The sequence below is a fragment of the Gastrolobium bilobum genome, unplaced genomic scaffold (genome assembly GCF_033153095.1).
Source record: "Gastrolobium bilobum isolate Gb01-03AN ecotype WA unplaced genomic scaffold, APGP_CSIRO_Gbil_v1 utg14977, whole genome shotgun sequence".
Classification (NCBI taxonomy): Eukaryota; Viridiplantae; Streptophyta; class Magnoliopsida; order Fabales; family Fabaceae; genus Gastrolobium; species Gastrolobium bilobum.
This window is the reverse complement of record NW_026898303.1, coordinates 183,350-254,003: the sequence shown is the minus strand read 5'-3', so window position 1 is coordinate 254,003 and position 70,654 is coordinate 183,350. Positions and strand designations below refer to the sequence as shown.

The 70,654-nt window shown below is 33.4% G+C and overlaps 8 protein-coding genes across 9 annotated transcripts; 5 read left to right on the top strand and 3 right to left on the bottom strand.

Annotated features, from left to right (window-relative positions):
- The first annotated feature begins 13,702 nt into the window (after nt 1-13,702).
- LOC133314749 (probable pectate lyase 4) lies at nt 13,703-16,866 on the top strand. Of its 2 annotated transcripts, none has more exons than XM_061516273.1 (5): nt 13,703-13,870; nt 14,795-15,146; nt 15,241-15,451; nt 15,580-15,636; nt 16,393-16,866. In XM_061516273.1, the coding sequence occupies exons 1-5, from the start codon at nt 13,741-13,743 to the stop codon at nt 16,612-16,614; spliced, it is 972 nt and encodes a 323-aa protein (XP_061372257.1). In that variant the 5' UTR covers nt 13,703-13,740; the 3' UTR covers nt 16,615-16,866. The 2 variants fall into 2 exon arrangements, with proteins under 2 accessions (XP_061372257.1, XP_061372256.1); XM_061516272.1 differs by having other exon boundaries at nt 15,568-15,636.
- A 1,174-nt stretch (nt 16,867-18,040) lies between these two features.
- LOC133314737 (large ribosomal subunit protein uL29-like) lies at nt 18,041-19,862 on the bottom strand. The gene is made up of 4 exons (XM_061516258.1): nt 19,787-19,862; nt 19,577-19,712; nt 19,328-19,484; nt 18,041-18,335 (listed from the first exon to the last, which is right to left on the bottom strand). Exons 1-4 carry the CDS (start codon nt 19,788-19,790, stop codon nt 18,261-18,263), a joined length of 372 nt encoding a protein of 123 aa, XP_061372242.1. The 5' UTR covers nt 19,791-19,862; the 3' UTR covers nt 18,041-18,260.
- A 1,217-nt stretch (nt 19,863-21,079) lies between these two features.
- LOC133314729 (dirigent protein 18-like) lies at nt 21,080-21,655 on the top strand. The gene has a single exon (XM_061516242.1). The coding sequence runs from the start codon at nt 21,080-21,082 to the stop codon at nt 21,653-21,655; it is 576 nt and encodes a 191-aa protein (XP_061372226.1).
- A 1,662-nt stretch (nt 21,656-23,317) lies between these two features.
- Nucleotides 23,318-24,439, top strand: LOC133314763 (dirigent protein 24-like). Its single transcript, XM_061516290.1, has 2 exons — nt 23,318-23,543; nt 23,721-24,439. Exons 1-2 carry the CDS (start codon nt 23,318-23,320, stop codon nt 24,437-24,439), a joined length of 945 nt encoding a protein of 314 aa, XP_061372274.1.
- Nucleotides 24,440-25,503: 1,064 nt separating this feature from the next.
- LOC133314726 (uncharacterized) lies at nt 25,504-29,009 on the bottom strand. The gene is made up of 10 exons (XM_061516239.1): nt 28,652-29,009; nt 28,510-28,575; nt 28,233-28,413; nt 27,781-27,977; nt 27,452-27,502; nt 27,255-27,346; nt 26,662-26,789; nt 26,290-26,372; nt 26,021-26,125; nt 25,504-25,806 (listed from the first exon to the last, which is right to left on the bottom strand). Exons 1-10 carry the CDS (start codon nt 28,973-28,975, stop codon nt 25,669-25,671), a joined length of 1,365 nt encoding a protein of 454 aa, XP_061372223.1. The 5' UTR covers nt 28,976-29,009; the 3' UTR covers nt 25,504-25,668.
- A 10,948-nt stretch (nt 29,010-39,957) lies between these two features.
- LOC133314746 (putative B3 domain-containing protein At2g27410) lies at nt 39,958-40,458 on the top strand. The gene has a single exon (XM_061516268.1). It carries the CDS (start codon nt 39,958-39,960, stop codon nt 40,456-40,458), a length of 501 nt encoding a protein of 166 aa, XP_061372252.1.
- An 8,638-nt stretch (nt 40,459-49,096) lies between these two features.
- Nucleotides 49,097-52,625, top strand: LOC133314727 (glutathione S-transferase DHAR2-like). The gene is made up of 6 exons (XM_061516240.1): nt 49,097-49,252; nt 49,363-49,453; nt 49,569-49,712; nt 50,194-50,311; nt 50,416-50,556; nt 52,401-52,625. The coding sequence occupies exons 1-6, from the start codon at nt 49,195-49,197 to the stop codon at nt 52,485-52,487; spliced, it is 639 nt and encodes a 212-aa protein (XP_061372224.1). The 5' UTR covers nt 49,097-49,194; the 3' UTR covers nt 52,488-52,625.
- A 7,222-nt stretch (nt 52,626-59,847) lies between these two features.
- Nucleotides 59,848-62,289, bottom strand: LOC133314760 (uncharacterized). The gene is made up of 3 exons (XM_061516286.1): nt 62,152-62,289; nt 61,917-62,022; nt 59,848-60,249 (listed from the first exon to the last, which is right to left on the bottom strand). The coding sequence occupies exons 1-3, from the start codon at nt 62,191-62,193 to the stop codon at nt 60,092-60,094; spliced, it is 306 nt and encodes a 101-aa protein (XP_061372270.1). The 5' UTR covers nt 62,194-62,289; the 3' UTR covers nt 59,848-60,091.
- Nucleotides 62,290-70,654: the final 8,365 nt, after the last annotated feature.

Sequence of the window (70,654 nt, the reverse complement as noted above, 5' to 3'; positions counted from 1 at the left end):
TTCTTCCTAATCGAACATTCCAAAAATATAAAAAAAAATAAAAGAAAAATCTTATCTAAAAGGCTATCGTGGCGCTCTTTCATTGCCACAAAACTCAAATTAAGAACCTCTCTAGTAACGGATCACGAACACAAAAAAGTTATATCACAACATTATCATATATATAACGTGTCATGATTTATGTAGGATTTAATATTTTTTTCCATTACATGATTGTTCCATGGGCGTTGTTTTTCTCCTATTATCGGAGAAAACATTGTTTTCCTACATACTCAATCTTCAAATGGGACCTGTCAATTCAGAAACTTAAAAAATAAAAATAAATCCAACACAAACTTCAATAAATCTATGGCAGAAGAGTTCAAGTTTGCTCTTAAATAAGAATTGATTTCCCCTTGTTCCATACTAATAAATAAGGGTTTTATAATTCTCATGTTGAAGGGGAATTGAAATCTCATGTTGTAGAGATAAAAAACACGTGGGACCCATGTGTTAAAAAAAATTATATGTAGAACCCATATCAGCACGGAAATCAAAGGGTGTGTAGGAAAATTGTAATTCTCATGTTAAATGAGAATTATAAAACCCAATAAATAATGGAAGTACCGACTCCCAAAGGAAATAGGATTGTAAGCTCGTTTTATATACTATTTTGAAGGACACTCGTCTGGGACACTTGTATACCTATGAATCAAAATGTCGATTTTTGTAATATATTTAAGTCAATTTATTACGCGTAATCTTGGACGGCAACTTAGATATGAACTTATAGAGACATAGTTGACTTATGAAATTTAAAATTCAGATGGATAAGAGCCGTAGGAAACGGGGATTTAAAGCAGGGTTGTTAAACCCGATCCGGGCATCGACCCGGTTGGGGTACTAGGTCACTGGGTTACTGGTCGGACCGGTGGGTCACTGGTCGGATCGGTTGATCCGGATATATATAGATATATAAAAATATATATAAATATGAACATATAAATTCAATTATATCTTCCATATCTAAAATAAATTAAACAAGGTTCATTAAATAAGTTAAAAAAATGAAGCATAAATAAATAAAAGTGCATGTTATTACTATGTCAATTTAAATGGCAACTCAGAATTCCCATAAACATACCTTTCAATGACATTGAACTCATATTTTTGAAATTCAACTACATTAAAATGACATATGTCATATTCTCGAATTTATTATTCCATAAATTGCTTTAGTATTGAAAACTAAGAGGTCATTGTAGAAGAGTATACTAACAAATAAAATTATAAAAAGTTGTTAAAATGAGTTTTACATTTTTTTTATAAGATGAAACAATTTTGGTTTTTTTTTTTTTTTTAAAATGCATGACCCGACCGGGTCACCGGGTCGACGGGTCACCGGATTTGACCGGGTTTGACCAGGTCGATGCATGACCGGTCCAATACTTAACCCGAACCGGTCTGATGATCGGTTCACTGGGTTCCGGGTCAACCTGGCCGGATTTGACAACAGTGATTTAAAGTGATGGATGCAGAAAGGGACAGAGAAGGACAATATCCCAGTTGTCAATTTGTTAAGAAGAAGCTAGGCAGCTAGCAGCATGCTTATCCCTATAAATGTAATTTTCTTTATTAAAGCAACTGATTGGTCAGGTACTATTGCAAGCTTTTTAATTGGTTCTTGATTTTTTATTTTAAAAAATGACTAGAAACATAATTTTCAACACATCCAAGAAATTAATGCCTTCACTTAACCTCATATGGGTAGGTCGCATTGACAAGAATAATTCGCTTTATTTTTAATTTTTCCTTCATTGATATAATCCATATTTTGCTTCCTTCGTCAATATGATATTTTATTTATATATAATTTTTTAAATTTCCTATGGCTGTTGAAACGAGCATATAACAATAGTCAAGAAACCTGAAAATTTGATTTTGTGTCAGAGGAGTATGTGAAGCCTGAACATAAACACAGATCGATAAGTTTAAATTTTTAATATACTAATTACTGGAAGTTAAAGTATAAAAAAAAACTCCTTAATTTCTTGTAAATTTCTTAATTTCGGCTGAATGACTTATTTTTAATTGGACAAAAAATTATTTAATTGAAGTACATGCAAGCTAGCCTAAAAGCGGAATACAATAAAATCAACCGCCAACGCCCAACAAGCCCATAACTTGGGTGTCGTTCAATTCTCATCTTGATGTTATATTTTCTCTCTTCATTATTTAAGATTATATTTCTATTAATTAAAATAAAACATAGTCAACTCAACGCCAAAGGCTTACCAAGGAGAATTTTCATTCTACTTAATTAAGTCAATTACACATGTTTGTAGTCCGCCGAATAAGGTGGAGTGGGTCTTCCTGTTAAGTGTTAACCACCAACTTGCTTTCTTTTTAATTGAATTTGAATTGTTCTTCTCAACAATCTAGGTAATTGTCAAATATGTCCATTAATGTTAAGGCAAATATCTATGGATTAAGTTGTTGGAATGATTTTAAACTACAAGATACCATATATTTATGACCTGTTTGATGTGATGTATAAGGTCTCATAATATAAGTTTATTGTCTACATTATGATATTTTTATTTGTTTAATGCAGTATTTTAAAACTCGGTCTAGTCATCGACCTGATCGATGTATTAGGTTACTGAATTATTGGTTCAATCAGTAAGTCATTGATTCAACAAATTTAATTAAATTATATAATAAATATATTATAAAATACATTTTGACCAACAATTGATGATAGCTTAATGATAAGTGGTAACACTACTCACTCTCATAGGTTGAGTTCGATTCCCAATCATATTGACCACTAATTGAGGGTACTTGACCCACGAGTCACCAAAACTCAGCCGATTCAACGGGTCAAAACTGATTCAACTGTATGACCCATCCAATGGTCAGCTCAAACTAATGCCCTCTCCGTGTTACCAAAACTCGGGTCAACCCGGCAAGTCCGATCCAAGTTTTGAAACATTGATTTGATGTATCCCTTAATACATCAAAATGATGTTTAACTTAATCAAGCCTAAGGGTATGAGATTAGGCCTAATAAGAAGTTGATATAACCAATGCAATTCTCAAGAATTAATATATTATTTTAACATTAATATATTAAAATAAAAAATTTTAAGTATATTAATTTTTAAAATATTTGAGATTTTTATTTTTATAAAAAATAATGTATTTTTTGAACATACTGACCAATAGATTTTTATAAAAGTTAATATCATATGACATATTTGGAAGAATTATATAATTTTTTTATAAAATGATATTTTTGTCATTTAGTATTATACAGTGTATTACCAAACACTAGATAATATTAAAATTTAATCAAGTCTTATACTATCACGTCTTATATTATGTTATACACCAAACATGTTTTTAATCAAAGAAAAACTCAACTCAACTCGCATCATTATACTTGATCTTTGTCTTCAAGTTAAGAAATATATTAGCCTTTGAACGATAATTTTTTATTTACTTTAAGTCAGTCCAAAAAAAATATAACATATAAATTACCCAACTATGTAAAGTTATTGAATTAAATGATGTAATAAATTTTAAATCCAAACTATTGATTTTTCCATGCTATATTCCATATCCATTTAGACATGAAGGAGTTTTTCCTTATATAACTATATAAGAACCCTCGCAAGATCAAAATTCAAAAGCATTTATAGAAGTCTTATCAGACGCCTAATCTCTTAATTTATAGCTAGATTGTGATATGTGGTAACAATATATAATTTCAAAGACTCATTCCAACCGTACTAGTTGACCTCGTCTCCTTCAAAATTTTCAAGAAAAATTTACAACTAAATTAGGCATAGCATTTAAGGTCACTAAAAAATATTCAACATGAAAGCAAATCAATTAACAAGCTATATTTGTTGGAATTAATTTTTTAAATTAATTATTTTTATGAATAAGAAGTTTGATTTGAAAATGTGTATTTTTTTATCTTCGAATGAATGTGTTTTATCGTGTTTAACGGATGTGTTGGTTCATTGACAAAATAGGTACCTTTTAAATCATGACCTTATGTTTTTTATAAATTATATGCCTTCAGCATATAGAGATTCTTATGGTGAAAAGAGCAAGGATTTGACGTTAATTCAGTCATAAAAGTTATTATTTTAATGAATTATTGATAATCCGCATTCAGACATGCTCTCATTGAATTTCTCTATTTTGTAGGAGAAATTACATGCAAAAATGCTAATTCCAACAGCCATCATCTCGCGCGATTAGCGTGAGGTTGGCGCGAATCGTGCCAAGAAGGAGAATAAGTGGCTAACTCTACCGCCTCTTTGCGCGAATGGCGCCATTAGAGATCAATTTCAGCTTTATTTACCAAATACTCGCGCGAATCGCGCGGCATTGGCGCGGATCGTGCGGCATTAATGCGGATCGCGCGGGTTCGATGGAGTCAGCAATTAATGGATTGATTTGTTATCAAATAATGACGGAAATCAAAGATTTAAGAAGATATAACCTTATTGGAATTCTTTCTTATAAAAAAGGGAATGAAAACCCTTAGGAGGCATCTCTTCTTGCTGGAGAAATTACAAAAACCCAAAATTGAGAGAGAGCTCTTGGAGATTTGATGCTGAAGATCAACACTCAGAGAAACTGAAGATTCAAGATTCAAGATTTCTTCTTCATCTTCTTTTTCTTCTTGTTTATTCTTTCATGAATTCTTTTTACTATTTTAATTTGTTAAAGTCAGATATGTCTAGCTAAGTTCTTTTCGTAGTTGGGATCACGGATCCAATGTGAATCATTTTTAATTTTTAAATTGTTTTTATGATTAATTTAATTTATTTAGTTTTATTCTACCTGTGTTAATTCTTTCATATCCTTTATAGAATTGATCGCTCTATTATAGGGTTTTGAGGGTTAGAGCTCACAATAGGAATATTGAGATTTTAATCTAGACAATGGTAGAATAACAATTTGTGTATGATCTAGACATAGGCTTACATAGATTGCAAACTGGTTAATTCATTTGCTTAATGCTTAATTCAAGAGGAATTACTAGGATACTAAGATTCTAATTGGGTTAAAGGGTTGAAAACACTAAGACATTAGGGTTCAACTATTTAATAGGGAAATAATGAATTGTCTGAGCTAATAAATTAGTTAGTTATAAAATTCAATTTAGGAATATAAATGAGGATCGAAGGTGAAGTGCATCCTGACTGCAGTTCTTTTACAAATTTAATTATTCACATTTTCTTGGACGTTCTTGATATTTCTTGCATGCGTTTGATTCTTATTGTCTTTAAATTTCTATTAACAAATATTTTCACAATCAAATCGAGTTTTTCCAAATTAAGGAGAATAGTTAAATTATTAATTGATGTGTTAATCCTCGAGGAAACGATCTTTACTTATCACTTTTATTACTTGAAACGAACGGTATACTTGTCGATTTTGCAACAATAAATATATAGAGGACCAGGATTTTTAAGTAGAGTTTTTTTTTCTCCATTGCATTTGTATTTGCATTCTTCTACTCTAATGCAATTGGTCAGGTATAAGTTGAGTTCGATGAGGCTATTCAATATGGAAGTGCTGCCACTAGAATAGAGGTAACTTATTCTATCTTGAGAGACAATTGTCCACGAATCTTGGGTACCATAAAGAGGGCAATATTGTCTTAAGATTTTATCCAAAATGATTTTAAACTCATTGAGAAGGGATAATCTGTGTTAGAAAAATTATTTCGACAATATTCACATTTCTATGAAATACACACAAGAAATTGAAACATGCAATAAAACAAAGTTAAAGTGTACCGTACTAAAATATATGAATGTCACAAGGAAAATCTAACACCTAATGATTTCTCCTTATGCACTGCAATCCAATGGGATTACTAAGAGAAAGAACTAGACATTGAATGAAATGATGAATGCTATGTTGTTGACGTATGGTTTACCACGAAAATTATGGGCGGAGCCATTCTAACGGCTAATTATATTACCAATAGAGTATCCTACAAAAAGACAATAAACATCTTGTATAAAATGTGAATTGGTAGAAATCCTGCCTTGAGTTATCTTAAAGTGTGGGGGTGTATGGCAAAGGTTGCGATTCCGATACCCAAAAGGGTTAAGATCAGACCAAAGACAAGGGAACATGTGTTCATTGGATATGCACATAATAATGGTGCACATCGATTGTGATGTAAATTGAATCACCGACTCTGGTGACACCAAGTCACAAGTGGGATGAGTACACACTTGGTGAGGGTGTTATTTCTTGGAAATCATCCAAGCAAACATGTATTATAAGGTCGAATATGAAGTAGAATTTATTGCCTCTGATAAAGTCGGTGGAGTAACTGAGTGGCTACGTAACTTTCTTGGGGGTATTCTGAATTGGCTGAAATCAGTGTATGCTATGTGCATCCACTGTGAAAGTGAGGTATCAGTCAAAATTGCAATGAGTGTTATATATAATGGTAAGTCTCGATATATATTGAAGACATGACACTGTGAAGCAATTACTCTCTAATGGTATTATTAGATATACGTTAACTAAAGGTGTAACTAGAGAGTCAATGTATAATTTGTCCAAAGGAATGGGTTTAAGGTCATTAAAATGTTGATCATTGTGGACACTCTACCTATAAAAGTAGAGATCCTACGAACTATGTTCAAAGAGAAAATTAAGTGGTGATTGACGTATAAGTATTGTGGAGTTTTTCAAAAATCATACTCATTCCTGGACAAGGAAGTGCATAAGTAAAGGGTAAACAAGTAGACTTTTAATGATTTCTGATTCTAATGTGTTCAGATGATGTATGTTGAGATGCACAGCCAGAAATCACCTATGTGGGTGTGAAGTGAGGGCCGCTTCTATGAGAATATTACAAGGTCGTATTCTCTAACGCACTCGCAAAACCAAGGGGTGTCCACGGTCAAAATGGACACAAATAGAGGAACAACCATGTCCGAGGAATAATTATGTCCGAGGAACAATTATGTGTTTCCTATTGTCTTGGTTTATGCACAAGGTCGACGGTTACAAGGCATCGTGTCCACTGAATGACCAAGTAAATTCAACATGTCTCTCTAGGGCTGGTTACATAGCATTGCATCCACCGAACCCGATGCAATTGTTTCTCATTGATCAATCGCAAATTGTATTTGAGTCTTATATGCATATAGTCTTGTTTGTTGAACTTCTTATTCATGTAGGGGATTGTTGAAATTAAATTTTTAAATTAATTATTTTTATGAATAAGAAGTTTGATTTAAAAAGGTGTGTCTTTTCATCATCGAACAAATGTGTCTTTTCATTTTGAACGAATGTGATTCTTTGTTGACGTATAGGTACCTTTTGAATTGTGACCTTATGTTTTCTATAAATATATAGAGAATCAAGATTTTTAAGTAGAGTTTTTTTCCCATTGCATTTGCAATTGCATTCTTCTACTATAGTGTGATTGGTCAGGCATAAGTTAAGTTCGATGAGACTATTCATTGTGGAAGTGTCGCCTCAAAAATAGAGGTAATTTGTTATATCCTGTGAGACAATTGTCCACGAATCTTGAGCACCATAGAGAGGGCAATATTATTTTAAGGATACAGTGGCTAACACCGGGGCTCAGATTTTCCCTTGTGATATTCATATATTTTAGTACGTTACGCTTTAACTTTGTGTTATTACATATTTCAATTTCTTGTATGCATTTTATAGAACTGTGAATATTGTCAAAATGATTTCTCTAACACATATTATTCTATTAACATCATTTTGGACAACAATATCTCGTCCCTTACAAATTTAGAGATAGAACTAGCGACAAAACCACCTCCTTATATAAAATTGACATATCTAAATATTTAGAAAGAAAAAATATATCTATATAAAGTTAGAGACATAAATATTTACTTAAAATTTGATTCCAGCTCTTATGGAGACGAAAACTGTCCATCCCTAACAATTTTTTATTTGTGTAACTTATTACCTCTTTTTCTTACTACCTCTTACTACTAATCTTAACCGTTGATTTCCATCAATTTAATGATTATAATTTATTGGAAATTAATAAGTATGACCCAATAAAATATAACCCTTAAAATTTGCGAAAATCAACGGTTAAAATTAAATAATAATAGGTAGTAAGAAAAAAAGATAGTAAGTATAACCTTTTTCGTATATGTGTAAAAATTCAAAATAATAATAATAATAAGAAGAAGAAGAATAATAATAATAATAAAAAGAAAGAGAGAGAGAGAGAGAGAGAAAAACCACCAATAAATTAAGGTCTAAAGAATCCAGATACAAAACAACCATCACCAGACCTTGCTCCCCCGTTTCTTATGAGTTATTCCCCGATCTCTATTCTTTTTGCTCCCAAATATTGAAGTAAAATATTGATCCTTGCTATAAAAGAGGATATTTTATCTTCATTTTGTTTCCAAGTAAGATATATACGTGCCTAGGCGTATTAACGGCCAGAGCCGAGCCGAGCTTTGGTCTTAAAATGCTAAGTCTGTGTTTAAATGTGTCAGCCTGATCAAGCCTGTTACCTGTTATAAATATTATTAACGACCTGTGGGCTGGCTTATTTACACAAAATAAAAACTTAGTTTAGCCTGTTAGCCTGTCTAAAAAAAACAAAATAACAAAAATTTATCCAAATAAAATATACAATCAACAACATTAGCAATTCCATAAATATCATAAATTCAATGTATATCCAAACAACATAATATAGAACAAAATCATTCAAAAAAGTCTATTTAACCAATAAAATAGGGTAAAATGGTTTGAGAAGAAAGAAAGGCTATTACAAGTAGTATAAAAAATATAAAATAAAAATAAAAAATAATATATTAAGTCAGCCTGAGAGACTCTAAGGCCGAGCTTTTAAATTAGAGCCTGAGACCTTTTTATTAAACGGGCTTTTAAACAAGTTCAAGCACCAATAACCAATTTTAGACATGTAAGCTCAAGCCTTCACGAACCGAGCCAAAGACTACTGACTCGTTTAGCACCTCTAACGTGCCTATCTAGTTAACTGGCTCAAAATTGAATCAATAACGTAGAGAATAAGATAACATCTGATAAAGGAAGAGCGAGAAAAAGAAAATCATAACCATTCAAAGGTGAATCAATTAATATAAAAAAATAAATAAATAAAACGACGTAGTTTTAGGGTAGTCGGAGATAAACTTATCTCAAGCTGTTTGAGAAATATTTTTTCCTATATATATATGTGTGTGTGTGTGGATCAAGATCATTTTATACCAGTGTAAGTTACACTCTCAATCTTGTCCATTGATCTCACTTATATCTGAGGGCTCTAATTTTTTAGTAATGTAAGTCATTGGATACAAGTGGATCAATGATCAAGATTGAGTGTAAGATACAAATATATATACATACATATACATGTGGAGCAGGATATTCTTACACCGTTGTAAGAGTTAGAAGTCTTACACTCAATCTTGACCGTTGATCCACTCATATCCAATGGCTCACATTACTAAAAAATTTGAGCTCTTAGATATAAGTGGAATTAACGAACAAGATTAAGAGTGTAACTTACACTGGTGTAAAATGATCCTGACCCTATACATATATATATATAGGGTTTGTTTTTTCTAAAGTTACTTTAGATAACTTTATCTAATGTTCATCGAAACGACGTCGTTTTGGGACGAAAATCATGGTGTTTTTGTAATTTTAATTTATTTCAGGGTTATAAGAGTCTTTATCATTCTATTTTTTTAATTTTTCAACCCTAAAACGACGTCGTTTCGATAAACATTAGATAAAGTTATCTAAAGTAACATTAGATATTTTCCCCATATATATATATATATATATATATATATATATATATATATATATATATATATATATATATATATATATATACAAATTTCTTATGTAAAATGTATAACTTGAATGCACATAACCAATCAAAATTTTATTTCAATAATCAAAGTACATCATACCTGCAAGTTATTAATATAATGAGTTACTTATTAATTTTGATACACTATCAATAAAAAAAAGTTTTCACTTGCATGTAATGATTTATTGTTATATTATTTAACGAATTTGATATCGCATAACTTGTTGACATAGTCAAATACATTAAATGATACAGTAAAGAAAATTTAAAATCAATAAATAAGCTGACTTTATAAGATTAAATGATAGTGAAAAAAAGTTTACAATAGCCGGACATATTAAACTTATAATAAATTAATTGATAGTTCTACGATGGACTTTTTCATTGGGCCCAAAAGGTTTTGACCTCATCGTAAAGGATCACTTACCCTGTCCCGTTCAAGGAAATGACCTTGTGTCTCTTCCAAACCACACAAGGCTGGGTTATCATGGACATGGTTCCCTAATTTAGTTCCTAGCGATCATCAAGAAGCATGTTATTAAAATTTTGATTAATCATTACAATTTTATGTTTTTATGATTTTCTTACAATACTATTTTATGTTTTACGATTTTTTAATCTCCTCCCGATATTACTTATATCTCGATTTTTACAACATTGTCAAAAAAGTTTACCCCTCTTAATTCCACAATCACAAGAATGAGGTATGCATGTGCATGCACTTTTAAGCCAATCTACATCTATATCTATATAAGAGGAAAAAGCTCGCAATTAACCACCTTAACGGTAAAACACCTATGTTACCTGAAAGAGGTCCAAGCGTGTGAAGAAAGATTCAGTGTGGCTACATGACTGAATCTAGAGTCCAAATACCTAACTTCTCAACCTAAAGTCTTTGGTGAAACAAATATTTATTCACATATAACAAAACAATAATGTGATAAACATGTTGTAAAATCTACTATGAAAGGAAGAAATAATGTCAAGCACTAAATTGCAAAACATGCACCAAATACTTGAACTAGGCTTGTGATGAATAATAGAAAAAAATAAAAATGGATAAAAGTCAAGTGTGATGCTCAATTGCTCATGTATCAATATACATGCACATTGAACACACGTAGACATAACAACAATATTACCCGTAATTGGGTCTACCTCATTCTGGGCTGAACCAAATGTGGGCTTAATCCACAACAGGCTAACCACATTTTGGGTTGGCAAATTGTTGATCTAATGCAGTCCTATAAAAGCTTATTGATACTCGGATGGAACCAAATTCATTTTACTTATGTATATAATTAAGGCCGATTCTATTAAAAAAACGTAACTTAATTTCTATTAATAGTTTTATAGAAAAATATTTCTTCAGTTAATATATTTAAGTTATCTGTATTTACTCTTAAAATAACGTCGTCTTGGGATTGAAATATTAAAAAATTATAATCATAAAGACTATAATAATCCTGAAATAAATTAAAATTACAAAAACACCATGATTTTCGTCCCAAAACGACGTTGTATTAGGCTTACTGCAGATAACTTATCTGCAGTAACGGCAGAAAAAGTGAACCTATAGATTTAAAATAAATTATTACTTAACTTAGATAAATTTTTGTTTTAAAATAACATTTAAGTAAGGGAAAAATATTTGCCTTTTTAAATGATAGTCATTTTAGTTAAAACTAGTATGTTTTATTTAAAATATAAATTAAAAAAATCACTCACTTTCTACCTCAATGTTTTTTATTGTGTATCTATTTCTCACTTAAAATGATACAATTCTATGTTCTTTAAAAGGACAAACACCAAACTCTTTAAGTAAACTTAATTAAAAAATTCAATAAGTATACTAGTTAATTATAACATTTTTAGACTTACGGACTATTTTTTTCCCTCCATTTTGTTTGTAGAATATATATATATATATATATATATATATATATATATATATATATATATATAGTGAATATTATTTCTCATATTACATGAGATAATTTGTCTCATACAATACACAAAAAATTGGGTAGAGTCCACTTTTTTTTCTTTCTCTCTCTTCTCTTTAGTGGTCTTTTTTTATTTTATTTTTTTCAAACTAAGCTAATTTTTACTCTCATCGTCACGCCTAGCCCGCTCAAGCCATCAAGTAAATGTTCTTCGACTCCGTCATTCTCTTCGTTGAAGCTATCTCCAAGCATTTCACCATCGATTTCCCTTTCGATTTCTGCCATCTCCGAGCATTTCACCTTTCTTTCTTGTTTAAGGTCTCTTTTCGTCTTTTGGATGTCTCTCTTATGCTATTATTGATATATTTTTGCATAATGTTAACTCTAATTTTTTTGCAGAGGCGATTTAGCATTTTTTTCGATTCTTGTTTTGTTGACACTGTTCATTTTTCATACGTAATAGTTGAAAAAATAGATATATTATTAATATTATTATTATTGCTGATTTTTTTAGATTCTATGATTTTGAATGATTTAGTTTATTGATTAAGCAGACTTTTTAAATGATTTTATTCTATATTATGTTGTTTTGATATACATTAAATTTATGAATCTTTGTGAAATTATTAGTGCTGCTGATTGTATATTATGTTTGGATAAATTCTTGTTGTCTTGATTTTTTAACAAACTAAGTAAAATTTAAATTTTTATTTTTTATAAATAAGTCACAAGTTAATAATTATATTTATAATAGGTTAGAAGCTAGATCAATCTTATATTACAAACTTAACCTTTCAAAATCAAACCTCAGTTCCACTGGCCCATTAAGGAGTTACTAGTCATTGGCAAAAAGACAGTAAGTTTTCATCATTTAAGTATCTATGTTGTTTCCGTAACAGCTTATTTATTTGTTAGCATTAATTAAATTCCACTTTTATTATAAAGTTAGGGGTGTTTGAATAAAAATCTGTAAACTTGATTTTGCAAATTATTTTTGTCTAAAGTAAGCATCAGTGAATTTAAGTTTGAAAACATTTAATAAAAAGCTATCTTGACATAATAAATAGTATAAAACGTTGATAAAATTTAGTTCTAAGTTTATCTCACGAGTTGGGTTGAGATTAAATCAAAAATTTAATTTCAAATAATTCAATAATTAAATAATTCCTTCTATTAAAAAATGTTTTTATATTATCATTTAATAATAAGTTTCCATATCATTTAATTAGTATAAAATGAAACTCATTAAAAAATACAACGACAAATCATTAAACAAAATAAAATTTGTTTCTGTAAAAATAATAAAAGTATATAATATTATCTTATTATGTATTCAAATTAACGAAAATAATAAGCTAAAGTTATATTTGAAAATCAATATTTTAAATAGTAATATAAATTTAAATAATTTGTTTCTGCGAAGAAATAATTTCACTCTTTTCTTGTACCAAATTTTCTTTTAACTATTTTAAAGTAGTAGGTGCCGGTGCGCTTAAGAGGATATAATCCGAATTATAACAATTAATTTTGTAGTAAAATACAACATACGTATAATATGGTTACATTCAATCTATAGTGACTCTATAAATAAGTGAAATCAATAATTAGAATTACAGAATAATATTTTTACTACATATAAATTATCTGTATTTACTTTTAAAATAATGTTATTTTAAGATTAAAAATTTAAATAATTATAATTATAAAAATTATAATAATTCTAAAATAAATTAAAATTATAAAAATACGATAATTTTCACCAAAAATAATAAGATTTACTATAGATAATTTATCAGTGAAAAAAAAAGCGAACCCATGTAGAATAAAGAAAAAAGTGGGACACAAAAAAAAAAAAAAAAAAGAGTTTGTCGGAGTTGAATTATTCAAGAGGAGGCTGAAGCAGAGGCGAAAATGGTGTCGTTGCTTCCATACGGCGATGTTGATTCCACCCTCAGGGCCATGGCCGGTCGTGCTGAGGGTTTCGGCCGCCACTCCATCGGTGGCCTCCACGGTTCTCTCTATATCGTCACCACCCTTGCAGGTTCATCTTTTTTCTGAATTCATGGGTTTCTCGTTGCATTTGCTAAAGTTTTGCTCTTTTTTGTGCATTTAGACAAGGGTAATTCTTAGGTTTTCAATTTGCTTCCATATCTGTAGCTCAATTTAGGATTTTAATCAATTGTGTGTGTGTTTGCATACCCTTGTTTGTTGGACCATATATTTTATATTATCAGAATCATTTTGTTGAAGACTTGTAATTTTTCTATTTATTAATTTATTTATTTGGTCTGAGACCCTCTCAATCCTGAAGTCACATTTTGGGGCCCTTTGTATATGTGGGGACAGGTGTAGGTGCATCATGCATGTGATGATGCGTATTTTATTTGTTTAATTTCATTGCAAGTTACACAATATGTAGATATTTTGAGTCTTAATAAACTTTTGGACTAGGATATTCTCCAATAACTCTTGAGTTGTGTTATGGACCACTTATCTGGACCCACATTCTATCCCCTCTACATGGAGCATCTCATTCCATCACTCTCCCATAACTTCCATCCACTATCAATAACCACCCATTAAGCATTGCATCATACCATTAAGTCACCTGCAAACTACCCACTAGGGGCAGAATCTCCTAATGCATTCATCTATATATAACCCCTTATAGCTAACAAAGGGGATCATCTGATAACTCATCTAGGAACTCATCTGATAACTTATCCTGGCCACCATGGCTACAACCTACATACTTTGCCCAGAGCACATCTTATCCACCGCAGGTGACTCACACACTCGGACTTTGGCCTAAGGTGCAGGACTTCTCATTGCCTGTCATCTTTACCATAAGCTCCGTAAATACAAATACTAACTATCCTGCTAGACCATTAATGTTCATTTCCCGAACAAGTTGCTATATTGAATTGTTGTTTGTAATCATCCATTGGCCATCTTTTGTTTTCAGATGATGGTCCTGGGTCCCTTCGGGATGGATGTAGGAGAACGGAGCCACTATGGATTGTTTTTGAAATTTCTGGTACAATTCATCTTTCATCATACCTGAGTGTGTCATCTTATAAGACAATAGATGGAAGGGGCCAGAGGATAAAATTTACTGGAAAGGGCTTAAGGTTGAAAGAATGTGAGCACATAATTATATGCAACCTTGAGTTTGAGGGTGGTAGGGGTCATGATGTCGATGGCATTCAAATAAAACCAAATTCTAAGCACATATGGATAGATAGATGCAGCCTTCGTGATTATGATGATGGGCTTATAGACATTACAAGACAAAGCACTGATATTACGATATCTAGGTGGGTTCATTTTCTCCATCTTCAATTGAACTTGAGTAATAATGATTGATCGAATATGCTGTATTGTAATGAGTTACTTTGCTTGTGGCACCAGATGTTACTTTGCACAGCATGACAAGACCATGCTAATTGGAGCTGACCCATCTCACGTTGGTGATAGATGCATCCGGGTGACAATTCATCATTGTTTCTTTGATGGAACGCGGCAAAGACACCCTCGTGTGAGATTTGGAAAAGTTCATCTGTACAACAATTACACCAGAAACTGGGGAATATATGCTGTTTGTGGTAGTGTTGAGTCCCAGGTTAATATGATCCTATCATCCTCAGCTTTTCATTTATTTTTTATTTTTATTTTTTGCATTCAAAGTTGTGTGTAAGATTTGTGGAAATAATTGATTTCCTTAAAATCATTTTACAGATATACTCACAGTGCAACATATATGAAGCAGGAGCTAAGAAAAAGACTTTTGAATTTTATACTGAGAAGGTAAAATAATTTGCTCCACTCCATGTTTTCCGTTTTATTATCATTTATAACTTATGGGCACTTATGGCCTATCATATTCTCAAATTTACTTTATTTGAGCCCTTTTTTCACCTCTAAACCCAATTGTTAACCCAAAAAAGGGTGTTTAAACATCCATTATTTCACCCATTTGGTATCTCAATTTTTAAATAATGAATTTGTTTTAGTTCTACCCTGAAGTCCAGATATGTAAGTAATTGGATATGCTTCTTGAAAGTTGAAATATTCAATTTCATAATATTTTTTTGGAAAATATATAGTTGTATGTGTGCTATGACCCACCTTCTTAAATTATGTGAACAAATAATTAGTCTTTATACCCCATGGCTACTAATGGTTGTGATTGTAAAGAACCTTGGAATACACCACCCCAAAAACTAGCTCAAAGGGTAGGAGTGTCCAAGGCCTTCTAAAGGCCACATTAGTTGCACATACAACCAATGTGGGATTATATATCTCAACACGCCCCCTCACACGAAAGCCCATTGGGCTTGAAGAGTTGACAATGCAACAGGCCCAGCCTACCTGTGCTAAGAAACGCCACAAGAGAAAGTGGGGGGCGGCGAGGCTCTGATACCATGTAAAGAATCTTGGAATACACCACTCAAAAGCTAGCTCAAAGGGTGAGAGTGTCCAAGACCTTATAAACTCCACATTAGTTGCACATAAAACTAATGTGGGACTATATATCTCAACATTGATAAAAATGGTTTACAGGCCGCAGATAAGGAAGAGCAGAAGTCTGGCTTCATCATATCTGAAGGAGACATGTTTCTGAATGGTGCTCAGCCACTCTTACTAACAGAGTACAGAGATGAATCCATGTTCCATCCAAGTGAATATTACCCAACATGGACGATGGAAGCAGCTGCACATTCTCTCAGAGATATCCTCCAATTATGTACAGGTTGGCAATCCATTTGTAGACCAGTAGACTAAATGGTCTTTCAATAAAATGCATTGCATTGCACGAGTACACCTGGTTTATGTGTCACCATTGACATTACACCAACCACATTAAAGATAAAAGGTTTAGTTTTTTCTTTCTTTTTATTCTGGTTGTACTAGCATAATAATTATTGTATTCTGTAAACATAGCCAACTTTGTGGGTCTGACACTACTTTTTGTTCTTTTTTTTTTTTTAATATTGATATCTACGAGGAATCATAAGTCATTTTCATTGTCATAAATTATTCAAGGTTGGAATATTTACCTGAATTTTGAGGGTTTTTTTTTTTTTGTTATAATTTTATTGTCGTAGTACATATAAATTGCGGTCGAGCAATAGAATTATATACACCAAGTATATAGTCACATTCTCAAAATTCCTTCACTTTGACTGTTACACGAAGTATCTGAAATTTGAAATTAATGTTTCTTTTTCTCAGTTGATAATTTTGAAAAGGATACCTTAATTCTTGAACATTTTCCTCCTCATTGTAAAGATAATAAAAAATCGTAAAACATAAAATCTTAACGTAAAAAAAATCGTAAAAATATTTAGAATTTTGATGAAATTATTTTGATTAAAAAATCATAAAATTGCAGACTTAAATCAGAATTTTAACTATCATGATCTGAGTGAGAACTTGTTTATTTATTTTTTTTTTGGCCATCGTACTTGGATCACCGGCAAAGCAGTATAAAATTAACTAGTGACCTTTTGGCCCACTTGCTAGCTTGCATTAATTGATCTTTTCTTTTCTTTTTAATTCCATGTAAGCAAGCTGAACAAATAGTGTTATGTACAGAGTCATTCTTGAGTCTTGACGCATTATACTCAAAATGTTTTTTTTTTTTGTATTAAATTATTATACTCATATCTACCCAAAAAGAAAAAATTATTATACGCATAATGTTGATTGAGTACAATCTCGTTTAACCGGAATGACATCCTAGCTTTATGACACAAATAGACTTCACCATCAAGCACAAGTTCTGCACTTATCCACCGAACAAGCTCCTAAGGAAATATTGATTGGGGCACATTATTTCATGTTAATTGTATACAAAGTCGCATACAATAGTAGATTAGATTTTAAACTCCTCATCACCCCAAACTCTTCAATTCGCTCAAAGCTATGTAAAATGTGGATACTCATATACGGTACTATTATCAACAAAACCTAAATTAGTTGATTAAGGTGATCAAATTATGCAAATATTGGGGGCGGCCGGAGAATAGGGATTGGCTAAGTTCCTACTTTTCATCCTGTCATTTGCTTCTTAATCAAGCGATTGGAAACGCTTATAAACAAGCCACAAGGACCAAGATCGGGCAGAGGGATTTAGGTAGATTATAAAACACCAAGATTTACATTGGTGTGCAGCCATTGAACCAAAAAAAATGATGATAAATGAAAGGGCAAAAATTTAATGCATTCATCAACTTAGAACAAAATTCCACTTTTAGATTTAACAATCCGCACAAATCCTAGCAGCTTAAAGAGAGAAACCCCAAGTCTGAGACATGAAATTTAACACACAATAACACCAACACGGGACTACAAGTTGAGACATATCAAAACTTGTCAACTACGAGGTATTTAGATGTCCAATAAATAGATAAGATTGCTCTAAACTCCTACACCTTCAGAGCATATTTCCTCATTGGGAAATATGTCTCTCTTTTCTTCTCCCGCTCAGTCTTCAATGATGCCTGCATGAACAAGAAATACAAAATAGGGCAACAATAAACAAACGGTCCAGCTCCAACAAATAAAGAAGCCTAACAAGTACGATAGAAATAAACATCCCACAATAATGCCAATCTCACATTTATCTATGAAAAGGGTTTAAAAATATGATCCACATATATCACTGGTGGCATCTAAGAACAGAATAATCTAGTATTTTCCTTCGTTTCTCTCTAACAACTTATATATGAAAGAAAATAAAGAGCATGCCAAAATTTTGGAATTCTGTTTGTTTCTATTGGGAGGGGGGAAGCAGAAATAATAACTTGTTTGGGGCGCTTTTAGAATACCTAATTATGGGTATTTTATTTCAATTGAAAGTTACTGGTATCCATAGAAATCTATTTCCATCTGAACTGAAAGCATTATTTCCTTAGCCAATAAATCTATTCCACAGTATATGCAATGTGAATGGAGGAACTGCTGGTACCCTTTACGCATTAGCAGCAATTATTTCATACAGCTAAAACATTATGACCTCAGAAATCATATACAAATACTTCAGAATCACCCTACAGGGGGAATAGTTCCTTTGTTTGCATGTACAAGTTCTCTAACAACAAGAGATTATGGTGAGAGGAGGAAAGATAACAACCAAGCTCAAAAATGAAATTAGTATTTAAAACCTTCCCGTGTACATCCTAATTCTTTAAGAGAGGTTGGGGGCTATCATGTTGGAATAAAGTATTTTTCTTTTTTTAAAAAATAACATAAAACAAGGAACAAAAAATGGTCCTAGCCGGATACAAAAATTAAGCGACTTACTGAAGTTGCAAATTTTAGGACATTATAAATAGATATGACTAGGGAAATCCAATCAATAAAATCCATGTATTTAAGATACAAAACTGCAAGGGTGCATTAGAGAATATATTTATATTCCCATCTAGTGATCAATGAGCAAAGAGTTCTATGGAATGATGAACAAAAAACAGAACTGAGCACAAGGTATTACCTGATGCTTGGTAAGCCTTCTGCGAATAGCCCTGGTCTTCTTAGGGCGCAGATCAAGTGGCAAATACTTCTTGGTCTTGTAAGCTTCCCTCAACGCCGCCTTCTGCTTCTGAGAAATCACCGTCAAAACCTGGGCAATGTTCAACCTCACCACCTTTCTGCAACACCAAAGGAAAAGAAGGCATAAACACAAACACCTCATAGTCAAAAAAGAAAGAGCGAACCATTAAAGAAAAGCAGCGACTTTTACATCTTGGAGAGCTTGTTGGGTGCACCGCCGGTGACCTTAGCAACGCGTAGCAAGGCAAGTTCGGCCTTTAGATCCTTGAGCTGGTTCAACAAATCAGCCTTGGTCTTCTGCCTCAGCTCGTAAACCTTGATCCTCGCTGTACAAATCACACAAATTAGAAAAGAAAATGAAACGAATTCATACGCAGAGAAGAAGGGTTTTGGAAATTACCCATTGCTTAATTCACGAGCTTCTTCTCTTCTGCTGCGGCTACGCCTCCCTCCTCACTACAAACCCTAGTCCCAAATGCGAGTTGATTTTTTTTTTAAATATATAGAAAGTTGTTTTGGGTTCTAAGAAGTTTTAGTGAAGAAAGAAAACCAGGCCCAGTTTAAAACCCAAAACGAGGCCCAAATTAGTAAAGCCCAAAAAATTTGTCAGAGTGCCCTCACCGTTTCCTCGAGCCTAATCATGTAAACCGAGCATATACAACCAATCCAATAGGAAGCTGTTAATTTATTTGGACAAAACCAAAAAAAAAAATTACAATAAAAATTTATTTACTGTAATAGTATGATACTATTTTATTTATTAATTACATTAAAAAAGGTTTTATGTATTCAAAATTATATATAATTAATAATTAGGCTTTGATTTTCTGATAAAATTATTTTCTTATATCGTGACTCTACTAACAGTGGATTTCACATTTATTAAAAAAAAAAGTTTTACGCACAAATCAAATGGTCACAATGTGAGAAAATATTTCTCATGCCATAACTATATAAGAAGTGTTTTTTCCTTTAATAATTATGTATTTCTATATAAGAAATATATTTATCACGTTATATGAGATAATTTTGTTTCAAATAACATATAAGGGTTTTATGTTTATCATTTAACATAATATAACTTCACTTTCCTACACACACATTAACGAGGTGGGGTCCACATATTTTTCTTTCTCTTTCATCATTTCACTTTCTCTCTCCTTTTTGATGTGAGAGTTGGACACAACACTTACATCATGTTACATAACACTAATAAAACCCAACATATAAAAAATAAGTGATACCTACTTCTTCTTCTTTTTCTTTTTCTCTTTTCTTTAAAGATGAGAAACTTATTCTCCTTTGTATATATAATTCGTTTATAAGACGTAATGAATTAATTGAATACGATAACCCAATGACACTGTCAACGTAGCATTCTAAAAGTGGTTCAACTAAAACATAACTCTGAAGTGTGATATAAACCAAACTGTCTTTTTTTTAATGTTTGTAGCCATTTGATATTTAATCATAGGCTATTTAACCACCACACTCAGTTAAAGCCTAATTATATAAACCAAGCATGCAAACCAATGCCAAAAGAAGCGATGAAACAATGGACAAGCTCCCTTATCTTGTGGCAATGGTGATGTTACTTTTGTTGATGACTACCATAAACCAGTCTTCCTCAGCTCGAACTCTTGGGAATCCAACCCCTAACCACAACCATGGCCATCACAGAATAACATTTTTAATGAGAGACATGCTCAATGTTACACAACAGCCTTCAGAGAAACCTGACACTACTAAGGTCACTGGTCAAATACCTTACTCAAACCCTGTAGGCTTTCTTCCTCCTGATGGAGGGACTCCAATACCAACAATTCCAGTTACTCCATCTTCCACTCAAACGCTTGATCTGTCTAGTATTGGTTTCTCTTTTCCTACTAGAGCAACACTTCAAGAGCTGGAGTTTGGATCAGTGACATCAATAGATGAGGAACTACTTGAAGGTGATGGAGATGAACTACAGAAACTTGGAAAAGCACAAGGGGTGTATGTGGCTAGCTCAGAGGATGGAAGTAGCAATATGGTGGCTATGACAGCAAGTTTTGTGAAGGGTGAGTACCAAGATGGACTCAGACTTTTTGGAGTGTACAGGACTGATGTTTTTGAGTCACATGTTGCAGTTATTGGAGGCACTGGAAAGTACTATGGTGCCAATGGTTATGCTGCAATTAAGGTTGTGGATAGAGTAGGGTCTTCTAGTACAGAACAAGGAAAAGTCACAAGTTCAAAGTTCCTTTTGTTTGATGTGTATCTTAGTTAGTAGAATGTTAAAAGTAGCCAACTGTTAAAAAATCAGTTTTCTCTACACTATTGAGATCTAATAACATATTTTGAGTTTTAATTCTTAATATACACTGAATTTTGTCCAGTTCACTTAATGTACACCTTCTGCTGGCAAGCTTTTTGTGGCTTCACCAAAATAAAATTGGAAAATGTGGAAGAATATAGATTTCATATGTGAGAAGGAATAACAAAAATCACGTATTCACAGTTAAAAACCAAGGAATTTGCAAATATATACCCGTGGGAACATCTCCAGAGTAACAAGATGACAGATATCTACAAAGGGAACATAACTGAATTTCAATGAAAATGATTCTCTTTCAAGCACCAAATCTAAGGAACTCTTTTGCATTTTCCAACATCAGAAAGAACAGAAAGTCATATCTTTGAAAAGATCTGGAGGTAACATTTTTGGACTAATAACCAGGAATTTACTTATCCTCAACAAGCTTGGATTAGACACATTGGGTAAAAACTTGAATGATGGGTGCTAAGAGTCATAATGTTATGTACCATCACGATCAGGAGACTATTTGCTACGGTTATAGATTGAGGATAAGTAAACAACTAATTTAACCCAAAACTTAAGGGTTTCGTGAGGGTCTTTTTAATAATTTATATTATTCTCTAACACACACTTTTACGTAAGAGTTCTTTGGGCTTGAAGAGCGGATATTACACAAGTCCATTTTTTGATTTACTTGTACTTATTTTAATTCTACTAGAAAGTGAGGGCAGTGAGTATCGAACTAGTAACCTTGTGGTCATTGAAGTTATGATATAAAGAATCAATTCAACCCAAAACTTAAATATTGAGTAAGGGCCTTTTCAATAGTTTATATTAGTCAAAATTTAGTTAATTCTGCAAGCCTTGGATAAAGTCAAAAGAGGAAGAATATCGAATTGTATAATTTATTGTGACAAAAGAATGGAAAGAAAATAAAAGCAATGCAGCATTGAGAAGGTAGTATTGCAAGAATTGGTGATTCAAGCAGAAATCTACGGCACCCATTGTCCATCAAACTCACTGGAATTGGAGTTTGGGAACAACTACAACAATTACCTCCAGTTGTATAATTTATATCTATATTCTGACAGAAAATATGTATGTACTTTATGGCTTTAGGGAATTCTAGATTACGGTAATTTTTTAACAATCGCATACTGGAAAGCGAATTTTTTGGTTTATCTGTATTGGAAATTACAAGCATCCAACTTCTGGTAACTCCATTTCCTTCGAAATTACTGTCTAATGTTATCCAAGTCACTGATGTCGTTTATTATAAAATTGCAATTGTAATCTTGGTTGGTCATCCTAGACAAGTAAGTACCTATCGCACTAAATATCACATCCATTTATCAAATAGTAATGTAAGTGCCAAACCGCCAGTACTAACTAGCGAGTTGTTTTAACCAAAGCACAACCTATAAAAAGAATATCCAACTACTCCTTAGTATCAGCTCCACTTGTTGAAGATTAGATACCCCCATCCACCACCCCAAATTGTATATATCTGTGTGTATATATATAGAAAGACAAGAAATCTGATTCATCAACAACGAAATCTTCCTTGTAATCGAGAAAAAGAAAATAAAAAAAAAAAAATTCATCCTAGGTGGGTGCAACACGTTGTGTAAAATGGCCCAAGTTTTCCTACTCAATCCTGGCACTATGAAAGCCACCATGTGCCTCTTCTTCCTAACCACTGTTTTTTTGATTGCCAACTCTTCCAGGATACTAGACGAAGTGGACCCAACACAACCACAAGTCATTGGCAATTTACCACTACCAGGAGCAGCCAATCCTTCAGTCACAACAGGTCCTTTTCCCACACCGCAGGTAGGCCCTGCCACCACTTTGCCAAGTGACCAAACACCTGCACCCACCACAGAGGTCAACACTGACTCACCAGTTCCAGAAACAGAAGCACCAGCTGCTGCCACTGCACTTGTCTCACCGGTTGCAAGTCCAGCAAGCGAAGAAGTTCCAGTGCAGCCACAGCCACAGCCACAACCAGAAGCTGAAGTCCCTGCCATCCCAGTGGCAAAGGAGCCATCACTATCGTTCTTCATGCATGATATCCTTGGTGGATCACACCCATCAGCGAGAGTAGTGGCAGGAATCGTAGCAAACACTGATATGACAGGGCTACCATTCTCCAAGCTGAACAACAACCTCTTCCCAATAGCCGGAGGAATTCCACTGGTCAACCCCAAGCTCAATGGCATCATAACTAATAACAATCTGCCAAACCTTGTAGGCCTCAGTGGTGCTCAATCCTCTACAGTGTTCCAAAACCGAGGAACCAGCAACGTTGTAACAGGTGGCAACAACCAGCCATTTGTTTCAGCAGGAAACCTTCCTGGTGGGTTTACAGTTCAGAAGCTCATGTTTGGCTCCATTACAGTGATTGATGACCAGTTAACGGAAGGGCAGGAACTGGGTTCTGCTGTTGTTGGTAGAGCACAAGGGTTCTACACGGCTAGCTCATTGGATGGTACTAGCCAGAGCATTGTGGTGACAGTTTTGCTGCATAGTGGTGAGCATAATGATAATGATGGGGTGGAAGACAGCATAAGTTTGTTTGGGGTTCATAGGACAGCATCGCAACAATCAGAGGTTGCGGTGATTGGTGGGACAGGTAAGTACGAGAATGCAAGGGGATATGCTGCACTTGAGACCCTTCTTAAGGAGGACCAGCATACCACAGATGGAGTCGACACCATCCTCCATTTCAATGTATACCTCACTCACTACTAGTTTGCTTGTTATTATTGCCTTTCACATTTGGTGTTTGAAATTCTGTACGGTGGTTCATATTGGCTTTGTCACTTTGAAGGCTATATTTATATCAGTGTACATCGAACCATCCAACCTTTCTCAACCTAATGAAAATTGAAAACACGGTTTACATTTTTATTTACTTTTTTTTTTCTTTTCCAAATTATGTAAATGCATTGGATTTTTGGTATTTTCACTGGCATGACCGCATACCACGTATGCCAAAACTCGTTCAGATTTTATTTAATAAACTAGCTCTGGCGGATGTGCTTCACTAAGATACGCAATTTCGAGATAAATTATTGTAAATTTTATGAAAATATACTTAATTATAATTGATAGTTACATGTACAAAAAATAAATTCTTACAATAATTGTGTATGACTAGAGCTTCCATAATGACTTCAAAAAGTATTAACATAAAAAAAATAATAATAATAGCTTACATGAACTTATTTTTGCATGTCATTATCTTTTTATAATATTAAAGTATAGGGTCCTTCAATTTATACAAGTTAATAATGTTCTCAGATGATATTTTCTCAACTTAGTTTAATCCCTTAAGGGACTGTTTGGAGCACCTGATAAAGAAGATAAGATAGGATAACTTATCATATTCTATTTTTATCTCTTGTTTGGTGGATCAATAGGATATGATTAATTTATCCTATTGTCTCACTTTATCCTATCTAATACATGATTCCTAAACCTATGGAGAGAGCTAGGTTAGAATTCAATAGGATAGGATACCAATATTGAATATCCAATATATCCCCACACTACCCAATATATTTGTATTTATTGCATTAAATTTTGTTTTTTCTTTCCCATTTCTCCTTCTACATAATCTTATCAGATTGCTAATCAGGTGCTCATCAAACACAGGACATGATATAGGCTTATCAGCCCCATATCATATCCTACCCTTATCAGCCCCATATCATATTGTTATCCTGTCCACCAAACGAGCACTAAAAGTTATAACAGCGATAGACCATTCGAAACCAACAAGAATAGTTGAATTGAATGAGACTGAAACACCATTAAAGGATGAAGGTATTCTGGGAATGTAACATTTTTCACTATAAATATGGTCCAGTCAGTCCAGATTTCTTTCTACATGGTATTGGAATATAGACACACTCATCTTCAACGTGCGACATCGGCAGAAAGAGTGAGAATTGAAGCACATTGTATTGAACTAAGTATCACAGTAAACAGGCCTTGAATCCCTTTTCCAATTCCTTAGCATCCAAGTTTTTACCTATGAAAACAATTTTGTTTAACCTTGGTTCATCTGGCCCCCACAACCTTTCAGGTGAACCTTGGAATATGTCATGAACTCCCTGTTACAGAAAAACTCTGCTTACGTCAGTGAAACTGAACACAGTAAGCGATAAAAGTGAAAGAAAGTTGGTGTGGGCAAAAGGGAGGGTGAGATGGGGGCAGAGAGAAGATAGCCACCTGATTGACAGATGACAACAACAAAGTAGCATAAAATTGAAAATTTTAGAAAGATCCATATGGAAATCTCATCATGGAAAAGGAACTCAAATTCACCTGAAAGACAAATCTCTCATTCATTCCTTGAACAGATAGAAGACCCTTCATCCTATAAATGTCTTCACTACGATCCAGCAACAAGGTGCCAAGCCACATGTTTGCCTGAAAAAGTTAACAAATTACCCTTTCATTACATAAATGCCAACATTGACTTTTTACATATACATAAACATCTGCAATAAAAGGCATTCCCCAAGAATCCAAATGGAAAAGAGAAATCTATACACTTGGGATTAAGCATAAGTAGACAAATTGTAAGGACTAACCTTCTCGAGGTCTAAGCTTCCTTCACAAACTATGCTGACGGATGTAACACCAGGATCGTGACTATGATCATGAGAGTGGTGATCTGCATATAAAACAAAATCAATCTTTCACTTTATAGCACAACTACAGAATCAAAATAATAATGTTTTATAAGCTATGTCATTATGAATTGAGAAGGCACATCCAAATAATAAAATTAGGGAAATAATAATATAGATCTATAGATATCCAAATAAAATGTGTGATTAATAAAGTTAAACTTCATTTGTAAGATTCATTAAGACATGGGCACCACTGCAATGTGACTAGAGCTGCAAACAATAATAACATGGCATGTAAATAGTTCTGACTCAAGATGAATCAGTAGGTACCGTGCTTATGGTCGTGTGAGTCATCATGGTTATGGTGGTGGTGATCATGGTCATGGTGCTCGTGCTCGTGGTCATGGCTGTGGACATGATCTTCTTTTGCAACTTCATCATTGACAGCACTCTCAATCCTAGTAAAGATCAAGAAAAATACACAAATCATATATGCAGGCTAGGACAGCATAAGGATAATAAAAATATTGAAGCAGAAATATCCAAATATCCATGTAAGATTATGGATTACATGGAACTGAAACAAGGCATTTGACAGGGGCAGAGGAATGTGATTACTACTTAGAGGATTGTCGCCATTAAGGACAAGCATTAACACCAAACCAAATCTTAAGATATGCGTCTATGAATAGTAGACAAATGGGAATGGTTTCAGTATAAATGATCAACAACAAAAATGGGAATAATTTCAATATGAAAAGACCAAGGTATATAATTATTTATAAATGAAAGGGGTGCAGACTTGCAGGAATCATACAATTAAAAAGAAATTCCAGGTGCAGAGAAAAAGAATCCCAAATTCAGATTTCCTTTTTCTTAAATAATTCGAACCCAGAAAGTAGGAAACAAGAACAAAAAGCTACCTCTCCAAATCAAAACCCCCAATGCCAAGGACATAATCCAAGTTAACTTTTCCAAACTCTGTCCGCTTTAAATGGGCCAAGCCATTTATTTTCTGTATCAAAAAACTCAGCAACATTCATATGGTGCTCAAAATAATGAAATGAAATTAAAATAAAAACTGAACCCTTGGAAACAATAGGAAGAGAAAGACACCAACCCTTATCCGCTGGACCAAAGAAGCAATGTCTGATTCACCAACGAGGTCAGTCTGGTACAAGATAGACAAGAATATTAGCCTACTATCTCTGGCCTAAAGAAAGTATTCATTTCATTCCACAACCTGGTATGTAGAATTTTAAAAATACTTCCACATTGAATGTATTGACAGACAAGGTCAGCCATACTAGAATAAAACTAAACTATCCATCAGTTGGTTAACTAGTTACTAGATCAAAACTGAGAGGCTATTTTCTAAATAATCCAAATTTTTTACCACATTAACATAGAAATGAGGTCTTTCTGCGATAAGAATAAAGTATTCAATACCTTATTTACAATTATACGATCTGCATAAGCAATCTGTTCCACTGCCTCATTGACCACGCCTTTTGGCTTAACTTCGTCAAGATGAAAATCAGCATGTTTTGCATCAACCAAAGTGACAACACCATCCAACTTGACTTCATTAAAAATCTTATCCTCTGCATAAAATGTCTGGATTATTGGTGCTGGATTCGCCAAACCTGTAGAAATACGAACAATGAAACAAGTCGCATTAAGTACAATCTTATTAAGTACAATCTTAATAAGTAGTATCTCAATAAATTAAGAATTTTCAGGCATAAGTGAAGAAACTGTAAGGTTCAAACAAGTCAGATTAAGTACAACCGTAATAAGTATCTCGATAAATTAAGATTTTAAGCAGAAGTTAAGAAACTCTAAGGTTTAAAACTTTGATGACGACAAATAAATACACCGAAAAAAAGTTGCATAGTTACCTGTAGTCTCTATAACAATGTGGTCAAATTTTCCTTTCTTCTTAGTGACTAATTCCGCAATCATTCTGACAAGGTCGCCCCTGACGGTGCAGCAAAGGCAGCCATTGTTCAACATCATAATATCTTCAGCACCAGCAGTTTTCGCAGCGACTAAAGAACCATCTATGTCAACTTCACCAAACTACAACAATGCAGAAAACAACACGCGTTAACGGGAACAAACATGTTCGAATTCATTGGAATCATGTTATATAGAAAATTCCACTCCACCACAAACCTCATTCTCAATAACCGCAATTCGTTTTCCATGCTCCGCAGTCAGAATATGGTTTAGCAGCGTTGTCTGCTCAATTCCACGTCAAAATCAGTTCTGGTGCTGCAAATTTGAAATTGAATAAGAAAATGAGGAAATAGGATACCTTGCCAGAACCGAGAAAGCCGGTGATGATGGTAGCCGGAATGCGATTATCGGGCGGAATCGCAGTGGAAACATCGGAGCCCTCAGTATGAGGCGGCGCTGTGGTGGTTGCGGCGACGGTGAAGCGGCGAGTGCCCCTGCTAGGGTTTAGAGCGAATGTTCTAGAAAAGGAATAAGAAGATAGCGATTGGGAATGAGTTTTTGTTTTGCATAGAAGAGGGACGAAGGTGGTTTGGAGTGGATTGAAGGGTTTGGGATTGCGATAAGCAAAGCCAAAGAAGGTGGATACCAACTCGGCTTTGAAAGTGAGAGAAGCCATGCTCATGGAGAATGGATTAGCCACTAGCCACTAGCCAGGGTTCAGCGTTTGAAGGATGAGAGTCACAGGGTTTAGATTTCTCGGTTTCGACATCGGATTCTTCGTTGGGTATTGGGCCCGTCAAACGGGTCGTGGGCTTAAACACTCGACGGACACGGCTGTTATATTAAACACCAAAATATTATGGGAAAAGCATGTATCCTTTAGATCATAATAGTTGATTTTCGTCCATCACTTAATGTGCCAAACTTATTATATATTAATTAATATTTTTGATCCAACAAATTATAATTGTTGATGGACGGAAATCAACGGTTAGAATCTAAAATGACATATATTTATATCCTTTAAAAAGATAGATGATTTTTCCTATAATATTTGGAAAAAGTGTTTGTGATTGTAAGAGAGTAATAGACACATAATAAATTTTTTTATTTAAATTTTAAATTAAAAAAATACTCAATTTCTCTCTTCCATAATTTTCATTTTCTGTGTCTATCTCTCTCTTAAAATGACATAATTTATGTCATTTAAAATAACAAACATTAAACCTTTTTTTATACATATATAACTTAATTTAATAGATAAAAAAAATCGGAGATTTTTATTATCTCCTAAGCTACTTTTTGTTGAATATTTACATTATTAAGTTAAAAATCAAACAAAATATACTATTCCCAGCTAACAGACCCCTGAAGACCGTAAAGAAGTTTATGGTGTAAGGAGAGGGGGGGAAAAATTAAATAAATTACGAAATTAGATGTTTAGTTTATTTTTAAAAATTTGAATTAAAGAAAAAAAATTGAAAGTTGCAGAAAACCATATTTTTTTATAGATATTTTACACCAGGCAAGAAATTAAAAGTTTAACGTGGTTTCCAATTTTATCGTCTATAACTCTATATGCCATCGTATTTTATAACTATAATTTTGAAATATTATGCATTGATACAAGTATCGTCATGGATAAGAGTGTAACTAAATAAGTACGGCTAGACTTAGCCTAAATATATTATATTTGTGTAAATATTTTGAGTTCTATTATAATTTCAGATATTTTAAAAAATAAATAAATAAATAAAATTAAGATAAATGGAAATAGCTCTTACAACAATCAATTAATATCTTCAAAACATTTTTCAATGAAAAGTTAAGAAAAATATAATTTTTTCTCTACAAATTTGAGTATTCAGCTAAACACTTCCAATTCTAAATCATTGATCAACACACTTCTTACCAATTGGAACATATTACCAGGCTATAAATAAGTTGAGTTGGGTTAGACTTTACTTTAAAGAGTTCAAATTTATGTAAAATATTGTTAACCTAGTCTATTAGCCTTCTACAGGACCAGATTATAAGTTCGATGTGGTCTATATTTAAAAAATAAAAGCGTTGTCTTATGCCTGTTGGCTTGTTTAAGCATATTAGGCATTCAATTATTAAAAATTAATTAACATAAAATTACTTTATTATTCAAAATTACTAAAATAATAATTTATTTATTTTATTTAAAATAAATAATATGATTGATATAGGCCGACCTTTAGACTTATAGACCCGGCATGTAAAAGAAAGCATATGACCTGCTTTCTAAATAGTCCTTTTTTAAGGTCTAAACTTGTTCTAAATAGCTTTCTAAACATTCCACTTTTGACATTGCTGTGAATCGACCCAGCCTATATAATATATTTATTATATAATATATGGAAGTGAGTAGTGTTATCACTTAGCTACCCTTAATTGTTGGTTAAAATGCACATTATGATATATTTATTATATAACTTAATATAAATTTAATTAAATCGGTTGAATGTGATCCACCGCTCGAACAAATGACCTAGCAACCTAATACCTCAACTGAGTTTTAAAATACTGGTCATGGTTATTAAAACTGAAGGGAAGATGAGAACTCCACTATTTTTTTTTGTGATGGAGACTTATGATGCACTGACACTTCAGAAAACTTGACGTGTCGTGTCTAACACTTCCCGGCACTCTCTGACACTCCCCAACATGCGCGGCAGAGACTTAAAAAAGGGTTCAAAGGTTGCGTTGCGTTGCATTTTTAGTTTCAATTATTAAATTCATGGGATTGCGATTACCATTTTATTGAGTTTAATATAGATATTTGTGATATCTTGTGTTTATATGCAAAATTGATGGGTATTATAAGTTTATAAATATTTTTTTTGTTAAATTATTGAATTTTAAATATAATATACACTACATAAAATAAAAGTATTATTTAATATCAAAACGTGTCCTAACATGTCGAAATCTAACATTTTTTAGAATTAACGGGGTATCATGTCGTGTCCCGTCCTATATCGGTGTCGGTGCAACGTAGATGGAGACAACAAAATTGAAACAAATGGTGGATAAGCCTTTTTTTTGGTGCATGTGAATTTTTGAAAATTCCACTTTTATTTTTTTATTCAATATAAAGTATACCCGAAAATACATATAAGAGATAGACCTAGAGGTGGCAATTTGAGTTGAACCCGACGAGTCAACCCGTCAACCTGCCAAAACGGGGCGAGTTGGGTTATACTTTTCAACCCACCAACCCACCTCAACCCGCCCTGCTTAGTTGTGGGTCAAAACGGGTTAGCGGTGGGTCGGGGCGGATTGGCCTGCGGGTCAATTTTTTTATTTTTTTTTACTAATTGGTTAGTATTTTATTTGTCACTAAACTTTTGTGATATGAAAAAAAATTTATCTTAGCACTCCCCCTAGAAAAAATAAAGAAGAAAAATTTTATTTATTACAAAGGTTATCCATATATTGAGACAAAAATAAGTTCCTAAAAAATATTTGATTGAATATAATTATACATTTAGGTTTGAGATTAGAAAAAATACTAAAGGGATGGTGAAATAAAAATAAGAAATATTATAAAAGTAATAAAATATAATTTATTTTTAATTTTTTATTTTTAATTTTTTATTTTTTTTTATTTTTTAGGCAGGTTGACCCACCAACCCACCACAAAACGAGGTGAGTTGAAATTTTCAACCCATATCAAAATGCGGGACGGGCCAACCCATTTTTTGAGGGTTGGCGGCAGGTCGGGGCGGTCAAGGTGGGCCGACCCGTTTTGCCAATGATGTTATATTCCCCTAACAATTCAAGCAAAATCAAAACCTATTACCAACAAAGGTAAGACAATTGACTAATGGTTTGGTCCATACCTCACATGAGTGTGGGTTCAAATTTCGCTGGTCGATGTGATGACTATGTTAGTAAGTGATATGTAATTCTTCTCAAAAATCCTCAAAGAGGTTGGGGGTCTTCACTAACTCTAGTGCAATACAAGTGTCTAAATCCACTTAAACTTTTTAAATACTAAAAGAAAAAAGAATTAAAACCTATTTTTAGTTGAAGTTAATTGTAGAATAAAGCTCATTTTGGATCTTAACAAAAAAACACGATCGCTACTTTAATCCCTTACAAAAAAAAAAAAGAGTCCTGAGGTACCAAAAAAAATTAAAATGGACTCATTTAGTTGAAATCGTGGTTCATCACAAATTCAAAAAAGACCCACATTAATCTCTCAAAAAGACTAAAATGAGTCTATTTTGAATTTCATCGGGACCAGACGATTAAATTTTTTTTATAAAGAACTATAGTGAGAAACGTAATTTTTTTTCTAGGAATCCAAAATAGACTCTATTCTTAATTGTATTATAAACTGTAAATTGCATCATCACTGACGCAACATGAACAAAAGGCAGCAAAACAAAAAAGCTAAATGAAATTTGCAAGTGAATTGGCTTTGGAACAGATAATGGCACGTGTTGTCTGGAGTATCTGTCTACTAATCTACTGCACGAATGACTATTCCCTAACTCCCTAACGAGGCGTTTACTAAAGGATAAATTTTTTTTTATCCTAGAACCATGATTTCCTTTAAAATGGTGGGAATGAGAGTTTTCTGGAAAAGTGGCCCAAAAATTATTTAGTAGACCAAAATTTTGCTGAGAATTTTAGGTTAATTTTCCTTTGTCAATGTTTGATTGTTGATAAAATATTATAGGAAATGTGGACTGAATTTACAATAATACCCTGTTATTTTGAATAATCAGGTTACAACGTTTATTTGTCCAAGTCTCTCTCTCTCAAATTGAATTTCAGACTCGTTATTTTGTGGGTGTCTACATTTCCCCTCATCTCTCTTGCTCTTTCACCCATTGATAGTTATCCATCTCTCTACGTGAACAGCTTCTTTTGTTGTAGTTGGCGTGGATATGGTAGCCATCGATCTTCATCTCCTTGGACAAGCTGCGCTTCCTGTTATTGCTGTAAGTCTCCGGTTCCTGTAGCACCGGCCGATTCTGTAGCAAGGTTGGTCCTTTTTTTTGGGTTACAATAGCAACAGTACTACATTCTTGAGTACGGTTACCGTCGTATGTTATACTAATTTTAACCTTATTACTGTTCAGTATTGTAGTTTAAAATAGAGGGTTAATGACTTTAATGTTAGTAAAGAGTTTTTATATTTTTTGTTTTCAGCGTGTCCAACATGATTTACAGTATTATTAGAGAAAGCTGATATTGTAGGTATAGTCCTCTGCATCTGTCTGTGTCACACAGGTTACCACTAACGGGAACAGGGATTTTCCAACGACAACAACTGTAATCAAAGGTCATGGGTGGAGATGCATGTGAAAGTGTATTTTCCGGGCAATTGTCATGTTTATCGTCATCGAACGTGAAGTTGTGCAAGTGTGGAATGACGGCTGTTCTGCGCAAGTCTCGGACAGCAAAGAACCCGGGAAGGAAGTTCTATGGATGCCCCAACTTCAATACAAGTCAGAATTGTAATTTCTTTGAGTGGTTTCAGGAACCGAGTTGTTGTAATTTCTTTAAGGGTTAGACACTACTCAGCTAATAGGACACGATGCAGCAAGGGTATAAGGGACCAAAAAATTTTGTAAAATTTCTCCAAGAAACCGGATTCTCCAAATACCACATAATTTGTGGTATTTGTTCATGGTATGTGCGGGTGTAATTTTCACTACGGGCAAAATGCTAGAAAAGCTGGAATCATGGGAAAGATTTTTGATTTCCTCTACCTAACATATCTTACAATCCCAATCAAGCTTATTCTAAAAAAAGCATGTCCCCTTAAGCCTTATATGCATGGAATTGTCATTACTCATTTGTACAGAGATAATTGGATATCGGGTAAGATATCAGATTACGTAAGCTCAAACGCAATCGAAGCCACTACTGGTACGTGGATTTGTATACGATCGACAGTAAATGTCACATGCCTTTATATACAAACCACTACGAGTGGTGATCAGAATCAACCAAGCATCGTTGTGGCCTAAACTATCTCTAGCTAGACAATACCAAAACAAATCTAGCGACCTTCAATTTAATTTTCAAAAACATGCCCCCATTCTTATATTTCTCCATCCTCAACCAAATATTGATCAATTTTCCAGGTAATATTTCGTCCTACAAAACAGTTTTTTTTTTCAATTTTACCAGCAAATTTATTTTCTCACAATTTCCCCAATAATTATATTTTCCCGGTCAAAAAAAAATTTATCCACGCGCTGGCCTGTTATCTAAAAACTGTCGACCATAAGTTATTGACTTGTGAGCCTCATAGCTTTTCTGTGGTGTAATGGTAGGAGGTGTGCTAGGGCAGCAGATTGGCAGGATCGAGCGACAACCATCACCAGCAATCTTGTACGAGGCAGGTTTTAGTTGAATTGTCAATGTTTCAGAAGTTTCACCCTTATATAGTTGCATATTAAATACAACGCGTAAAAAGATTTAGTGCCCGCTTAGATGAGTTTTTAATTTTAAAAAAGTCATTTAAAAAAAAAATAAAAGTCCTTTTGAGAATTTCTAGATGTTTGGATAACAACATTTTAAAAAAGGAAAATTTAAAATAAAAGTTAAAATGCTGATTTTTTTTAGCTAGTAGTTGGTTGCTTTTGAAAAAAGCAAAAATTAAAAGATAATATAATTTTTTTTTTGGAAATAAGATAATATAAATTTTTAAAATAAAATTTTAACCTCATCATATCATACATATTTTATCTCTCCTCATCCCACGATCATGATATTTTATCTCTCATTTATTGTAATTTTATATATAAAAAGTTCTTTTTTATTTTAACATCCAAATAACTTTTTTATATAAAAGTCAATTTCAGATCATACATTCAAACATAAAATAACTTTATCTTTTAAAAAAATTCTTTAAAAAAAAACAATGCATAAAAAGTTATTTTTTTAAAAGCTTAACATGAATAAATCAAGCATCTATTCAAGAGTTACATAATGTTTTTCAGAAGAAGAAAAAAAAAAGATTATCAGATGAAAACAAACCGAACTTCTTATAGACATTAAATTTATCAGAAATCTTACGTTGCATACGATTGTTATCTCATGTTACTCTCAATTCGAAAAATGTGCCTCTCTTATATTTAAAAAAAAAAATTGGTGAGGTTAACTTTATTTGTTTCTTAACATAAGAGAACTTCTCTCATATTACATGAGAAAAGTAATTCCCTAAATTTATACGGAGTTCAAAAATTTAAAACAAAATAAAATCTATCCTAACAAATTAGAAAAGAAAGACTTGTATTGCTAAGTTATTTTTTATATAATTTCAGTTTGAATTCTTCCTTTTTCAATCAAAAGTCTTTCTTTGATGGGGTAGGATATTGTAACAACCAAGTTTAGTTACTACCAATGTTAATACCAATCAATTTCACCGTTAGATTGGTTATTTTGATCCGACGGTTCATATTTGATACTTATATAGCCCCTTTTTCTTCCTTTCTCTCTATTTCTTTCTCTCTCTCACTATACTCTCTACACATAGCCACAGCCGTTGCCCGTCGCCGCCGCCGCCGACGCTGCTGCCCATCGTCGCCGCCGCTGCCCCTCTCACTCTCTACCGCCTCGCCACCGCTTTTAATCCCTCTCAGAGTATATAATTAGAAAAGGGGTGACAAGAATTATTTTTTTCCGATCAGAATTCGATGCAACTTTTTAGATGCGCGCTGTATTTATCTTAATGAAATCAGATTCTACATCCTTTGTCTTTGTTTTAGCTTATCAACTCATGTTTTCTTTAAATTTCTCCTCTTCATTTTTTTAAACAACTGTGAATTGAATACATAATTTAATATAACTTACCTAAACTCTTAAGTACTAAACCAAGGGGTAGGATATTGTAACAATCAAGTATAGTTATTATCAATATTACTATCAATCAATTTCACCGTTAGATTGGTTATTTTGATCTGACGGTTCGATTTGATACTTATATAGCCTCTTTCTCTCTCTTCCCTTCTCTCTCTCATTATACTCTCTACGCATAGTCGTCACCGCCGCCATTGTCCATCATTGTCGTTGCTACCCCTCTCACTCTTCCGCCTCGTCATCGCCTTTAATCCCTCTTAGAGTATATAATTAGAAAAGGGGTGAAAAGAAAAAAAAAATCCAGTCAGAATTCGATGCCATATTTAGATGCGCACTGTATTGATCTCAATGAAATCAGATCTATATTCCTGTTCTAGGATATGATGTTATAGCAGCCTTTTTGCCCTTCGAATCGGAAGGCAACGGAAAACTATGAAAAGATAAGATATAAACGAAATTAGATCAGAGGTTGCAAGTTGCAAGTTGCAAATTTATATTTTGAGCGAGCATGCCATACGAGATTTTTAAATAATTTTCTTATATACTATTTTCCTCAATTGCAAAGAAATATACTAACATATTATCTAAAGGCGGCGACAAGGCGGAAGAATGAGAGGGGGCAGCGGCGGCAGTGATGTATAAAGAGTGTAGTGAGAGAGAGAGAAGGGAAGAAATAGAAATGGGCTATATAAGTATCAAATTTGAACCAATAACCAATCTAACGGTGAAATTGATTTGTAGTAACATTGATAATAACTATACTTGATTGTTACAATATCCTACCCCCTAAACCAATTCTAATGGCTTAGTTTAAATTTCTCTTTATACTTTAAATTATACTCCCTAACTATTGTAATATATTTTTGAACTTTAACTCTTTAATTGTTGATTAGATTCCAATTATAATTATAATATATTATATTTAGATTAATTTAATTTTTTTAAAATTCTTTTTTCAATTAACCTCTATCATCATAATTTACCTTAATTAATACAATATATATAAAATTATATCTGAAAAATATAAATGAAACAATAAAATGCATGAATTTAAATATCGACATAAATTCAACAAAATTCAAATAAAAATTAAAAATTTAATAATTAAATTACTGCTTATGACGGTAAAGAATTGATAATTAAATTACCTTAAAAATTTATTTCTTTTATATTAAAATTTGAGTTTCCAACAAAAGTGACTTTAATAAGGCGGTAAAGAATAATACTTGCGAAACCCAGACCAAATAAGAAAAAACTAGGTGAAAGAATGAAAATAAGATCCCAATACATTTATTTGCTGGTCACTGAGAGACTCACATAATAGAATGGGCGCATCTAGGATATATGAATAGCATTTTTCTCTAGCTAAATTTTAATTATTTTATTATTATTATATATAAATTATAAAATGATATTTATTTTAAAACAGTAAATAATTAACGTTAATAATTAATCATTCTCTAAAAAATATTTACACCAATTAGTTTATCTTATTATTCTCAGTACTCCATCACAAAAAATCCTGCATCAGCTACGTTATAAAAAAAAAGTACAAACTGAAATAAAAGATACAAACCAAATTCTTTATTATTATTATAAAAAATTCAACGGGAACAAACAAAAGAATTTTTTTTTTTTTCATTCTTTCGTTGTCACCTATATTCCCTAATATATCACCTACATACCTCGACAATAGTGTCTATGCTCTAAATATCTTCAGAGTTTATTTAATACAAAATGTAATTTGCCATCCATTCTGAAAGACCATATTTGCAGTTGATCGCCTTTTTGCAAACTGTTATGTGACAACACTCTTCCAGTATTTGGTGAGACAGTAGATGCTGGTGCTTGTCATGTTCCACTTCTTCAACGACAATATCAACTCAGTAAGAGATGGATCCAACACCTTCACTTCAACTCCGACAAGTTTTCTTTTTGCGCAATCTCTCTTATCCAATGTTGCTTTCTCAGCCTCAGTCACAAAATCACAACAAATTTATTTCATCGGCATTGATAAACGGTCATGATTCGGGGTCAAATCTGTCTGGAAGAGTTTCTTCCTCATCACAAATCGAATGTCGCTGCCGTTCAACTCTCTGATATGGTTCTTGAATTCATCAGGCAGAATCGGTGGTGGCAGCGGTAATGATGCTGATAGCAGTGGCGATGGTGGTAACGGTGGCAGTGACGGTGTTGGTGGTGACTGCGGTGATGAAGATGAAGATAGTGGTGCTGAATTCTTTGTAGCCTGTTAGACTCTGTCAACTTTGGATGCAGTATTTGCTTTTCGCAAGTAGGACCAGGAACTTGCTACAGAAGATAGAGCATGTGGGGTCAACCTTACCACAGCATATGTGAATAAATTTATGGTGTCGTCCTGACAAAAGAATCAACAGTCAAGGTTAATAAGTAACTTAATGAATGACCAAGCAACTTTCTCATTAAAATTTGGTCATAAAAAATAAAAATAAAAACATAATTGTACACGAAAGTTAAACCATACAGGAGATAGTGTCGTAGACACCAGCAGGTCTTGAAATAAAATCAAAGACTAGCAGGCAATATTTCCAGCAGAAGATTCGAGCCCCCAGACAAGCGACTGCCAAAAGAAGAAGAAATCAACAAAAATGGAATTCCACTAACAAGCTAAACTTCTTTCTTTTACATCAAAATAGCTGTAAGATAGTTATAGCTTATGTGGACACTGGATCCAAAGTGTGGGATGAAAATGCATAAACATTTAAAGATTGGAGAACGTAAAAAGTATAAAATCACTTACATAATAGATACATTACATGCAAATAAGCAAGTAAATTTCATCTTAAATCTTAATCAACTAATCATTGATGAGCAATAACAGCTTTCCTACAACAGCTAAATCAAACTTGGGCTATGAGGTGACTCATTAGATAAATTCACCTTGTTTCATTGAAATTAATATATTTGCATGATAAAGTCAACCAAAGAATGCCTGAAACTGTAGGTTTCTTCCTTGTTAATATGAATCAGACCTACACTCAAAAGTCTGTTCAACATCAAATAAAAAAAAATCATAGCAGCATAAATCAAAAGACTCTATGAGCAACCAAGAAAATAGGATGAGAACGGGTGGAGCAGAGAGACAGAGATAGAGATATTACAAATTCTGCAATTTAAGCACACAAATGAATCAATTCAATCAATTAATGTGGAATTGACAATACAATAGAAACATATATATATATATATATATATAGAGAGAGAGAGAGAGAGAACCTTGTAAAAGTAATGAGTCCTTCACTGAGGCCAATAACAGAAAGTTTCTTAGAGAAAGGCAAACCCGCAGGGAAGAAGAACAAGATCTTATTGAGCTCTTGACCTTCGTGTTGCCCTCTCCTCAAATCAAATATGCATAATACTATCTGATATAAAATCAGAAAAGATACAAAAATCTAAATCAAATAATTAAACCGTGTTAGTTAGTCATATATTTGGAAAGTTATTTATGAGAATTATCTTAACTAATATTAAATCATTAAATATATGAAAATCTATCTCCAAATATTCTACTTCTCATGAAAGCTTATCTCCAATGGTTTATCCAAGATTCAACTTCTGAGAATGGCATATCTCCAAATTCAAAATTAAAATTGAGATATGCATGTTTGACTTTGTAACTAATCGTTCACTACAAATTCAACACAAACCCCGTAAATATTGATAGATAAAAACTTATACCTTCTGGCCGTTCCGCTCCAAACCCCTGCACCAGAAACCCTGCTTCCCTTTCTCAACTATCGTGCTGCTCTGTTTGCTTTGCCATCATGGAATTTGATGGGAAAAATTTCAGGTTGGAATTTGCCATCAATACCGCAGTCACCACTGCTACCAGCATCATCGCCGCTGCCGCTGCCTCCACCGGTTCTGCCTGATGAATTCAAGAACCATATCAGAGAGTTGAACGGCAGCGACATTCAATTTGTGATGAGCAAGAAACTCTTCCAGACAGATTTGACCCCGAATCACGACCGTTTATCAATGCCGATGAAAGAAATTCGTTGTGATTTCCTCACTGAGGCTGAGAAGGCAACATTGAATGAGAGAGATTGCTCAAAAGGAAAACTTGTCGGAGTTGAAATGAAGGTGTTGGATCCATCTCTTAATGAGTTGACATTGTCGTTGAAGAAGTGGAACATGACAAGCACAAGCATCTACTGTCTCACCAAAAACTGGAAGAGTGTTGTCACCCATAACAGTTTGCAAAAAGGCGATCAACTGCAAATACGGTCTTTCAGAATGGATGGCAAATTACATTTTGTATTAAATAAACTCTGAATATATTGACAGACAAGGTCAGCCATACTAGAATAAAACTAAACTATCCATCAGTTGGTTAACTAGTTACTAGATCAAAACTGAGAGGCTATTTTCTAAATAATCCAAAAATTTTACCACATTAACATAGAAATGAGGCCGTTCTGCGATAAGAATAAAGTATTCAATACCTTATTTACAATTATACGATCTGCATAAGCAATTTGTTCCACTGCCTCATTGACCACGCCTTTTGGCTTAACTTCGTCAAGATGAAAATCAGAATGTTTTGCATCAACCAAGTGACAACACCATCCAACTTGACTTCATTAAAAATCTTATCCTCAGCATAAAAATGTCTGGATTATTGGTGCTGGATTCGCCAAACCTGTAGAAATACGAACAATGAAACAAGTCGCATTAAGTACAATCGTAATAAGGATCTCCATAAATCAAGAAAATGAACAAGAAAATGAGAAGATAGGATACCTTGCCAGAACCGAGAAAGCCGGTGATGATGGTAGCCGGAATGCGATTATCGGGCGGAATCGCGGGGGAAACATCGGAGCCCTCAGTATGAGGCGGCGCTGTGGTGGTTGCGGTGACGGTGAATCGGCGAGCTCCTCTGGTAGGGTTTAGAGCGAATGTTCTAGAAAAGGAATAAGAAGATAGCGATTGGGAATGAGTTTTTGTTTTGCATAGAAGAGGGACAAAGGTGGTTTGGATTGGAGTGAAGGGTTTGGGATTGCGATAAGCAAAGCCAAAGAAGGTGGATACCAACTCGGCTTTGAAAGTGAAAGAAGCCATACTCATGGAGATGGCTAATGGTGATAGCCACTCGCCAGGGTTCTGTGTTGAAAGAGAGTCACAGGGTTTAGATTTCTAGGTTTCAACATCGGGTTCTTCGTTGGGTATTTATTGGGCCTGTCAAACGGGTCGTGGGCTTAAACAACACGTTTGTGAAATTAAAATAAAATAAAATAGGAGTTCTAATTATTTATATTATTGAATGACTCGTGTTGTTGAGATATATGCACTTTATAATTAGTTAAAGAAACAAATTATAAAAAAATATATACAAATGATCAGATATAAGTATTATCACTTCACAAGAATGCCACTCTAAACGATCTGTTCCAGATGAAAGATTCTCACTTAAAAGGTTGTCTTCAAAAAGTGTGAAACTCCTTTTAAAAAATTCTGTAATTTTGTTTGTTAGTAGTATACTTTTTTACGATGACATCAAATTTCAGCTTCAAAGACTGAAGTAATTTACGGAACAATAGATTAAAAGAAGGTGATATATTGATTCCTTACAAATTCATTTTTATGAAAAGAGCTATTGGTAAATGCCTTATAATTATTAAACATGTTAGTAAGGATATTTAGTAGAATAATTATATATGGTTACCTAATACTTAAATTTTCTTTTTTCTTTATTTATTTATTTTACAATATATTATACGTGGTTATTATATTTTTATCCTTACAAAAACTATATATGTTTTAGCCTTGCATAACAATTTTTTTACATATAGTTAAGTATTTTTATGTATAAAATATGAGTTTTCACATATTAATTGGGTCATGCAGTTAAATCGGTGAATCACTGATGAAATTAATGACCCAACGACCCAATATCCGGGTCTGATAACATTGCTTAAAGGTTTCCAATTGGGCACAAGTTTAACAATCATGTCGTGTTTAGCTCAGCATTGAGAGCTATATCCTCATTTTGTAAGTTCTAGATGTTCTACCTCAGATCCTAACACATTTCCAGCATACACATGTATATGTAGGGGTGTAAATAGGTTAGGCAAGACTTTGGCTTAAACAGGCTAAGTCTATGTAAAAAAATATTGGACATGGCCTGGCCTATTAGCCTGTGTAGACTCCAAATTACAAGTCTGACCTGGTCTATATTCAAAAAATAAAAGCCTTAGCCTAGGCCTGTTAGCCTCTCTAAACCTATTAAACATTCAACAATTAAATGAATAAATAAAATAATATTATTTTATTATTCAAAATTATTAAATAATAACTTTATTTATTATATTTTAAATAAATATTATGATATAAGCCGTCCTGTAGACTTATAGGCTCGACATGTACAAAAAAAAGCCTATGGCCTATTTTCTAAATAGGATTTTTTAAAAACCTAGACCTATTTTATTTTACTACTTATAATAAGTCAAGTCTGACCTAATATAGGTTAGACCATAGGTCCCTGTAGGCCGACCTAACTCATTTACACCCCTAAATATATGTCAACAAGTTCCTGATATTTTTAATTTAATTAAAATATATCCTCATTTTAATTTATTAACAAAAATTTTGCATTTTAGAGTACATCTCAAACTTTTCACACTTGTATATTTGTATGTGATATATTAACCAAACTGGTGAGAAAAATATATATTTGTGAAAAAAAGTTATTTATTTTATTTCGTATAAATTTTACACGTGACTGTTATGTGAGCTGGGTAATCCACCTAATGTCTCTTTAAAATTATTTTTCATACCCTATTTGAAGAATTGTTACGTATCACTCTTTTTTTTTCTGAAAAATTATTAATTTATTTATTGGATTAAACAGATCGGTCTACCCCAAATCATACTTCCAAAAGAAAAGATAAGGAAGTCACTTCTTCTTTACAAAAGGATGAACGTGGTGCGGACCGATTGCGGCACCGATGCATACATTTATTACACATGTAATGAAAATTTTAAAATGTTATTGACATGGTGCGGACCACAGTACCACTACTTGGCATATTTTTTCCGTCGATGATGGCGAGCTTTTAAGCATAAAAGAATCTCTCTTTTTCTTTTATCAGTATTCCTAATTTTTAGGGTGTGGATGACAATCTTTCCAAATTCAGTTCTTTTTTAATTTTTGTTCTTGAAAATTGAATTGATTAGGAAGCTCGTTTAGCACAGCCGATTTAATTTTTCCAAGGAAGAACCGAATTAATTTTTGTGCTGGGGAACAGATAAAAAAAATCAAAAAAAGTCTTTTTTTTTTTTCCCGGCACGAAATGAGAAACACTTGTCTTTCTCAATCACTCTTCAGTACTACTACCATCATCACCATCACCACCACTATCCTGATACGACCACCACTATTGGGTGAAAATGTTACTGCTAATGTGGATCAAAAAGGAAGTAACAGAACAAAAGAAGAGAGCCACACCATCTCTTCAAATGTTATAATAGACGCCACGTGATTCAGTTAGAAAGTTAGAGTAGTTCAATTAAAGATTATTTTGTATATAAGCTGTGTATAAATATAAACATTGTAATTTCTTCACAGAATAGAAAATCATTCTTTCATCTCAAAATGAAACCCTCTCCACTCTTTGTTTTACCTTCACGATTCTTGATTTCTAATATGGTATAAGAGCTTCTTTAGCTCTGGTATCCACCATTTCCGCTACAAAATTTTCTCATTCGTTTCTTTTCTCAATTTTCTTTTCTTTCTGCAAATGACAAATGTTCCTGATTACTTGACCAATCCAGGTCGCCCATTTTTCTTGCATCCAAACGGGAATCCCTCTCTCGTTCTTGTAAACCCACCTTTGAGTGGAAAGAATTATCATACTTGGGCAAGAGCTATGAGCATGGCATTATTATCCAAAAATAAGCTTGGATTTGTTGATGGAACCATTACTCGTCCTGCCATTCACGATCCTCTTTATGTTGCTTGGCAAAGATGCAACACTATTGTTCTTGCTTGGATCCACATATCAATAAATGGTTCAATCGAAAAGTCAATCCTATGGATGAATCGTGCTTCGGATGTGTGGACAGATATGAAAAATCGCTTTAGTCAATCTGATATATTCAAACTTTATGAAATTCAAGAAGATTTGTACAAACTTCGTCAAGGTGAGATGAGTGTGACTGATTATTTCACTGAGTTGAAGACTCTCTGGGATGAGCTCGACAACCTTCGTGTTAGGAATGTGGCTTTCATACTCAAGAGTTGAGTATTACAAAATTTTCGCAAAAGCCCCCTTCTAGTTTCTAAATAATTATTTCAAGCAAACTTTGATATGTGGAAATCTAATCAATACATTCAGACAATCCATAATATATAATATATCACAATTATAGAACTTATACTAGCACATACAAATATCAAAGAAGCAATTAGAGTGCTAGAAATTAAGAGTTTAGAGTTTAGAGAATTGCTAACACAATATATCCTGGTTCGGTCACCACCACTTTGTGACCTACGTCCAGACTGAAACCGCTCGATCAACTCTTTCACTAATGGTCAAGTTTCACGGGTGCTTGACAAACCTTTATAATCTTCCAAGAAACCAAAAGTAATCAGCATTAAATTTTTGTAATGCCTTTATCCCGACGACACATCTATTTAAAAGTCCATCAAATTTATTAGGGTGAGAGAAGTTGATGGTAAGCTTCTTAAGCGAAATTCTATAAGGTTTGAAGTTGTGACGATGGAATCCCATTAAAGGTAAACAACATTATTGATGATAATGTTGGTGGTAGAAATTAAGAATGGAATACAAACATTTAGGGGTGGTGACCGATGGCAAGTAGAAGATGGTTAGTGTGGGTATTTTTGTCTTAAAATTATTAAATACGTTTAATTGTTATAATATTAAAGTTTAAGGGGGTATTTGTTTTAATTAAAAGTATAAGGTATTTTTTGAAAAATCATTAAACTACAAGGTGGTTATATATAATTTAGCCATTTATTTTTATGAAAAGAGCTATTGGTAAATGCCTTATAATTATTAAACATGTTAGTTAAGGATATTTAGTAGAAGAATTATATATGGTTATATGATACTTCAATTTTATTTTTTCTTTGTTTATTTATTTTACAATATATTATACGTGGTTATTATATTTTTATCCTTACAAAAACTATATATGTGTTAGCCTTGCATAACAATTTTTTTACATATAGTTAAGTATTTTGATGTATAAAATATAAGTTTTCACATATTAATTGGGTCATGCAATTAAATCCGTGAATCACTGGTGAAATTAATGACCCAACGGCCCAATATCAGGGTCTGATAACATTGCTTAAAGGTTTCCAGTTGAGCACAAGTTTAACAATCATGTAGTGTTTACCTCAGTATTGAAAGTTACATCCTCATTTTGTAAGTTCCACATGTTCTACCTCATTTCCTAACACATTTCCAGCATACACATGCTAGAGGAATATATGTAACAAGTTCCTGATATTTTTAATTTAATTAAAATATATCCTCATTTTAATTTATTAAAAAAATTTGTACATTTTAGAGTAAATCTCAAACTTTTCGCACTTGTATATTTGTCTGTGATATATTAACAAAACTGGTGAGGAAAATATATATTTGTGAAAAAAAAAGTTATTTATTTCATTTCGTATAAATTTTACACGTGACTGTTATGTGAGCTGGGTAATCCATCTAATGTCTCTTTAAAATTATTTTTCATACCCTGTTTGAAGAATTGTTACGTATCATTCTTTTATTTTTTCTGAAAAATTATTAATTTATTTATTGGATTAAATAGATCGATCTACCTCAAATCATACTTCCAAAAGAAAAGATATGGAAGTCACTTCTTCTTTACAAAAGGATGAACGTGTGGTTGAGCTTGGACGATTGCAGCACCGATGCATACATTCATTCACACGTAATGAAAATTTTAAAATGTTATTGACATGGTGCGGACCACAGTACCACACCACTATGGCGAGCTTTTAAGCATAAAAGAATCTCTCCTTTTCTTAGTAGTGCCCACACATGAAAAATGTGTCATCTCCAAATAAAATGACGCTACTCAACTCAACTAAAGATCATTATATAATTACCCTCCCAAAAAAAATTATTATAAGAATCGAACTTAATAATAATATAATAATATTAAATGATGTTGTAAAAAAGCTTTATACTAAAATGCATTAGTTTATTACTAACAAATTAGAGTAAAAATGAAAGTATGGGGTATTCAGTTAATCAGAAACCAAGATTTAAACAAAGGGGAAAAATATAATTCAATTGTAAAACTAAGGTAAAACTAATCTCGCTATAGTAATGCTTATGATAATACAAAATTAAAAGGCAATGTTAAAAAAATCCTTTGTTAGCAGTTCTCCTTAAAAATATCTTTTTAGATAATGCTTATATGATAGTAAATTTTTTTAGTTATTAATAATGTAAGATTAAACCATAATTTAAAATTTTTACATTAAAAATAAATTAAAAGTAAATTATTTATGGTAGATTATCATAATAATCAAACTTCATTTAATAATTTAATAATACATAATTGAATTTGAATGATGTTATAACAAAGCTATATAGTAAAATCCATTAGAACTTATCTAAATAAAGGGAAAGGTGTCTGTACCAAAAAAATAAAAATAAAAATTATTCTACTTATTATTTTTTCTGTTTATCTTTGCCTATCACTCTAAAATACCATTAGATCAGAATCTTAATTAACATTTATCTTTTTCTCTCTTCAGAAGATTCTAATCTAATGATATTCGAATGTGGTAGACAAAGATAGGCAAAAAAAGTGATAGGTAGAATAATCTATCCCCTAAATAAAATAGCAAAATAGAATCACATAGGGTAGCAAATTTTGCAAAATTTGACATGTGGCATTTTTGGTTCTGACGTGACATAATTCGCTACACTGTGTAGCGAATTACTTGCATACATAATTCGCTACACTGTGTAGCGAATTATGCCGCGTGACATTTTGACAAAATTTACTGTTGTCGTGACAGTCTGATAATTTTTTTGTTCAAACGTAACAAAATAGTCACTCTCCCAAAGATGTAGATCAACATAAAGTCACAAAGCATATCCTTTACTTTTGATTGTTTTATTAAAAATTAATTAATCTCATTTTGATTTATGAATTTTTGGATAAATAGGGAATAACAAATATAAATTTATGTATTCTATAATTATAGTGACAAATATTTTTACTTTTACTGTAAACAAAAATTTCTACCATATTCATACTCACTATAAAAGTGAGTAAGTCTGGTTAATATTTTCTTCCTCTCCTCTTTATAATTTGTCTGACTCACTTTTGTGTAAGTATAACAAAATTGTTTTTATGAAATTAAAACAAAAATATTAAATCCAGATTTATATTTGGTCAAACTTAAGAATTAAAAGACAAGATTGCAATTAAATTTTCCATTTTTATGCTACAATTTTTGGATTTATAAAATAAAATAAGAATAATAATTATGTAACTATTTTTTATGAAAAAATAACTGTAAGTTTTCTTTATTTTTTGTTATTAATGTAAATAGTAATATAACTTTTTAGAAAATTTATCATAAATAACTTATAAATTCGTGTAACACTGATAGAAAAAAAAAAGTGGGATAGAAGAAAAAAAGTGAAACTGACTATATAAAGAAATATACCAATATGATCAGTTACTACAAAATTCATGAACTCATTTTCGTGACAATTAGCAATATGAAATTTAAAATATTTAACCATAATAACAAAGTAATTTTTATTTTCTGTTTCAGAGAGATATGTCATTTAATTACTTAATTAGGACACAACTCATTCCCTTCTCATAAGATTCACTAGAAAAGAAATACAATTATTTTGGTGTAAAATTGACAGTGACGCTACATTGCTTTGTTTTTCATTACACATTCGGAAAAAGAAAAAGAAAAAAAAGAGAGTCCCCTTCTATGATATTTTTAGCGCGGTTTCATCATAAAAATAAAAAATAAAAAACTTAAAAATAAAAAAAGTAAATGAAACTTCGAGACTCGAGTCATCTTTTCACATGAATAGTATTATGATAGTGAACTATTGCTTGAGGAGACGTTTGACAGATCATAAACTTTTTTTTATTCAAAAACTATATTTTAAGAATATAATGGAAAAGTAATTTTTTTGAAAATGAAAATATTTTTAAAAATATTGAATTAATTCTTTGATATTATATTTGATCAACTATAAAATATTATTAGGAATATATAATCATTTTACAAAATTAACTTTCCAAAAAAAATAACAGCTAAGAATATTTGTATCTTAAAAAATTTGATGTATTTTTTAACCGAGTGAAATTTCAAGAATATCACTATTTTGGTAATATTTTTAACTTGAATTTTGCTTATATTTTTACACAGCAAATAAAAATAATATTCTCACCAAACACTTTCTTAATATTTATTATTTAATACATAATATTTAATATAAAATATTTAGAAAAAGAATACGAACTTAATAACGATGTGCACTTCTTCTCTAACTGTTTTTAAACAGGAAAATATTGAGGAAAAAATAAATATAAAGATAACTTTAATAAACTTTAAGTAAAAAATAATAATTTTTAATTATAAGATAATATACGTGACAAGATGCAAATTCTTATAATAGTAAATATCATTTTTTATCTTTAACAAAAAATATGATTTTTACTTTAGTCTCTTATGAAAAATTTAGTTTCGAAATTCTTAAAAAATTTAAAATGGATCTATTTAGTTGAAATTGTGATCTTTTATAACTTCAAAAAAGATCTATATTATTTCTTCAAAATAACTAAAATAAATTTACTTTGAATTTAATAAAAAGAAATCGACTAATTTATTTATTTTTTGAAGGGAGAGAACTAGGGACCAAAAGTGTATTTATTCTTCCTATAATAATGGAGTGAACCCAACAGACCAAGAGCTCACTTACTTGTCATTCCCCATTCTGTGTTTCTGTTACATTTCATCATCATTAATCCTAAATGGCTCTCGAGGTTTCCGTGAAGGCTGCTGTCGGAGCTCCTAATGTTCTCGGAGATTGTATGCTTCTTCCATTATCTCTTTCTGTCTTTTAAGGTTTACAAAATGTTTCTGGGTTCTGGTTAATTAATTGTTTGTAATTTTTGGGTTTGGTTTTGTTTTGTTTCTAGGTCCATTTTCCCAAAGGGTCCTCTTAACTTTGGAGGAGAAGAAAATCCCACACAACATCCACCTCATTGATCTCAGTAACAAACCCCAATGGTATTGTATTGTACCTGGAAAATGAACTCTAATGTCGCTTTTTGTTTTCAGCGTGTCTCGTCCATGGGATGACATCAATTTTTTTTTTTCCTTTTTTAAATTGGGTTATTGGTAGGTTTTTGGAGGTGAATCCTGAAGGGAAGGTACCGGTGGTTAAGTTTGATGGAAAATGGGTGCCTGATTCTGATGTTATTGTGGGGATACTCGAGGAAAAATACCCAGAACCTCCTCTCGCCACTCCTCCTGAATTTGCCTCCGTGTATGCTCCTTGACCCTTTATTTTTTTCCATTCAAAGTTTACTTTTTGCTATCTAACTGGGAATAGTTGATGTTGTTTCTTTTGGGTTGACTGGCCTTTCGATTCTAAATTTCTAACGGACCGGATACACAAATCAAATGAATTTATGTCAAAGCAAAAGAAAAAAAAAACCTTATTAATATTAAGTTAAATATTAAATCAAATTATTATATTCATAGTGTTTTTCACAGATGTTGATGGTTTTTCTTTGTTTTTGTTATTTCCTCCTTCTGTTCTTTGTTGTTGTTTTCTTTTTCTTTTTCTTTTTCTTTCTTTCTTTTTTGCTGTTGTGTTTATGTCAAGATAAAACTAGTACACACTGTTGAGAAAAGTAAGGGTGCTCAATTTGTGCTGGGTTCTAATTGTTAAGAAAATATTATTTGAATTGAGAGAGTTGTTCTTCATTACTGAATTCGGCTGTACACTATGTTTACACTTGCAGGGGATCAAAGATATTTGGTTCTTTCGTGAGTTTTTTGAAGAGCAAGGATCCCAGTGATGGAACAGAACAAGCGTTGGTTGCTGAATTGAAGGCTTTGGACGAACATCTTAAGGCCCATGTATATATGTGAATTTATAATAAACAATCTTCCTTTTTTGGATAATTGTATTTTTTTTTAAAAATAACTAATTAGCCATGCTAATATACTGAAGTTATGTTCAGGGTCCGTATGTTGCTGGGGAGAAGGTAACTGCTGTTGATTTGAGTTTGGCACCAAAACTGTACCATCTGGTGGTAGCACTTGACCACTTCAAGAAGTGGACTATTCCTGAAAATTTGGCACACGTGCACAAATACGTTGAGGTATTCAGTTGTTTTCTGCAATGCATGTAATCCTTTGGGACGCTATAGTCATGTCTTTTGCATTGCCATTTAATAGTTGTGTAGAGCGCGCTGTGACCTTGATTGGTATTTGGTAATGACAATTTTCTGTTTTCGAACGCTCAGTTGTTTTCTGCAATGCATGTAATCCTTTGGGACGCTATAGTCATGTCTTTTGCATTGCCATTTAATAGTTGTGTAGAGCGCGCTGTGACCTTGATTGGTATTTGGTAATGACAATTTTCTGTTTTCGAACGCCAACTGTTTTTTGTTGCATTTTTTAGACTATGCTTAAACTTTCTTCAAAATGACAGAAGTGTTGATTGTTTAATATATGTTTTTTTAGTCAAGATAAAGAATAGAAGATTACTATTTACTAGTAAAGACGTAAATGTCATTGGAAAGTGTTCTGGAATGAACATTAATGGTCTAGCAGGATAGCTAGTATTTGTATCTACGGAGCTTATGGTAAAGATGACAGGCAATGAGAAGTCCTGCACCTTAGGCCAAAGTCCGATGGTATGAACAGGGGGTGTGTGTAAGTCACCTGCGGTGTAGAGGATGTGCTCTGGGCACAAGTATGTAGATTGTAGCCATGGTGGCCAGGATAAGTTATCAGATGAGTTCCTAGATGAGTTATGAGATCCTAGATATGAGATGATCCCCTTTGTTAGCTATAAGGGGTTATATATAGATGAATGCACTAGGAGATTCTGCTCCTAGTGAGTAGTTTGCAGGTGACTTAATGGCATGATGCAATGCTTAATGGGTGGTTATTGGTAGTGGATGGAAGTTATGGGAGAGTGATGGAATGAGATGTTCCATGTAGTGGGAATAGAAAGCGGGTACCACATAAGTGGTCCACAACAGAAAGGACTGGTCTTCGGTTAAAAATATTGGGACTTCTTTATCTATAAATTTGTCTAATCGTGATCGTGCATAGTGCATTTGACAATAGTGCAAGTCTTTTGCATTGCCATTTAATAGTTGTGCAGAGCGCGCTGTGACCTTGATTGGTATTTGGGAATGACAATTTTCTGTTGCCGTGACATCACGCCAACTGTTTTTTGTTGCATTTTTTAGACTATGCTTGAACTTTGTTCAAAATGACAGAAGTATTGATTGTTTAATATATGTTTTTTTTAGTCAAGATAAAGAAGAAGAGAAGATTACTATTTACTAGTAAAGACGTAAATGTCATTGGAAAGGACTGGTCTTCGGTTAAGAAAATTGGGACTTCTTTATGTATAAATTAGTCTAATCTTGACCGTGCATAGAGCATTTAGACATAAAGGGGACAAATAGTGTGCTACAGCCTACAGCGCATGAAAAAAAAAAAAAACTATTATTCAATTGTGAGTTGGTCCTGCATGAGCTCTCTTGGGGTGGAGAATTACATACTTGAATAGAGTAAATTTCTGTTTTGGTCCTTGAATGATTTCTAGAACATCATTTGATCCTCAGAAGATTATTACATTGATTTGGTTGGTTGGTCCTCATTTTTTTATTAGAGCTCAGTTGGTCATCACATTTATTCTCTGTGATAATTCATCAAGCTTGGTGTTATCACTTTTAGTCGTTGTGATAGTTTATTGATATGATGTTAGTGTTGTATATGATGACTCAGAACTTTCATCCTCACTGTTTAGAGTGTTGACATATTCTATAGTACAGACCATCAACTTCTTGGGTGCTTAGTGCCTTAATTTACCATTCCCGCAACTGAAATGTTTTGCGTTTGATAAAGAAAAGGATGTAATTGCTGGTTTGAGTAATATAACTGTAAGCGATTTGGTTGGTTGATGGATATTCATGTTACGTTGCAGTTGCTCTTCTCCCGGGAATCATTTGAGAAAACCAAGGCTGCAAAGGAGTATGTTATTGCAGGATGGGCACCAAAAGTGAACGCATGAAGTAGCTCTAAATTATGAGGTTTATGAACATCAGATATGTACTGTGACTGAACCATGTTAAGAATTGGAAGGTGAACGTATCATGTTGAAGTGGGTTGCTTCCCTTTATAATAAATATGTGGTTTGTTGGTGTGTTTATTTGTGATGTCACAGCATAGCTGTCAGTTGTCACTGGTGGTAGTGTTTATATATATAACTCATGAACAGCTTTAGATGTGAGAAGTTTGAACTTTGCTATTGTAAAGAACTTTGGGATACACCACCCCAAAAGCTAGCTCAAAGGGTGGGAGTGACCAATGTCTTATAAAGGCCATATTAGTTGCTCATCCAATCAATGTGGGACTATATATTTCAACACGCCCCCTCACGCAAGAGCCCTTTTTAGGCTAGAAGCGTGGAAATTGCACAGGCCCATTTTTGGTTTAGTTTACCTTTTTATGCTTTTTATTTTTTTAATTCCACTTTTTAAAGCGGGGAACGGTGAGGCTCTGGTACCATGTAAAGAACCTTGGGATACACCACCTCAAAAGCTAGCTCAAAGGGTGGGAGTGCCCAAGGCATTATAAAGGTCATATTAGTTGTCCATCCAATCAATGTGGGACTATATATCTCAACAACTATCATCCCTAGAACGTAAGTGACTAGAGGCAGATGCTTTTGGCCAATTAAAATCTCTATTCAATGGGGGCACTGATATCTTCTGAATATGGCTAGAAAAGAAAGAGATACGGGGTTAACTTTTCAAAAAAAAACAAATCGTTGTTTCGCTCGTGATCCCATGGATGGAAATGGCCCTGTTACGCACTCAGCCTGGTTTGGTGTCCACTTCTGTACTGTACTATCCAAAATAGCTGACATATCACAGGTACTATTTGAGATAATAACGCTATCTCTACAATAAAAAAACATGGCTCTAGAATTAATTCTCACATCAACTGATATTATTTAAGTTAAAAATTTAGAACTGTTCTTACTTTACAAATTATTTTAGTGGAAGCTAAGCCGCTTAGAAATAATTTGTTTGGTTAATAAACTTAATTTTGATGTCTTGAGATTTATCTTTGGTTGAATGAGAGAAAATGCAAACTCCTCCTATGTATGTGTGCATCGTTCATTGATTCGCGATTAGTACGATTCATTGTTTTGCGACTAGTACAATTCAGGACGGGTTCAGAATTAAAATTTTAAATCTATCCCAAAATGATATTATCGTATTGAAGATGATTTTATATATATATATATATATATATATATATATATATATAAATATATATATATATAACAAGAGAAAAGGCAAAATAGAAGAGAAACAAACACGAGGCTAATTTCATATTGTTAGACCATTACAGAAAATATTACAAAAATAATTTTAGCAAGTAGGGTATGATTATTTTTCAAAAATATTCTTAGAACTACATACTTTAAAAGTAAATTTTTTGGAAAAGTTTATACGTTATATAACTAAGTGATTTATTTCACAAACAAGTCTGATAACCCAAGATGCTTAGGTTAAGAGCTTGTTCCTCATATTTGGCTAGTGTTTTTTTTTTTTTGGGAAATATGTTTCTATCAGATAATTTTTTGTTTCATACAACACACAAAAAATGTATATAATTCACTTTTTTCTTTCTCTCTTTCTTTCTTAGTGGGTTTCACCTTTTCTTTTTCTTTTTTGTGTTGGGATGAAATAATTTCTTAGAACTGTTCTTACTTTACAAATTATTTTAGTGGAAGCTAAGCCGCTTAGAAATAATTTGTTTGGTTAATAAACTTAATTTTGATGTCTTGATATTTATCTTTGGTTGAATGAGAGAAAATGCAAACTCCTCCTATGTATGTGTGCATCGTTCATAAACTCGTGATTAGTACGATTCATTGTTTTGCGACTAGTACAATTCAGGGCGGGTTCAGAATTAAAATTTTAAATCTATCCCAAAATGATATTATCGTATTGAGGATGATTGAATATCTATATAGAGATAGGATATTGTGACACACAAATAATGTTACGCACAATGTTACGACCACATCTTAACCGTTGATTTCCGCCAATCAACGGTTATCATTTTTTAAATCAAACTCATTAATTAATTATTAATTCGTAATAAATGATAATCATTGATTGGAGGAAATCAACGGTTAAATGTGGTCGTAACATTGTAAGACTTTTAAGTCTTACTCTCCATCTCCAGAGTAAGATTTAAGATGTGGTCATATATATATATGGGAGGGTTCTTTTGATAGTCTTACTCTCCATCTCAATCGTTGATGAACGGAAATCAACGATTGTCATTTATAGTGTAATTAATAATTAATTAATTAATTAATTAATATAACTTCCTAAATTATAATCATTGGATGGACGGAAATCAACGGTTAGGATTGAGAGTATGATTTAAAAGTCTTACTCTGGAGTCAAATGATCTCTCTCTCTATATATATATATATATATAAAATTAGAAGTTGTTATCTAATTTAAATTTTTGTTTGTATAAGATTCTATATAGAATTTGTTGATTTGTTTTTATTTAGTACAGTTGGTTGTTCCTAAAAATTAGGATACTATTGCTGTATAAATATACCTCCAATTTGGAGATGAAAGTATGAATGAAAATCACGTTTTGCAGTAGTTGTGTTTATGAGTAACTCAGTATTAGAATTTGACATGGTATCAGGTTCGTTCTGATCATGGGACTAATTTTTTTAACCCCACATCGTATTATCTCTTTCCGTTCCTTTCTTAATTTTTTATTCCAACCCGACCCGAACCTATTCCCTTCTTCTCTTCTAAGATTACCCGACCTGTTTCTTCTGAATAACGCTCATCCCTTTCCCAAATCATGGACGACGCCAACGCCGACACTGATTCCCCAAATGACTCTACCACCTTCCCATCGTTCACTACCGCAACCACATCCAATATTGTCATCCACCAAGATAACTCCTCATTCCCAGTCACCGTGATGCTCGACGACACCAACTACCCTTTGTGGTCTCAGCTAATGGACATGCGCGTAGGAGCCCGCAACAAATCGGGTTTCCTGACAGGTGCGACGAAAAAACCACCGGTTGAAGACCCTACCTATGACGCCTGGATCACTGATAACAAGCGTGTGAAGAGTTGGCTGATAGAATCCATGTCTCCTTCCATGATGCAACACTTCCTTCGATTGGAAACTGCCCATGAAATTTGGGATGTCGCGCTTCGCACCTTCTACGACGGATCAAATGAGTCATGCTTGTTTGATCTCAACCATAAGTCTTTCAACACAAAACAAAATTGTAGACCCCTCTCCGTCTACTACAACGAACTGTTGTCGATCTTTCAGGAGATTGACCATCGGACGACTGCACAAAAGGGCTCTGTGGCTGGTGTTATTCGCATGCACTCCGTCGTGGCTTGACTTCGGGTACATATCTTCCTCAGCGGTTTGGATAAGGAATTTGACTCTGTTCGTGGTGAAATTCTTCGCAAGGATCCAAAATTGGATCTCGAACGAACGTATGCCTACGTTAGGCGCGAAGCTCAGCAACGTCTCACTATGGGACGTCCCTCTGCAACGTCTCACTATGGGACGTCCCTCTGCAACCTCTGACTCGACAACCTTTGTCACCGTTTCACCACGCCCTCATTCTGGATCATTCTCCCAACCCCAAAGGCCTCGCAAGGATCAGTCCAAGACCAATCCACTTCAATGCTCTCATTGCGGTGATTCGGGTCACACCAAACTCAAGCGCTACAAAATTATAGGCTACTCTGATTGGTGGGACTTCAGCAAACGCCCTTGTCGGAAAACACTCAACAAGGCTTTGACTATCACCTCCGCTGGTGACTTTTCCTCTGGTAATCCCACTGCTAACACGGTTTATGAAGGTATTTTGGGTAAGTCATTTGCTTTCTCTACACTTTCTCAGAATTCTACCTGGATAATTGATATCGGTGCTTCCGATCACATGGTTCGTGATCCCGCATCCCTTTCCTCTTTTTTTCCCTCTGACAAATCGTATGTTTCCACTGCAAATGGTGGCACTTCCACCATCACTCTTCAAGGCTCCATTCAAATATCCGCTTAGATGTCCCTTGACCATGTCCTCGTAGTACCAACTCTTGAATTTAATTTTCTTTCTGTGAGTAAATTAACTAATGCATCGAATTGTAGAGTCATTTGCTGGCCTTTGTGAAATGGCCAAGAGCCATCGAATTTCTTTTTCCCCAAGCTTGAATAAAAGTTCCATTCCCTTTCAAGTTGTGCACTCTGATGTTTGGGGTCCTGCAAAAATTTCATCCTTCTCTAACTCTTACTATTATGTCTCATTTATTGATGAACGCGCACGAATGGTTTGGATAACGTTGCTTAAACAAAAAAAAGGATGTCTTCTTTGCATTTAAACATTTTCATGCTATGATTCAGAACCAGTATTCGTCCTCCATACACACCCTTCAATCTGATAATGGCACTGAATACGTTAATGGTCTGTTTTCTGACTTCTTACTTTCGAACGACATCAAACACCAGACTTCTTTTCCCTACACTCCCCAGCAAAACGATTTGGCTGAAAGAAAAAATCGTCAATTGTTAGAAGTTGTTCGAGCCTCTCTATTTGAAATGAACGTTCCTCCACGATACTGGGGAGAAGCTATTACCTCTGCCACGTATTTAATAAATAGAACCCCTTCTAGTGTTCTTAATTTTCGAACTCCTCTTCAAGTTCTTGAGTCCCATTTTCCTCTTCCTCATGTCTCTCACCTTGAACCTCGGGTCTTTGGCTGTATTACTTATGTTCATGTTCCAAAACCTTTGCGAAATAAATTAGATCCTGTGCAAGAAAATGTATCTTCGTTGGGTATTCTAAATCTCAAAAAGGCTATAGATGTTTTGATCCCGTATCTCACAAAATGTACGTCACCTTGGAAGTCTCATTTCATGAATCTGAACCCTACTATTCAGGGGGAGTCCGAGGATCTTCTTCTCAGGGGGAGACAACACTGACACCATTGTATAGAGAAGATGACACATGGCTGACTACTCAAGTGATACCTTGCACTTCACCACCTGCACCTACTGCTGACTCAGAAATAACTTGCCAACCGAATCAAGAAGCATCTCCTCAAAGACAATCTGATCAAGAAGCACTTCCTCAAAATGAAATACCTTGTCTAATACATATATCCAAGACATCACCTGTGGATTTCCCTGAAAGGCAACTCGAAGACATCCCTGAGGTACACTCTAGTCCAATCAATTCTGTTTTATCTCCTACTCCCCATACACAGATTAGAAAATCTCTTAGCCCTAACAAAGGAATACCAAAAAATTTGTATGAACCCGATCCTAAAGTGAAAACAAAATACCCAATCAGCAACTATATATCCACAAAAAATTTATCTGAACCACGTGTTCTAGCTGTTAATCAATTATCCAGTGTTTGTATTCCGAATAGTGTGCAGGAAGCTTTGGATGATCCTAAGTGGAAAGAGGCCATAAATGCAAAAATGATAGCACTCCAAAAAAATTCTACATGGGAATTAACTTCTCTACCAAATGGGAAGAAGATTATTAGCTGCAAATGGGTGTTTAATGTGAAACTGAAAGCAAACGGGAGCATAGATAGATACAAAGCTAGACTAGTTGCAAAGGGGTACTCAAAAATGTGGTGTGGACTACCAAGAAATATTTGCTCCGGTAGCCAAGCTCAATTCAATCCGGATTCTGATCTCTTTGGCAGCAAATAGAGACTGGCCCTTGAAGCAATTTGATGTAAAAAATGCATTCTTAAATGGGGACTTGGAGGAGGAAGTATATATGGATATCCCACCGGGTATAAAGCTCTCAACTCCAAAAGAAAATACAATTTGCAAGCTGAAAAAGGCACTATATGGACTGAAACAAGTCACCTAGAGCATGGTTTGGAAGATTGACTCTAGCAATGAACAAATTTGGATATGTTCAAAGTAATGCAGATCACACTCTATTTTTCAAGCATCAAAAAGGAAAAATAACTATTCTTATAGTGTATGTTGATGATATGGTGCTAACTGGAGATGATGAAGAAAAAATGAAATCCCTTGAACAGCAACTAGCCACTGAGTTTGAAATGAAGAAGCTAGGACAGTTAAAATATTTTTTGGGGATTGAAGTTGCTAGATCACAGCAAGGAATTGTATTGTCTCAAAGAAAATATACCTTAGACCTCTTATAAGAAACAGGAATGCTGGCCTGTAAACCAGCTGACACACCTATGGAGATGAATCACAAGCTTGGCATATACCCGGATCAATCAGAAGCTGACATTGGTTTATATCAAAGGTTAGTAGGAAGATTAATTTATCTTTCTCACACTAGACCTGACATTGCTTATGCTGTGAGTGTAGTAAGTAGATTTATGCATTCTCCTAGTGAAGATCACTTAAAAGCAGTATTTCGAATTCTAAGATATCTAAAGGGGTCACCTGGTAGAGGTCTTTTATTTGCCAAGCATAAAAAAGAGATTATAGAAGGGTATACAGATTCAGATTGGGCAGGTGATAGGACTACTAGGCAGTCCACTTTAGGATATTTCACATTTGTGGAAGGGAACCTTGTTACATGGAGAAGCAAGAAACAGAAAGTGGTGGCCAGGTCCAGTGCTGAAGCAGAATTCAGAGGTATGGCCTATGATACATGTGAATTATTATGGATTAAAACCATGCTGAGTGAGTTGGGATTTAAAAACAAACAGCCAATGAACCTCTATTGTGATAACAAAGCTGCCATAGAGATTGCACACAACCCTGTACAGCATGACAGAACGAAGCATGTAGAAGTAGACATACATTTCATCAAGGAAAAATTGGATCAACAAATAATCAGTACTCCTTATATCAGATCCGAAGATCAGCTAGCAGATGTGTTGACCAAGGCCGTTTCTGGAAAAAGTTTGAAGGAAGTAATTGACAAGTTGGGCATGATAGATATCCATGCACCAACTTGAGGGGGAATGTTAAAATTATAAGTTGTTATCTAATTTAAATTTATGTTTGTATAAGATTCTAGATAGAAGAGCTTTTATTAGAATAAAAAATGTAAAAACATATAAAAAAACACGAAATGAAAATAGAAGAGCTTTTATATACAATAGATAGATAAAAAAAAGATAACACACTATGTGAAATCAAATTACAAGGCTGATATGACATTCTTTTATGGAAAAAATGTGTGTCATTTTAAAAGATGTAAAGTTGTGTCATTTTAAGAGAGAGAAAGAGATAAATAAATGAGAAGAGAAAGTTAACAAAAAAAAATAAAGATGTAGGTCCCATATTTTATTAAAATAAAAAGATATAAATTATATCATTTAAAAAGATAAATTTTTTCCATTATTTTATTTGCGAAGTTGTGGATAACCTAGCAATAGCATTTTACAAAAGCTAAGATTCATGGGGTGCTTTAATTCCATAAAATAGTTACCATAATAATTAACAACCTTCCATATAGAGGACCAACACCACGTACGATACTAGTACAGAGACTATACAGAGATAGTAGAGTAGCTAAGGAGAGCCTTTGTGGTTTTGGTTGGTTTCGTGGGACCCAAAGGTCATATCGTTTTCAATAATAGATGAATTAGTCGTCTTCTGCATCTTTAGAGGAATCTGACTCTGATATCAACTTCTGTAGCATCTGAGTTGTCTCTGCTTCCGACATTATTTTGTCCTCTTTACTCTTCGACTTCTTGTAAGGCTCAAAAAATTCTTTGTTTTCCTTCTCTAGCTCATTCCACACTGCATTTATTGATCCACGTAACCATACTATATTATATTATGTTTCGTAAATCATAACGTAATCACGTGTAAGATTTTTTTAATAGTTTATATTATTTTTTAACACGTTCTCTTATACGAAAGCTGAGTTTGAAGGGTGGACAGTACATAGACTCATCTATATATGCTAAGAAATTTCATAAAAAAAAATGAAGAATAATGAAGATCGAACTCAGAACACAAAATTCTGATACTATATAAAGAACCAATTCAACAAAGGTGGGTCAAAAGATTTTCTTAATAGGTGCAGGTTTAAAACTTGGTGTCCACAAAGTATAAGGTTTGTGATCTCTTCTCTTCTCTTCCTTATTATATATTAGAATAGATTCTTATCTTAAGCATCAATCCCATTATAATTCCAATTTGAAATATACAAAAACATCATAACTTGAAAAAGCTTTTTAAGCTTAGATTGTTTAATAAAAAAGGCAAACATAAACAAAAAGAAAGATGCTATATTTAATATATTATTGATATATTGGTAAGTTATTATCACAAAGTTTGATTAAAATTCTCTATCCAAATCCCCAGCGTTTCTCTTGATTCAAGTGTACATGCATGTCTATATGATCGATATTGAACAAGTTCTTTAATTTTAACGTTTAACAAAAATATAAAGGATTCCTTAAATCTCATTAATATATAACATTCCTTAATTAAATCTCATTTGCAAAGTGGTTGCAAAGGGCCCACAGTGTGTATGAGGCAACATAGTACGTAGTTCTCTTCAAATCTTATATCTAACATGCCTTCATCTGTATAAAATCCCCTTGGATGTGAAGCAAGGAAATTGATTGAATAATGGATTTCAAATATTGAAACTTTTAACTTGTGAAAGACTAACTTTACTAAAACTTGGCAGCTGAGTCAACAATTAATTATATCTTTCAATATTCAAAGTGAGTCATGAGCAAAGAAGCTTGGCAGCTGAGTTTGTTTGGTAAACTTTCAACGTATGATCAAATTCATAGATAAAAATTTCAGGGTTGTATCAAAAACTAGTATGAGAACTTAAGCGAAATATAATTAGATATTACTCAATTTTTCTCGATGATAGTATCGCATACTGAATTTCACAGGCCAGGGAACACTGATTTTGCATTAGAGAATAATATAAACCATTAAAAAAGCATTCACTTAACGCCATAAATTTTGGGTTGAATTGATTTTTTACATGGTATTTCTCACCGCGCTCCACTTATAGAAATAAATAAACATAAGGTAAAATCAAAAATAAAAGTTGGGCTTACGCAATATCCATATTTCAAGCTCAAGGGCTCTTATATAAATGGACGTATTAGAGAATAATATAAATCATTAAAAAGACTTTCACTTAACTTAATATATTAAGATTTTGGATTGAAGTAGTTTTTTATAGCATGCGTGCGTGCTTTTTGCTTTTAGAGATATATCTCCATTTTTTTAAATATTCCAATCGGTTCATCGCTTCGCGACTAGTACGATTCGGGACTAGTATATGATTAAGGCTTTAAACCTCTTCCAAATATAGTACTAGGGAGGATTGAACATTTGCTCTTACCTTCACTTGCTCAGCTCCCATGTGCCAACTGAGTTACTACCATTTGATTTTATAAATATAGCTCTTTTATAGGGAGTAAAGAACATACCAGTGGATGTTATAATAGGATTAATATTTGCATGTTTAGAGAGTGCTTCCATGCATTCTTCCTTTGTCAAGTGAAAAATCAAGCACTTCTCGATCAGGTGCTGCACCTATATTTTGTAGAAACTTGTCAACACATGATCTTGATTAGGCTATTGTGCAAAACCCATAATAAATATGATTATGATCAACAGTCACCAAAAAAACCAAAGTGAAATAGATGGAATTTGAAGCAATACCATATGAATGTATGAAGCAGAAGAAGAAGAAGAATCTCCCATGATCTAAACTAGCTATATATATATATATATATATGCTACGTCTTAGTAATCTGCAAATAGCAAACTTTGTATTATGCAAAAATATAATACGGTAGGATACGATAGAAGTAATGCAAATGTGAAGAAAATAGAGCAGAATATAAAGTGGAGAGGAGATTGGGGTGGGACCAGGAGTCCCATGTGGGAAATATATGATAATTGGCTGGGAGGAGATTAGAGGAGATTGTAAATGACCATTCTTTGTCTTGTACGATTACCATTGGGATTTAGGACAGCCCCCTCCACGTGATTTGTGGGACATCCCCACATACTAGTCCTCCAAACACACAAATCCACATCATCAATTGACGGCATATCCTTCCAGCATTTTCTGGAATACATAAGCCTTTCTGATTAATCATTAATATTAATTAATTCTACGCCAATGCTTTCCCTTTCCAGCAGAATCCAAAATGGCCACACATCTTCACATGGCATTCAGTCATTGGTGCAGCGCTTTGATCTTCAAGTAATCAACTAAAATTGAGAGTATGATTTATGATAATACACACAATAATGCCTTCATGATGTGAGGGCGGCTTTAAATTTTAAACCGATTATTTATTTTATTTTTGTGATTCTATATGCATGCATGAATTATAAAAGTTTTAACTAAAAAAAATAAGTTTTTTACTTTTTATGACTTTTGATTTTTTTTTTAAAAACTGACATTCAAAGAAATTTATTATGAAAAGTTTTTTTTTAAATAAAAAAAACTCGTTCGGGCAAATATTTTTTTTTTCAAAAATCAAATATTTTTTAAAAAATATAAATTTTTTTTTTGTAAAAAATACTTTTAAAATAAATAAGACATAAAGATATTTTTTTTAAAAGACCAAATAAACCGGTTCTTAATTTTCAGTGCTTATTACAAATTAAGAAGCTCAACTGACATTTTTTATTGAATATTGAGTAAAATTTTGTTGAAATTAAGAGCACGTTTGTTTGTACTTTTAAAAAAAGTAATTTTTATCTCTTCTTTATTTTAGAAGTTCTTTTTATAAAAGTTAAAGTTATTTATATTTTTATAAAAATATTTAATTTTTGAAAAAAATATTTGACTTTTAACTTTTACTTTTCTTAGAAGTTAAAATTTTTAGCTTCTAAAAAAGTATATTTTTTTGACTTTTTTGTGATTTTTGTTTTTTTTAAGAACATACATCCAAACAAACTAAAAAAAAACAGAAAAAAAAAACAACTTTTGAAGAAAAAAACCGATCCTAAATATAAAAATTGAAAGTTGAAGACAAGTGTGGAAGTATTTGCAATAACGATTATTGATTAGGTTGCAGAGGATTGATATGAAATAGAAGTTGAGGAAATTAAGTGATATTTATTCATTCAATTTTCTCACTTCAAATGCGTGTCCTATTTAACATTAGTTTTGAAAGAGAAAGCAAAATAATGCGGATGAGAATAGTACCCACAATAATAACTACACTTTTTTGTATTGTTTTTGGATACCTAATAACTACACCTATGTGAATAATGCAGTAGGCATTGTTGCATCACCACTTCTGTCCTTTTCGAATCATTTTTTGACAGGTTTCTTTTTCTTTTGCTTTCTGTATCAATGTCTAATGTCTAGCACATCAATATATTCTCTAATTAGCGAATTAAAAAAATAACAATATCTCTTAGAAAATTGAACAAAATAAAATAAAATGAAACAATATATATAAATTTCTATACTATATAACTAACTAGTACCTAATGTGGCCCAAGCATTTGCTGATCTCTAATATATTTTCTTCATTAAGGTATTTACATTACCAAGATAGGTCTCTGTCACTTCAATTAATTTGAAGTTAAAATTGTTTATTGGAGTTAAGAAGTCCTAGTAAAATAATAGAGAAAGTAAAGTGTAGAAGGCCCACAAAATTAAGTGTTTCAGAAAATTGTACAGCTATATTTCTTGCTAGTTTATCCCATTTTGGAAAGATCATTATTGTACTAAATAATAGCCATTGATCTTTGAGAGAAATTTTAGTTCTACAAGGTCCCACACCCTTTTCTTAATTAATTCCTTGAAAAAAAAGGTCTTGTTTCACAAAGGGCCACGGTATGAAAAGAGCAGGGTTTTTTTTTTTTTGGGCTGATGGAGGATTTTCAACTTCCAAGATTCTTTTTCTTGTATTGCTGTATCACGTTGAAGTTTTGTTGAACTGAATGGTGCGGCAGCTGTTTAAGAACTAGATTACTTAAGGGGGCATTAGAAACACTATTTTTTTGTTGTTGGATAAATCATATATATCCTTAACGACATGTAATTATGTTCGTGGTAGATCTAGTATTAAAGCTTTAAACTCATTTCAAATATACACTGAGAATGATCGAACATATATTCTCACACTCTCGCCTGCTTAATTCTTTTACGCCAATTGAGTTACCATACTTGTTTTTTAAACTTCTCCAAAAACACAAAATATATGACATACTACGTCGAAATTATCATCTATTAGGTTCCTGGCAGGCCCGCAAGTGTGTTGTATTTATAAGGCCCTCCGAAAGTGAAAAAATAATATTTTACAGGTTTTTCAAAGATATTAATTTCTTTTCAGCTAACACATTTGAATTAAAGCCAAAATAGTATCATGTAATATCTCGATAATTTACTTAAAAAAATCAATTTCTGTCGCTTACATATAGTGAAATTTGAAAATAGGAGTATAAATTAGGAAAACTTCATAAATTAAAAACCGAGAAATCTAACGGTTGATCAAACAAAGCACTGCAATAAAAAGAATACCAGCATAAAAATAATAGTTAGCATGTATTTTATGGATCTCATCTTAATTTTATAGAGACAATGTTCAGGGCTTTTTGACCCTTTTGCCCCTCATTAATTAATTAATAATCAATTTGCCCCTGATCAAGAACTATCCACCAACCTGCCCCCTTTTAGTCGACTACCTTGCTGTTTTAGTCGAGCAAATGGTCAATCTTCAGAAAGTGGACTACCGCAAATTTAGTCGACTAAAAAATCATCTTAATCGACTACATTTTTGGGATATTTAGTCGACTAAGTAACGATATTTAGTCGACTAAATATCGACGGATTTGTTTTTTAAAAACCCCCCCCATTCGGCAGAGGGGGAGTAGGATGACCTAATCGACTAAGGAGGCGGCCCAAACCCCAAATCCGCAGGAGCAGCTGAAGAACGCCCCAAACCCTTCCCTTAGGCGTGTGGATTGGCCCCAAATACGGTCCAAATCGTGAAATCTGAAGGATAGGTAAGGTTTCTTAACTTGCATTGTGTTTTAGGTTTAGGAATTTTTTTTATTTGTTTGCTGTCCGAATTTGTGAACTCTAATCAAAGCGTTTGTTGTAGGTTTTGTAACCCTAATCTACTAAGGTTTATTTTTTTGCATTGTGTGAATTTTTTTGTTTGAAAAGTTTGTATGTGGCAAAAGTTTGCTTTTGGTTTACAGCCCTTATGTTGCAAGTTTTCATTACCATCATGACATGTTTCATATAGTTAAATGCTGACATGTTTCATTGTAGGTACCTTAAACAAATGACGAGCCGCAGAAGACCAAGCGATGAGGGCAATGAGTCACTTGAGAGACGCACCAAGCATAGGCAAGGGCGGCCTTCTTCGTCAAGGCGACAAGACGAAGAGCCTGATACTGTTGACCTCCCGTATGGGTATCTGTTTGAGGACGACCCTGCCATCCACGCTTCATTCGTACGTGACCATTTGAACCGACCGTTATGTGCTCCAAAATCTTTGGATACAGCCTTTCTTGATAAGGAGGGATTTGAAATTGTGGGGGTGTTGGAGGCGGCACATTTGAGGGTGTTGGCCGAGACCCTATGTCCGTATTCAGAGCTTATGGTGCGGGCCTTCTACCATAACCTCAGCTACGTACAGGGCGAGCTGAGGTCGAGGGTCTGTGGAATAGAGATCATCATGACGGCACCTGCATGGTTGGAGATACTCGGCTATGATTTTGACTCTTCTCAGACTGTGGCGTATGACGCTGATAGTGGTGTAGTACTTCCAGGATATGTACGAGAGGATGCCGTGCAGGAGCAGAGAAGAGTCTGTGGGGAACACTTGCACTATACGGTGGGGTTGCTTTCTGTGGAGTCCCGTATACTACACTATGTCCTCACCCACGTTCTGTTTCCGCGATCTTTTAATCATTCCAGGGTGTTGGAACATGACATTCCCATTATGTGGGCTATCCGACATGCCCAGATGGTGAACTGGAGGCACTATATCTGTTGGTTTATGTTTAAGGCCAAACATAAGGGTCTTCTTCCATACGCCTGTCTGGTACAGAGGATATTGGTTCACTTTGGTGTTCCCATGGAGACTGAGCTGTTGAAGAAGACCACGGGCTATAATTGCAAGTTCGGAAAGCGTCTATTAGAGCAGTGCAAGATTACTAAGAACACGAGATCGGGTGTGTGGGAGTTCAGTGGTATGCCCCAGGTTGAGGTTCCTTATGTTGCCCCAGATGACCATATTGTTGAGCCAGAGGTGGAGGAGGAGGAGGAGGAGGAGGATGTGGCTGAGGTTGAGGAGATAGCTGAACCTGAAGGTGGATTTTCACTGCGTGATGTCATGAAGGGCATAAATGCAATGACAAAGAAGATAGGAAAGATGGCGCTGGCACATAAAAAATGGAGAAAGAAAGGGAATGAAAGGTTTAGACACATACATGGAAGGTTTAAGGGTGTGGAAGACAGGCTTGCTCGTCTGGAGCTTGCAAGAGGTGGTGAGGTAGCTGAGGCAGCAGGGGATGGGGGTCATGTGTCAGATGAGGACGACTCGGAGACGGACACAGACGGGGATGACGAGTAGATTTAGGGTGTACATCATGTTATTATGTTTTGTTCATGTATTTCCTTTAAGTCGTTGATGTAATGTAACTTTTTTTAATGAATGCAGAATTGTTATGTTTTTTGGATCTATGTTATGTTGTGTAATGAATTTAATTCCATTTCAATATTGTATAACTTATGAATGGAACCTTTTTAGCAATTTGATCATCACGGCACAAAACAATATTGAACAGGTCACATTCGTCCATAACACATCACAGCAAATCAGTACATGTGTTTAAAAAGACTACATCTTGTATTGTTAACCGTAAACAAACGTTATGACAACATACGACTTGGTTTTAGGAATTTAATGTCCACATGGGTTTTTTGACTCGGAAATTATGCTCCCTAAGTCACACTCCCTTAGTGGATCAGTGTAGAGTGGAAACCTAGGGCAAAAAACATGTGTAATTCGGATTTGGGGTCCTAAACCAACAATTTAGTCGATTAACCTGTACTGGTTTAATCGACTAACCTAGTACGGTTCACTTCTTGTATGCATGGGTGCAGATGAAGATTGACCACAATCTAATTCAACATATATCTCAATAAAATTTTGAAATTTTGTCAACAATTGCATCTATGACACATTCGACATCTTCATCATCACATATATCGTTACCAATGTAGTAAATAGCATCCTTACCAACTGTTGTCTCTACCCTGGCAATCATCCGTTGAACGCATTGGCTGCCTTGCAGACCCAATTTTTGCTGAATTCTCTTCTTTAACTCATTGTATGTAGTGCCCTGTTTGATTTTCAACATTTTCGTTTTTCCTTCAAATTGAACACCATTGGGGCCTTCATAATGCTTTCCATCACAGTAGATCATTGTCACATACATGTTTGGACTTGTGCTCATCTTCCTCTCGAAATTGGGACTTGGGTTCTGAAATTGGGGGTTTGGGTTCGGATTTTGGGGTTTGGAATTGAGCAATGACAATGATTTCACAATATTAGGTCTGTAGAGATGGTGGGATGAAATACAATCGGATTGAGAGGATTACACATGAACAAAGGGAGCTATTTAGGTTTACACAACAACAACAATCGAAATGAGACCGAAAACATGGAAAATATAGGGTTTCAGTCGACATTTAGTCTACTAAATATCGTTACTTAGTCGACTAAATATCCCAAAAATGTAGTCAATTAAGATGATTTTTTAGTCGACTAAATTTGCGGTAGTCCGCTTTCTGAAGATTGACCATTTGCTCGACTAAAACAGCAAGGTAGTCGACTAAAAGGGGGCAGGTTGGTGGATAGTTCTTGATCAGGGACAAATTGGTTATTAATTAACTAACGAGGGACAAAAAGGTCAAAAAACCCAATGTTCAGGGAAGAAAGGGTATTCCATCGTTGGAATTCTGTAATCCTTACTATCTACATTTTGTACAAATTACTGAGCTCCTGAGCAATGGTTGCATCCCTTTTTTTTTACCAAAATGATACTGATATTGGCTTGTTGATGGCTAGGGAACCACTTTTAATTGATGCATAATCTTTTGCAGCAAAAACAACCATGTTTGCTATATATGATAATCTGAAGCCTAAAGTCTCAGTGTCTTACTTCTATCCAACTGTTCTCTCTCCTCCTGCACCCAACTGTGGTTATTCGGCTAAGCCATTTGACCATACATCATTCTCAAATAGTCAAATGCAGCAAAACGGAAAAAAAAAAATAACACAGTTTTACTACCCTACAATGGTTTTTTATTTTATTTTATTTACCTTTTTGGTAAGGAAGTACTGTTCCCCTTGCACTTAAAATGTGCTCCAAATGTAGAGAGCATGCTGAAAGGCTTAAAGTCCTCAAGCACTACAACCTGCTGCAGATAGTAGTCAGCATCGGCAATATTATCCTCTGGTCCCAAAGGGATATATATAATATATAGTTGAAATATAATATTAAAAAAAATGTAGCTAATTAACCTCCCTTTGAAAAGAAAACTTGACCCGTTTCACAGATGACGAAAACTATTTTTAAATTCATTTTAGCTTTAAATATTTGAAAGGCTCGGTTCATGATTCTCTAATACCAGTTGCATCAACGGTTCAAATTTCTAGTATTGTAAAATTTTAATCTGCTGATAAAAATAATGTACAGAAAGCTGATAAAAATAATGTACAGAAAAGTTGATGAACCAGAAAACATATAAAAGCATTGAAACAAGTCATAGCACATTTAAAGATACAAAAACAAGGCAGGGGTATTAGAAAGAGCAGGGACCAAGTAGCAAAAAACTCCACTTTAAGATTAGAAGCAAAAGTCGAAATGCAATTCAGTGTATAATTTAATGAACTAGAGATTCATGCAACTCATGGAACCTAAAATAATGAGAAAGCAGTCTCCTAAAACTACTAGTTTATTGACAAAAATGTGTTGCCTCCTCCAGAGGTAAAGAAAGGAAAGGAAAGAAAGGACTATATAATACAGATAGGAAATGAAACATACAATTACAAAGCCACCAAATCATGAACACGAACTTGATAAAGATCAAAATTTGACACCTACCCTCGTTCTATCTAATACAGATAACTACTGCTGACAAAGGAAACAAACTTTAAATACTCACCAAAGGGAATTTAGAGAGTTGGAATCAACTCTTGAAATAACCTCTCTTTTTTAAAATTAAGGTTGACTTCGGTAGAAAAAGTGTAATCCAAAGTCAAGATTAGAGTAAGACTTAAGAGAATAGTAAACAATTATAGAAGGGATAAATATTTAAGCCATTAAGAGAGATCTCAGGCTGTGAAGCTCTCCAACATGTTCATCGCCAATAAGAGTTGATATAGTTGAGGTAGAAGGGTTGCTTCCTCTAAATAAATGTAACCAAATGCAAGCGAACGAAACATCTATCCAGAAGAAGCAACGCTCCATCTCAACCCATTCAACTTTGATCAAACACACGTCCATTGTCACCATCACAATGACCCTCAGTTTAGCTTAGCACTTTTTAAGACTAGTCGCGGACGCTATTTATAAGGAACAATAATCATGGGATAAATATTGGGTTTTATGTTTATCATTTAATATAATATAACTTCACTTTCCTACACACATTAAAGAGGTGGGGTCCACATATTTTTCTTTCATCGTTCCACTTTCTATCTCCCTTTTGATGTGAGAGTTAAAAACAACACTTACATCATGTTACATAACACTAATAAAACCCATAAATATTTTACATTACGCTCCACGTCCCCTTTACTTTACCTATAGATGCTTAATTTATAAGGCGCTCGTTTAATATCTTTATTTTATTTTTAAAAAAAAATTGAAATCAATAGTAACGATTTAAAATTAAATACTGAGAGTTTATTTTTTATTTTTTTCGGGATACATCAAGGAATAAAAAACAGAAAAACCAGAACGATACAAACAGAACACACTAGCTATAGACCCATATGGGAATACAAACACCCATGATAAATTCACCGATAAATTTTTCAACTTGGAGGAAAAGCAACCTTCAAGAAAAGCAGCATGTCAAAAGGGTAAAATAAATAAATAAATAAATATATTTACATCAGAGTGAGTTACTCAAAACTCAAAAGCCAAAAGTAATGGACGCGACGCGGTT

What these genes read in the sequence shown, in the direction of transcription:
- LOC133314749 (XM_061516272.1), top strand. Translation starts at nt 13,741, where the DNA reads ATGGTGTCGTTGCTTCCATACGGCGATGTTGATTCCACCCTCAGGGCC. An exon ending in GTGGTAGTGTTGAGTCCCAG is followed by an intron (nt 15,452 to 15,567) that starts GTTAATATGATC and finishes ATCATTTTACAG; the next exon opens with ATATACTCACAGTGCAACAT. An exon ending in TTGAATTTTATACTGAGAAG is followed by an intron (nt 15,637 to 16,392) that starts GTAAAATAATTT and finishes AATGGTTTACAG; the next exon opens with GCCGCAGATAAGGAAGAGCA.
- LOC133314737 (XM_061516258.1), bottom strand. An exon ending in CCCAACAAGCTCTCCAAGAT is followed by an intron (nt 19,485 to 19,576) that starts GTAAAAGTCGCT and finishes TTGGTGTTGCAG; the next exon opens with AAAGGTGGTGAGGTTGAACA. An exon ending in GAAGGCTTACCAAGCATCAG is followed by an intron (nt 18,336 to 19,327) that starts GTAATACCTTGT and finishes TTGTTCATGCAG; the next exon opens with GCATCATTGAAGACTGAGCG.
- LOC133314729 (XM_061516242.1), top strand. Translation starts at nt 21,080, where the DNA reads ATGAGAGACATGCTCAATGTTACACAACAGCCTTCAGAGAAACCTGAC.
- LOC133314763 (XM_061516290.1), top strand. Translation starts at nt 23,318, where the DNA reads ATGGCCCAAGTTTTCCTACTCAATCCTGGCACTATGAAAGCCACCATG. An exon ending in CCCTGCCACCACTTTGCCAA is followed by an intron (nt 23,544 to 23,720) that starts GTGACCAAACAC and finishes CTGCCATCCCAG; the next exon opens with TGGCAAAGGAGCCATCACTA.
- LOC133314726 (XM_061516239.1), bottom strand. Translation starts at nt 28,975, where the DNA reads ATGAGCATGGCTTCTCTCACTTTCAAAGCCGAGTTGGTATCCACCTTC. An exon ending in ATCGTATAATTGTAAATAAG is followed by an intron (nt 27,503 to 27,780) that starts GTATTGAATACT and finishes ATCTTGTACCAG; the next exon opens with ACTGACCTCGTTGGTGAATC. An exon ending in ATGAGAGATTTGTCTTTCAG is followed by an intron (nt 25,807 to 26,020) that starts GTGAATTTGAGT and finishes TTTCTGTAACAG; the next exon opens with GGAGTTCATGACATATTCCA.
- LOC133314746 (XM_061516268.1), top strand. Translation starts at nt 39,958, where the DNA reads ATGGGAAAAATTTCAGGTTGGAATTTGCCATCAATACCGCAGTCACCA.
- LOC133314727 (XM_061516240.1), top strand. Translation starts at nt 49,195, where the DNA reads ATGGCTCTCGAGGTTTCCGTGAAGGCTGCTGTCGGAGCTCCTAATGTT. An exon ending in CCTCCTGAATTTGCCTCCGT is followed by an intron (nt 49,713 to 50,193) that starts GTATGCTCCTTG and finishes TTACACTTGCAG; the next exon opens with GGGATCAAAGATATTTGGTT. An exon ending in ACGTGCACAAATACGTTGAG is followed by an intron (nt 50,557 to 52,400) that starts GTATTCAGTTGT and finishes GTTACGTTGCAG; the next exon opens with TTGCTCTTCTCCCGGGAATC.
- LOC133314760 (XM_061516286.1), bottom strand. Translation starts at nt 62,193, where the DNA reads ATGGGAGATTCTTCTTCTTCTTCTGCTTCATACATTCATATG. An exon ending in CTGCTTCATACATTCATATG is followed by an intron (nt 62,023 to 62,151) that starts GTATTGCTTCAA and finishes TACAAAATATAG; the next exon opens with GTGCAGCACCTGATCGAGAA. An exon ending in TCCTATTATAACATCCACTG is followed by an intron (nt 60,250 to 61,916) that starts GTATGTTCTTTA and finishes CAATAAATGCAG; the next exon opens with TGTGGAATGAGCTAGAGAAG.